At 52.8% G+C, this 69,652-nt stretch overlaps 2 protein-coding genes across 7 annotated transcripts; both read left to right on the top strand.

Moving 5' to 3' along the window:
• Positions 1–14,397: 14,397 nt before the first annotated feature.
• On the top strand, positions 14,398–51,173 carry SYNPO (synaptopodin). Of its 5 annotated transcripts, none has more exons than XM_082455018.1 (3): positions 14,398–14,993; positions 41,023–43,379; positions 48,417–51,173. In XM_082455018.1, the coding sequence occupies exons 1-3, from the start codon at positions 14,597–14,599 to the stop codon at positions 49,104–49,106; spliced, it is 3,444 nt and encodes a 1,147-aa protein (XP_082311144.1). In that variant the 5' UTR covers positions 14,398–14,596; the 3' UTR covers positions 49,107–51,173. The 5 variants fall into 5 exon arrangements, 4 of the variants coding, with proteins under 4 accessions (XP_082311144.1, XP_082311147.1, XP_082311146.1 ...); XM_082455021.1 differs by lacking the exon at positions 14,398–14,993 and adding an exon at positions 20,431–20,532; XM_082455020.1 differs by lacking the exon at positions 14,398–14,993 and adding an exon at positions 34,208–34,232.
• Positions 51,174–52,832: 1,659 nt separating this feature from the next.
• On the top strand, positions 52,833–66,426 carry MYOZ3 (myozenin 3). Of its 2 annotated transcripts, none has more exons than XM_082455053.1 (7): positions 52,833–53,387; positions 54,806–54,881; positions 60,730–60,884; positions 61,851–61,904; positions 62,009–62,147; positions 62,593–62,755; positions 65,817–66,426. In XM_082455053.1, the coding sequence occupies exons 2-7, from the start codon at positions 54,821–54,823 to the stop codon at positions 65,983–65,985; spliced, it is 741 nt and encodes a 246-aa protein (XP_082311179.1). In that variant the 5' UTR covers positions 52,833–53,387; positions 54,806–54,820; the 3' UTR covers positions 65,986–66,426. The 2 variants fall into 2 exon arrangements, with proteins under 2 accessions (XP_082311179.1, XP_082311178.1); XM_082455052.1 differs by having other exon boundaries at positions 52,834–53,387; positions 54,820–54,881.
• The last annotated feature ends 3,226 nt before the right edge of the window (positions 66,427–69,652 follow it).

Genomic DNA, 69,652 nt, shown 5'->3' with positions numbered 1-69,652 from the left:
TTTCTTGTTCCTCTAGAAGAGTGCCTTTCTGGGGAAGGAGGGGGGGACAAACCTTGTGAGTCTGGGGAGGGACACCTGAGCAGGGATGGGCCACACGGAGTCATCTATACTCCTTGAGCCCAGGTTCCCTTGTGGGCTGGACTAGCTGCCTCAAATTCTGGGGAAGCAGCGGGCTGGGGTCAGGGACAAAGTTCCTGCTTGCAGAACTTAACACATTCTAACTGGCTTTCAGTGGCCCTGGGAACTACCAGCAGCTACACCCAAGGCCAAGGGCAAATGGAGACGTGGGCAGCCTTATGGGCATCATTACAGAGAGATCAACCTGGCCAGGGAGTGGGAGGTGGCACTGATTAGTGGGGAGGACATGGACTTAAAGAGCAACCTCTTCCTAAGGAAACATTCTCATTTGGAAAATGAAACTCTTCATATGACCACTGTCTGCTTAAACATGTCCCCCGTGGTGGGCTCAGCCATGGGTTCCAACGGAGGCAGAGGATTCTAGTTAGACTTGGCTTATCTACCCAAAGTGATGCCCGGGGGCTCTACTTCCTTAGATTTCACCTTGATTTCTTTTTCCCCGGGTTTGCTACGCGTGCAGAGTGTGGAGTGGTGACAAAGCAGTTCACCTATAGGGTCACACCCAGATCTACTGACAATATTTTCAGGCAAAGGAAAGCGGAAGTTTGCTCTTGGGTTAGGAAAAAAGAAAAAGGAAAGAGATCAGATGGACCTGCGCTCTGCTCCTGCTGCAGCTGCGGGACCTTGCCAGGTCCCTGCATCTCTCTTAGCTTGACTTTCCTGATCTGTAAAATGGGTTGTGATGAAGAGTCAGGAGATGATGGTACAGAAGACCTGGCAGACACTGTATCTGGCACTCGATAAATAGCAACTCAAAGGTATCAGGCCTGAGGATAACTCTGCTGACTTAGGGAGGTGTGTCATCGCCACTTCACAAAGGGGAGGGGCCCCGGAGCCACGTGCAGTGAGATGAGGGTAGAGCACCAACTCTTTCGCAGGCCTGGGTTCCGCTGGCTCTGTGCCTTCTGGCAGGTTCCTTCACCCTCTGAGTCTCAGTTTCCTCAGCTATAAAACTGGGCCAGGGATAGCACCTAGGCACCTCATTGGGCAGCTGTGGGGATTAAACGAGCCAACCTAAAACTTCTGGCATGTAGTAGGTTCTCAGGGAACACTACTCTAGCTGAGCGGGAACCTGGAGGCCCGAGGCCAGGTCCTGGGCTGACCTCAGGGGCCAGGCCCCTCAACATGCTTGCTTCAAATCATCCCACTCGTCCTCAGTTGGGGCCACAGCGTTTGGAGCAGGAAGGTCAGGCAGCCAGAGGCTCTGCAGCCCTGGGAGGGCATCTCCCCTCTGGACTGGTTTCAGGTCCTGCCACAAACACTACCGAAAGCATCTCCTAGAGGAGCGCTCTGTCCCCGCCCCTGTCCGCAGGCAGAGGGTGGGCAGTAACAGTGCACCTCACTATCACGGCCAGCAGGGGTGTGGGTTGGCTTCCTACCTGAAGGATCTTGAGAGAAAGGAGGAAACCGGGAAAACTGAGGCTCTAAGAGGGAAGGGGCCTGTGTGGGGTCCATGCGGAGGTGAGGCAGGGACTGGAGGGGTGGAGGCGAGAGGGTGGGAAACCTTGTGGGGAGAGGGAGGCGGGGAGGGCCCTGTACCGACCCAGCCGGGGCTTCCTTCCAGCGCTGTTCCCTGGAAGCAGGAACCGGTTGAAGGGCAACCGGAAAAGAGAGAAAGAAAGCAAACAGAATCAGAGAAAAGCCTAGAGCTCCAAGCGCTGGGGTTGTTTGGTCTGGCTGACCACCTCCTGGGCCACTCCCAGCTGCTCTGCAGACAGATTCCAGCAACCCTCGCCACACGCGCCTACACACACACACACACACACACACACACACACACACAGTCCCGCACAGACACACACACGTATGCACAGACGCACGGCGCAGGAGCCCCGAGCGGGAGGACAGGTGCTGGGACGGAGGACTTCCGCAGCCCCTTCCAGCTGGGGCGCCTCGCTCCCCACACAGCCACGGCGCACAGCAGCCCAGCCCCTTGCTGCAATCACAGTAACACCTACGAGGCGCTTACTGTTGTTGAGCTCTAAGCCCTTTACTTGGATGAACTTGTTTAAGCCTCACAGCAACCCCTCGAGGTGGGCACTGTCATCAGCCCCAGTCTGCAGATGGGAAAGCGGGCTCGGAGCGGCAGGGCCCGGAGCACGGTGCCCCTCCCTGTCTCTGAGGGCACTAGGCCCTGGCTCTGTGCCAGGCCCTGGGATCAGCACTTTCACCACCACCCCACTCTCCACACCATGTGACCAGCAACATGATGCCGCCCTTTTCTCAGGCCCCGGGAAGGGAAGTCACAGAGAGTGGAGGGCGCAGGGCTGGATGCCTTTGCGTGTGCGGAGAGGAGAGACAGGGGGTCGGGGTCGGACAAACTCTCGCGTCACACGTAAGCTCAGTGTCCTGCAGCCTCCTCTTCCAGCATCTCTGCCATAGCTCCCTTCCGTCACCTGCCCCGACCCCTGAGACTCACCTCTATCCCCTAGACCTCACCATCCAGCATCTCTCACCCTCACACTAGTTTATCCAGCCAGCCATTACCTCAACAAGTGTGTTCTGAGCTTGCTTAATAATAGCACTGGATGCCTGTTGACAAAACGTATTTCCCTTCCATTATTTTATTTCATTTTGTATGTGTGTGGTGGTGGTTATTATTTTCTTTTACCTTGGCTCCACCATTCACTGAGAATCCTTTCCAGTCGAGGGCCAAACCAACTAAAATACATATCAGAGTCCTCCACTGGGCTCAAAATGCCAGCTGTACAGGTACAGGGTGTGGGAGATGTGGCATAAAAGTAGCAGTGGTATAGTGATGTCTTGGTGAAGCATAAAGACAATATAATTCAGCAGAGATATAGCAGTTGAAAGGGGGAAAAAGCTAATCTGATGTTAGGCTGCATTAACAAAGAGAGAGTGCCCAGAATGAGGGAGGTCATGGTCTTGCCCTGGTCTGTGCTGGTTTGATTTTCCTGGATTATTGTGGTCAGTTTAGTTCTGAGAATCTGACAGACTGGGTTGAGAGTAGAGGAGTGTGAACAGGAGAGAAGGGGTCGGAAAATTCTTCCCTATATGGAATAGTTGAAGGGACTGAGGTTTAGCTTGAGGAAGGGAATAGAAAATACTCAGAGGATGGGATTAAAATCAGTGGGGTAGAGTGGGGGGAGATTTCACCTCTCTAGAAAAGGGATGCGAAAGATGGAATGAATGAGCTGCCTCTGGGGAAAGTGAGGCCACTGACACCAGAGATGCACAAGGCTGGAGGCCTTAGTGAAAGGGGATTTGAGATTGAGATGGGGGCTTTAGTTCCCTTCCAGTCCCAACACCGAGCCGCTCTAATTCGGTGTCTCCTGACTCCAGCTCTTCCCACAGGTTGTGCTGAAGGTGAGGGGTCCCCAGGGAGGCCTGAGCACATCCCACGCCCGGTCTCTCCATGCTGCATGGCCTCAACTCCCACCCCCTCCCCATGGCCCACCAGGACCAGGACACAAATTCTTGGACAGGGTAATCCACATGGTTGGAGGAACCCTTGGGAAGCACCTTGTCCACCCCCTCCCTGTATGGTGGGGTGAATGGAGGCAAGTGAGGAGAAAGGGTTTGCCCGAAGTCAGTGGCTTGTACGAGGTGATCATAACTCCACCTTGAACCCAGACCTCCACCCCTGGGCTCCTGCTTCTGAGCCTGCCAGGTCATTGGTGGGCCAACAATGTGGTTCCCCCAGTCAGGGAAGGCTCGCAGGCAGAATCAGTCCCACTCTTTTCCACACCCCATAGTGTCTCTCATTTGAGATCTGCTTGGCGTGCATTTATTGAGAACCTACTAGGTGCCAGGCATTATGCTAGCACTTAGTGATGTGACAGTGGCTGCAGTAGAGTAGGGGGTGAGCTTCTTCCCTCTGTCACCTTCAGAGCACTTCTCATTTTTGAAATTACTTGGTTTATTTATTCATCTAATGGCTCACTCCCTGCCTTCCCTGTGCCACCCTGCCCTGGTCTCAACCCATCCAAGCCCCCACTGTACTCCCAGCTCCCAGAGCAGTCCGGGTTCATAGGATATGTATATAAACTGCTTGCTAAATGAGTGAATGGGGAGCAAAACTGATGCGATGCCAGCCCTTGTGGAGCCAGGATAACAACCAACACTTCCTGAGCCCGTCCATATGCCTGGCACTGTGCCAAGTGCTTCTCCCACATCATCTCATTTAATTTTCACAACAGTGCCTAGAAGGTAGTGCTATCACTGGCCCGATTTTACAGATGAGGAAACGGAGGCTCAAAGAGGTTGAATAGCGTCTCACGGCTCTTGCCACCTCCCACCTTGTATTATAACTATTCAAGCCCCTGTCTCATGCCCCTCTGACCACACTAGACTCCTGGAAGGCAGGAACCACTTCTGCTTTCCCTCTGTTCTCCCCTGTGTCCTGCACAGTGCTGACCTTCCTTGGCACCTATAAACGTTTAATACATTCAGTTGGGTTGAATAAAGATCTGGGAAAGGAAAAGAGGACATGGTGAGGAAGAGAGGATGCGTAGAGAACACCAAGCAAGGGGCAGACAGCAGCATGACGCAGTGTCAGTGCTGGGAGCCATCTTCAAAGACCGTTTCATCCAGTGCCTCCCCCACCCACATTCAACTTTGGGACTCCCTCCAGAGCAGCCTGCCAAGGAGTTTCCCAGGCTCTGCTTGTTCACCACCAGTGATGGGGAGCTCAGCACTTATTGAGGCATGAGATGATCCAAGGATATCACTTAGCCCAGGGCCAGGTGGTCCCCTGACAGCTCGTCTTTCCTGAGTACTTTCTCTGTGCCAGGCACATTAAAGCCACAAGAGGTAGGTACTATTATTATCCTAGTTGGACAGATGAGAAAACCAAGGCACGGAGAGTTGTATGACTTGCCCAAGGTCTCACAGCTGGTAAGTGGGAGAATACAGAATACAATTCGAAGCCCAGGAGTGGGGCCCTAGAGAGCCTGCCCTCCTAACCTCTATGCCAGCGCTGTCCATTGAAATAAATGCAAACACATATGTAATGTTACATTTTCTAAAAGCCACACTAAAAAAGCAAAAAGAAACAGGTGAAAGAAAAGGAACCTGAGAAATTTATCTTAATAACACGTTCACTTAAATCCAAAATAGTATCATTTTCACATGTAATAAATCTAAAAAAAGTCATTAATGTGACACCTTATGTTCTTCTTTGGGTTCTAAGCCTTGGAAATCTGGTATGCATTATAGCACATCTCAGTTTGAACTCAGCACCTTTCAAAAGCTTAGTAGCACGTGTGGCTAGTGGCCACCACACTGGACCACACAGTTGTATACTAGACTGCCTTTCAAGGTGCTTGCTATGCTATATCCTAGTGCATAGGAAGAATCCAATAAATGTCAGGCACCATTATGATTATTTTTATCACTGGCTGTTGTTGGTGGTGGTCCAGGGAGAAGCTGGGCGGAGGCCCCAAGCCCTTGGCATAAGCACTGGTATTTCTGTTCTTAATCTGAGTCCTCCAAGCCAGCAACTTGATGTCTCCCAGGCTAAGCCAAGCTTTGTGCACCCTTGGCCTGTGGGTTGAGAAGAGCCAGCCTAATTCTCTCTAGGAGGTGAGGGAGAGACCAGGCTGAGGTCTCTCCATCTCTCCAGCTGACCAGCTGAGTAGCACATGAAGTGAGGCCTCCTTGGGGTTTATAAGCCTGTGTCCCATCTGCTGTGGAGTGTGGGGTGGCCAGGTACACATCTGGAAGGAAAAGGGCAAAGGCCCCTCCTTCTATGGTCTCAGGAAGCAGCACCTCCTGCATGCCCTTAGGCAGATCAGGTCTTTACACAGAACAAACAAACACACAAATCCCCACACACTTTTTAATACTTTTTTTTTTTTCATGAAACCCCACGAGTTAAATGGAACAGAGATAAGGGGTTGGCATTGCCCCCTATCCCTCTGTGGTTCCTGGACAGTTGCTGAGTGCTTGCAAAGTGGTTCCCAAACCTGTCTGCACATTGGAATCACCTGGGAAATTTTGACATATACCAATGCCTCAGAGGTTGTGATTGAATTGGCTTAGGGTGTGGCCCGGGCTTTGGAATGTGTAAAAGATCTTGGGAGATCTATCAGGCAGACAATTTTGGGAACTGCTGTGCTAACCCTTTGGGGCACAAGCTCATCTAGTCCTCACAGCAGCTAGGATGCTGGTGTGGTTATAGTTCCCACTTTACAGTTGGAAACGTGGAGGCTCACAGAGGTAAAATAACTGGCCCAAGTTCAGACAGCCAGGAAACGGGCATCGTAGGGATTTACTAGCCATGGTCTTAGCCAGTGGTGTGCTGTTAAATGTTTAACAACTGGCTCTCTGGAGCGAAAAAAGCCCTGATTTGCAGCATCTGCCCATGTCCATGGTGGAATGACTCCCACCATGGCTGATTTCAAGCTACTGAAGTGATGTCACTGAGCGCAGAGTTGGGAAGTGATTCACACAATTGGCTGTTGGGTCAGTACACTGGGCTCCAGCACATGGCTGGGCCACGGGGCACGGTGAAGGGGGTGGGGGGTATCCTATTGAGTAGAAGGTAGATATTATAGTAATTTGCTGAATTTTTAGTCATAGAACACTTTCTCAAATGAAAAATTTGAAAGCCCCCAATATTTCCAACAGATAAAAAGCAGTATGTTATCAGTAGAGGTTTCTTTTATAAACTTAAATTATAAGATCCTGCTCTTGCTAAACTGGGTGAGCCCCAGGGCGGCGTGGAAACTTGTGATAATGGGCAGTAGGTGGCGTGAAGAGCAGCCTCCACTCAGAACCAGAAGCCTTGTGGTCCAGGCCCACCTCTGACCTCACTGCCCGGGTGGCCTTGGGCAAGTCCCTGCCCCTCTGGGCCTCCATTTTCTTGTGTGTCCAGGAGGAGACTGGACAGCACGTGGGACCCCCAGGGTGTGGTTTTCTAAGCTGGCGTTGGCCCTGCAGCACCCCTGCCTGACCCCAGCCAGCCTTGGCCCTGTATTTATAGCCATGACTTCAGTCTCTCCAGTGCCACTGAAGCTAGTTCCCTGGCCCACATATTTATAAACCCAGCAGGGCAGAAATAGATGTGACGCGCAGGGAACTTGGCTGATTTGGTGAGCAGACTGGATTTGGTGCGTCCATTTGGAATGGGCTCAAGCCCCCAGCATCCTGGGTACCAGGACTGCGGCAATCCAAGCCGGAAGGGCACTTGGAGACTCCAAGCCCAGCCCTGTATTTGTGTGGTTGGGGGTCACTAAGGCCCAGGAGTGAAGGGACATGTCCAGGGGTGCAGAGGGCATGGCAGAGACAGGCCCAGAATAAAGAGTTTTTTGCACTGTGCAAAATGGCCTCTCCCCGGACCCTGGGGAGACCACCCCCTCCACAAGCGATCATATCAGGTGCCAGGTACCTGTCAGGTCCTGGTTTGGTTGTTTTCCTGCTCTGGGACCGTGGGCAGAGATTATCCTCCCTCGGCCTCTGTTTCTCCGTCTGTTAAATGTGAATAGTAGTAGGTACCTGCCTTCTAAGGTTACTGTGGGGAATAAACAAGATCATACTTGAGATCATGTACCTGGACAGTGCCCAGCACATAGTCAGTGTTCGATAAGTGGTGCTTCTTGTTGCTTATATCCTCAGTCACCCCTTAACAAAAGTAACACATAGGATATCATTATTATTATCCTCAAACTCGTTGTATAGCATGTGTTTTACATCGAGGAGACACCCTGTCCATTTAATGAACTTGGAAAAGAACACTCTCAAAGAAATAAAGCTAATATGTGAAATCATATTTTTATATACTGGACCATAAACATGCTCAGTCCTAAACGGTAGACAGGTTCATAGTGGAACATGAAGGTTCTAAAGTGGTGAATGCTTAAATGATCAGAATATTAGCGTAAGACATCTCCCAGGGGCTTGCAGGGTTTGTGTTCCTGAGTTTGCCACCTAATGTTGATTTTATATATTTTTAATTGCATATGAGAATTTAACGTAATAGTGAACCTGAAATACATATGCCATACAAAACAGAAGATAGCATCATAGTAATACCACTGTTTTTTCTGTCCTAATGATACATGCACTCCCCAGTCCCCTTTCCTGCTTAATTATTTTTCCATTGCACTTATCACCCTCTGACATACTTTCTTATTTATTTATTGTCCGTACACCCCAACTAACGTGTGAGCTTCACGTGGGCAGGGTTTCTTTCTCTTTTGTTCACTGTGTACTGCCAGGACTTAAAATAGTGGATGGCACAGAGCAGGCGTTCAGTGAACATGTGTCAAAAGAATGAATGAATGAATAAGTGAATGTGTGAGTCTCCATCCTACCAAGAAGACAACTGGAATTCAGTGAGATGAGTGATTGGTCCAAAGTTACCAAGCTATCATGAGGCTGAACTGAGGCCTGGCTGACACTCATCTCTCCTGAGACCACCCAGTGTGTCCAGCTCAGGAGTTCTTCCCAGGCCCTCACAGCTACCTCTTGTCAAGGGATGGTTTCCCGACGCTTCCAGAGCTCTCCCAGCTTCACATGACGCTCATCCACCACTGGCCCCTTATGCCCCAGGAGTAGGACAGGAACAGCGGGGAGAAGGGAAGTGGGGAGGAAGGAAGAGCAGTCAGAGCAGGCTGGGCAGCCAGGGTGGTGATGGCTGGGGGCCAGGGCAAGAAGAAAGGAGGCCACGATCGGTCAGTCTGTCTTGCAGGTCTGGAGGGAGGGCTCAGTAATGTGGGGTCACATTTGCACATCCCTCTGGGAATGACTCTGCCCACTGGAAAATGCCAGGAGAGGGCAAGTCCAGGGAGGATTCAGGGACACCTTCAATTGTAGATACTGCCATCCCCACCAACCACTCTGCCCAAGGCCTTTTTTAGCTGGGGAAACTGAGGCCCATTGAAAGGAAGTGACTCTTCCAGAACACATAGCAAGATAATTCCAAATGGCAGGCTTCCTCATGCTCACCAGTTCTGGAGGTTGGAGGGGGTTGAGACTCCCCCTTTGGAGCCATGGGGAAGAGACCCCCACCCACCTTGGCTCCCATCCCATCCTTGAGAGAAAAGCACTAAGGCAGGAACATACTCTCAGCTCAGACTCTTGAGGGCAACAAAAGCTCTCTTCCTAGTGGCCAAGAGAACTCAGCTCTCGACAGTCCAGACACTACCCTCCACCCCACTCCTAACGCCAGGGTGCTGCCAGACAGGCGTGGGGTGGGTAGGTGCACCCTGAGACATCTGGACCAGTTCTGGGTTACCCCTTTCCCCAGGGTGACTCCAATTTTGTCCCTAGGCTATACATACAGTTAGTACCTCAGTTACTCCAAGTCCATTATTCCACTTGATAAATATTTATTTAGTGACTCCTATGTGCCAGGCAGTGTACCAAGCATTGCAGATAATCTTCCCCTCTCTCCCTTCCATCCTCCCATCCTCTCATCTTTCCATTCTTCGTCCTCATTCATTCATTCATTCATTTAGTAACTACTTAAACTATTAAGGCAGTACAGCCTATGGATAAGAGGGATATTTGGAGCTGGACTATCAGGATATGACCCCCGACTCAGCCACTCACTAGCTGTGTGAGCTTGGCAAGCCACATAAGTTCAATTTCCTTATCTGTAAAATGGGGATAATAATAGTATCTTCCTTCTAGGGTTGTGATGAGGATAACATGAGTCAATGTACCCTAAGTGTCTGGAATAACACCTGATGTAGTAAACACTTCATAAACTTCAGCCGTCATCTTTGTCATTGTGATTATGTGCCTGGCACTGTGCCAAGTGCTGAGGAAATGCTTCAAAATGCTCCTCTCACAGAGGTGTCTGCACGCCAGCCCTTGTTTCAGCCTCCACTTCCACCCCCGAAGCTGGGCCTTGCCATGGCTCCCGCAGCCCTATAGGGCTACCCTCTACATTACCTCTCAAGCCAGCAGGAGAGAGTCCAGGCAGCTGAAGCCTGTCACAATTTGGCCACCTTCTCTCCCAGCCTCACCTCCCTCTGCCCTGCCACACGTGCCCTAGCCTCAGCCTATGCAGGCCCTTGTGGTTCTCCAGATTCATCCTCAAATGGTCCTGCCTTCTTGCCTCCACTGGGCCTTGATGGATGGAGTACCCTCCATTCATCAGAACGCCAAACACTTCCTGCCAAAATCCTTCAAATTCAACTGAAGCATCATCCATCATCCCCAGGAAGCCCTCCTTCCTTCCCCTCAGCCAAGAATCATGAGATCTGCCTTTGAATCTGCATTTCCCTTTGTTTGCAACTTTTCTTTATTCCATGAGCGATGGGGAGCCACGGAGGGTTCCTGAGCAGCTGAGCAACACACTCAGAGGTACACTTTAGAAGAAGGGACCAGATCCTGTAGAGGATGGAGACAGGGAGAGATTGCAGGTAGGGAGGCCAGGTATGGAGTCCTTCAGAGGAATAAGGGTTTAAGCTTCCTGGGCTGCTTATCCCCTCTCTGCCTACTCTAGTCTCCCCCTTACAAAATCAGATCCTGTGATTTCCCCAGCATTGACTCAATAAGTCAGGGGCAAAGTCAAAACTAGGAGCCCATGCCTGACCCTGCAATGTGTCTAGTTAAGCCCTGATCCCCAGCATTCCTCACTCCCTTGATTTCCTCTGCAGCTGCAAAGCAGGCTGAGGGCGCTGAAGACGATGAAGAATCAGGGGAGGCCAGACTGTGCTTTATGTTCACCTGGCCTGTGAGCCAAGCATCCCCAGAGCCCCATAGGTGAGCAGCACCCAGCCCTGCTCCCTCATCCCCTGCCAAGTAAAGGAACGAGCCTGTATTTTTCAATTAATCCCTCAACAACCCTGTGAAGTAGGCTCTGTTTTTATCTGTTTTACAGAAGGGGAAACTGAAGCTCACAAAGACAGAGAGACTTGCCCAGAGTCGGGCAGCCACTGAACAGAGGAGTCAGAATTCAAACCCAGATCTGATTCCAAAGCCAGTTCCCTTCCTCCACCACATAGGGACGTGAGGCTCCCAAGGCCACATCCCCTGGGCCTACTCATGGCAGAAGCCAACCACTGAAGGAGCCTTTGGAGGTCTCGGCAGACCCTCAGAGCTGCACGGACAGGGGCTGTAGAGATCTGATGCTCAGCTAGGCCTCTGGTCCTGGGGGCCCTGCTTGGATTCATGGGAGGCGAGGGGAGGGAGGACAGGAGGCTGACCGCTCAGGAGGGAGCAGGGCTTGTGCGAGAGGCTGGAGGCAGGTGTCTTGACACCTGGTCTCTAATGCCAGGCCTGTGTCTGAACCTTCTGTACAACCTGGGTGATCCCTTCCCTGTTCTGGGCTCAGAGCTCCCCTCTCTGAGGTGAGCGCGGTGGGTTTGCTGGACTCTGTCAGCCCTATCAGCTGAGTCTGGATGGCCTAGAACCTTGGGCCTGTGGCCAGAGGAGGGCTGTGGATTTGGGGAAGCTGGTATTAGAGAACTCCCCCTCCCGTTTCTGTGGAGGCCGGAGCAGGCTCTCTCCTGCCTTGCCCACACAGACAGGTGTGCTGTGTCTGAGCGCGCAACCTCAGGGGCTGTGCGGGGTCCCTGGAGTCAAGTCTGCAGCCACTGAGAGTGCGGGTAAGAGCACGGGGCCCAGCAGCTCTACCACTCAGTCCCCTGTGACCCTGGATGCAGAATCTCTCTCTCCGTGCCTCAGTTTCCCCATCTGTAGACAGCACTCACGTGGCTGTCCCACAGGAGCGTTAGGTCAAAGCCTTGGCCAAGCACCAGCAGATGCTCAGTAAGTGGCAGTTGCCATTACTGTTCCGCGTCCTGACACCCCCGCCCCTGCCCCGGGCTCCTGAGCAGGGTGGGTGTTCCAGGGCTTGGGCCCACAATGGGGCCTGCCCAGACCCCCCAGCTGGGCTGGGAGCCTTCCCTCCTTGGGAGGGAGACTTGAATTGGAGCGCTCCTGCCAACTCCTCCCTCCCGGCTTGGCAGTGCGAAGACAACGCCGGCCAAAAATATTTGTGTGGGTGGCGGAAAGTTAACTTTTCCGCCTCTGTCTTCTTTCCTGGAAACCGTGGCCACCGTCAAATACAGCAAAACAGAAGCAGGCATAGAGTGAGGCGAGGCCCCGTGGGGCGTCCCAGGGAGCCCTGCCCCCCACACCCACTCCTGCCTCCTGCCATCTGGCTCCATGGTGGGGCGGGTGGCGGTGGCGATGGAGGGCTCCAAAGGCTTAGAATCATGGCATCCTGCAATGCCAGGGCTGGCTGGACCCTCCAGCATCATCTGGCTCGAGCCCACCATGGTGCCTTTGGGCAAACTGACTCGAGTGCAGAAGGCCCCTGCCCAAGGTCAAACAGCCAGTTAGGTCTCTTCAGAATTCTACTGGCCCTTCGTGAGATTCTAAGGTTCTTTGAAACTCCAATGGCAGAAATCTGGCAGCAGCTGGGGAGTGAGAAGGAATCTGGAGACGAATGAGGCCCTGGAACCTCTCTTCTCTGTGTCCACCATCACGGTCAAGGTGCCAGAGCTGGGTTCAGAGACCAGCCTTATCGCTTACTAGCTGTGTGACTTAGGCCAGAAGTCACTTTGCCTCTCTGATACTCAATTTCCCCACCTCCGAAATGGGATAACAGTACCTCCCTCATAGGAGCCTACTGTGGTGGGGGATGCCTGACCCTGCCTGTGGGGGGAGGCATGGCCTCCAGGTACCACAGCAGCAGAGGTCAGCCCAGGCCCTGAGGTGACCAACATCCACAGCCTTTAACAATTCTCAGGATTCTCACCGCCCATGGGGCAGCCAGTAGGAGGTGGGGGGATTCTTCTCTTTCTGTTTTATAACAGGATAAGTGACATTCAGAGAGTTCAGATCCTTCAGAGTTCACACAGCTAAGCAGTGGTGGAATCCAAGATCTGTTAACCAATGTCTATAAACTTCAAGGTTTCCTCCCGAGTGCAATTGGTCACTGACCCTGACTTAAGCTCTACCTGCCCATCCTGGGGCATCTTGCCCACCTCTGCCTGGGGCCTCCACAAATGATTTTTAAATCTTTGTCTCCAACCTGCAACTCTCCCCTGCTCTTCAGGCCTCCATGTGGAGCTGACCGTGCTCATCTCCCCCGGAAATCCCAAATCAAACTCATCTCCCTGCTCCCCTGAACACCTGCTCCTTACCATTTATTCCTGATCTCTATTAACGAAATCACGCTGTCACCAGAGTGACGAACTGGGCTGCATCCTAGCCTCCTCCCTCTTCCTTCACACCCACTCTCCATCTGCCTCCCCGCCCAGCCAATTCTTCCACCCAAGTTTCTCTCCCATCTATCCCCTCCGCACATCCCTATAGAAAGACTCCATCCCCTCTCTCCTGGACTGCCATCATTTTTAACATTTCTAAATAATCATACTGTTATTATTATTGTCCCTGTTGTCATTCACAGCTCTCCCCACCAGATTTGAAGGCTTCACAAGCCAGAGTACCATGTCTTCTTTAGTCCCACTGTAGCCCCAGTACATTTTATGGTGTCTAAAATGTAAACAGGAGCTCAAAAGTTTTTGGTGGAATGAAAGAATAGTCAACATGTATTAAGTTATGTCTCAGAAACTGTCCTAAGTCCTCTGCATGCATTTTCTCACCTAATCCTCATGGCAACACTATGATGGAAATATTACAGTTCCCATTTTACAGATGGGGAAGCTGAGGTCCACAAAGGTCATGGGACTTGTTCCCCACCACACAGGGGGCAGAGGTGGGATTCTAGCTCAAAGCCTGGGCATGTAAGCACATCACTGCACCACATCCCTTGGTGCACAGCCTCCTCAGGGGGTCCTGGCCCCAGTCTTGCACCCTCTGCACCACCATTGCTGTGATTCCTTGTGGCATATGTACCTTTGGTGACACATGAGAGAATTTTTTCTAGGAGGTGCCCAGATAAATATTTTTAAATAACTAGGTATTTATTTAATGTGTATTAAGGGGGAAAATGACTTAGCACAACATATTTGTGGTTTCTCTGCAATTATTGCTTAAGATAAGTCTAAAGTAATAGAAGTAAGTTATTTAAAGTTGATTTACGGAAAGATATTAAGCAAATAAAGTGTAAGTGGCATAAGGATATGGCAAAAATTGGGGCAAAAATTTGGGATGTCAAATGACTGAAGCTTGGGACTTTCCTGTGGACACGTTGAGACCCATACCCCAAACCCCAGTCAGTTCAGTTCTCAGGGTTCCCCTAAAGTGGTCTCAGAGACTCAGCCTGGAACATGCAGCGAACCGTCTCGTGCACTGTTTCTTTTCTCCCTCTGCAGATAGATCATCTTGAAGGGGAGGCCTCACAGACGAGAGACGGGTTAAGGAGGAGGGCTTGGGGGTCCACCACCCACCCCGTCCAGGAAGTCTAGCAGTTGGACCCCATTCCGGCTCTGTGAGTCGGCTGAGGAAGGCAGGGCTGCAGAGAGCCAGAGAAGGCCCCGAGAAGAGCAGACACCAGGGCTTACTCGGAGCCTCCAGTCCGGGCCTCAGCCCAGGCGCCAGCTTCTCTGTGCTCCTGAGGAGTGGCAGCACCATGCTGGGCCCTCACCTCCCACCCCCGCCCCTGGGGTCCAGCGAAGGCAAGTCCTCCCCCTGCACATCTGGGCTTCCTGACGGGAGCTACAGGTGTCTGGCCTTGGAAGCCGAGGAGAGCGGCGGCGAGGAGGGCCTACAGGGAGAGGTGGGGCTCACGGACTTGGAGGAAAACGAAGTGGCCAGAAGGAGTGAGGACAACGCCTGCAGAGCCACCCAGGGGGCACCACAGCTTCCCAGAGCCCGGGGCATCCAGTCACCCAGGTGCTCCAGGGAGGTACGAGGGGGTTCCCAGCATGACAACAGAGCCAGCCAGGACTGGGACACAGTGAAGGCCCAGCAGGTGATGACAGCCAGCCTCAGCCCCAGCCCTGGGCCCAGCGTTGCCCAGAAACCAGGTAAGCTCATGGCCCTTTCCCCCTGGACTGCCAGAGTCATGGGGGACCCCACAGGTCCTTAACACAGGCACTCCTGACCATATTTTCCCGTGGTACACAAGAGACCATCAGAGTCCCACGGGCCTGCCCAGATTAACAGCTGTGGAGAGACAGGGGAGGCTGTGCCATACGTGTCATTCCAGCTGTACCACATCTAAGTCCACTCTTTTCTCTGCCAAAGAGGGCACGTGAGAAGGCAGCAAGAGAAAGCCATGTCATCATGCTTGGTTAAAAAAAGCCCATCGCTCACTCTTGTCTGCCCTTTGATCATTCGTGGTAACAAATGACATTAGAGTCTGAGCAACTGATGGAGCAGGACCACCTTGCTGAACATACTAAGTGCCAACTACTTGCGGGTGCTGGGGATGCAGCACGGGGTGAAACAGATGTGGTCCCTGCCCTCATGGTGCTTTTGAGGTACAGACTGAGCCTTTGATCTAAACCGACCTCCTAATTTTACAGGTGGGAAAACTGAGGCCCAGAGTGAGGAAGAGACTGCTCCAGGTCACTCGGCCTGTCGGTGGCTGAGCCGAGCCCACATTCCTCATCCAGGCCTTGGTTTCCCATCTGTTAGAGGCGACAGAGGCACATCACCTGGGCTGCACTGATGACTCAATGACATTGTGTAGGGGAGAGCTCGGTGTGCATGGCACAGAAGGAAGGAAGGAAGGAAGATCAATTTCCCACAGGCGGCAAGAGTCGGCAGAGCAGGGCGGGACAGGGAAACCCACACTGAATCACCTCCACCGCTGGGTCCATGGCAACGCTGAAGTGGGTCCAGATGGGGAGGACATGAGCCGGGCCATGCTCGCTCAGGCGGGAGCCGCTGCCAGCAGATCCCGGGGGCGCAGGGCGTGCGGGGGACACAGGCCTGGGAGGGCTTGTGCGTCAGGAAACTGAAGGAGCACTTCATTTCTGTGCAGGCGTCGCTGACACCCAGCCTGGCATCTCACCAGCCTCCCACCCACTCTCTTTTCCGAAATAATTCTCTCCAGGCTCTGACCACCCCCCACGGGCACCATTCCCCATCCCCCTGGCCCCCAGGCTTGGGTCACACAGGGAGCCAGGCAGGAACAAGGAGGGGCCTTCAATGCATTTGGGGTAGGAAGGAGGAGGATCCCAGGAGGATCCAGCAGCCTTGAACTTGGAGACAGGCCTCCACACCAGAGTCGACCCAAATCCAGGTCCCCTAGCGCCGGAAGCCTCAGGACCTGCTCCCTTCCCTCTCACAGACCATGGCTGGGGGTCAGGAGACATGGGTGCTGGTTCTGGACCTGATGCAACTAGCCAAGCCCGCAAAAATCCCTTCCCAGTTTCCTCATCTGTGAAAATAAAATAAAAATATGAGCCCTATCTACCTCATAGAGCTATCGGGAGGTTGCAGGGTAATCTAGATAAGCACGTAAGAGATGTTGATAACAACTAAAATGATCATCGTCAGCGCAACAATACAAGAGCTATTCTTTGTTGAGCCCTCATGTGCCAAGTCCACTGTGCTAAGAGCTCTACACATATCACTTCATTTAATCACATAAGAATCCCCATAAGGGACATACTGTTACTATCTCCATTATACAGAAGAGAAGACTGAGGCTCAGAGAATATAAGTGACTTGTCCAAGACTCATGGCCAGCAACCTGCAAAGCCATGATTCAATCACAGTGTTTTGAATGTGAGGCTTTGCTCTTGGCTACCACTGTGCTCTGGATCTACACGGGCAAGTGCTGACTGCTGACACCCTTGAGGGGAAGAGACCATATATGGAGACACTACCAGTACTGACTCCTGTTGGCTTCTCACACAGAGCTGGCCCATTTCATGGTATCTCATTCTTGTTGATCTTATTCTAGCCTTTCAAGGCAGCTATTATTCTCCCCATTGTACAGGTGAGGCAACTGAGGCTCAGAGACTTACGTCCCTTGCCCAAGGTCACAGTCAGCGCTGGAGCTGAGACTATGGTCTTGTTCTTCTTGCTCACAGTCTGGTTCATTCCTCTCTTTAACATCTTGCCAGATGGTTATCTAGTTCTGTCCTGAACATTTCTAGGGACAGAAGAGGTAGGAGTAACCTCAGGAGGATGGAGTGGGCAGGGGAGACTTCTCAGAAGTGGAGGCAGAAAGGAAGCTGGGTCTTGCGAGAGAGTAGAAACCTGGGTGGTCTTGGGTCAGAGCCTACACTGGCCTTTCTGCTCCCTTGAGAAAGGGAGTGGCCAGAGTCCCTTCTCTCTACGCAGAGATCTGGAGGGAAGAGGCCTGTGGAGCTGCCAGGTTACTAGCAGATTAAGGCGTCCTTTTAAAACTTCCTCCCATTACTGCCAAAGGATTATAAGCATCTTCAGACAGTTACACCCATCCTTCCGCAATTATACCTGCCTCTCTTGAGTGCTCCCTGACAGTTTTAACTATGGGTCACGGCATCTTCTGCCTTGGGTATTCACCACTTGTGGGGGGGTGGGTTCCAGTGACATTTTGCTAAGGCCTGAGTACCAGCTGAGCAGGGCAGAATGGGGTCCTTGGCAGCTGAAGGGTCAGGGGATGCAAAGAGATGAGGTGGGCAGCAGCCTGCAGCTCAAGTTTCCTGCTATCAGCTGCTGCCAACTTGAGAGAAGATACGTGGGAAGGAAAGTGTCCCATAGGGCTCCTCATCAGCGCTGATTAGTCCATAGCTCACCAAGAGAGACCCACGCTGTACTTCCCACAAAGTCTCAGGTGGTCATAACTGGCAGGGCTTATTGAGATTATTCTATAGATAATCTTGTGGAGATTCCTAAGTCCAGAGATGGCAAGTGAATTGTCCAAGGTCACACAGTAAGCTGGTGGCAAAGCTATAGCTGGAACCCTGGGTTTCTGCCCCTCAATTCAGCTGCCAGGCCCTGTGTTAAATGCTTTGCATGGGTTATGTCTTTTCATCCTCTAAACAACCCTCTGAAGTTCATAATTTTCTTATCTGTTTGACAGATGAGGAAACTAAGGCATAACAAGTTTAGGTGACTTGTCAAAGTATCAGGCCAGAGGGTGGAGGAGCTGAGATTTGAACCCTGGGAGGTCTGGCCCATGCTTTCAACCACCCTCTGTGCTGCCTTGTCTCCATGGAGACAAGGCAGCAGGCTGTGTTCTTCTACCCACCTGGGGCTGGGGAAAGGTTGTTCAGACTCTGAGGGATGGTGGACAAGCCATACCCCCTCCTCCTTGGAGACACGCAGGGAGACCTGGGATCCACTGCCAATCCAGCCCCTCCTCTGCCCGTGGCTTTGGAATTCCCACCTTACCTCCTCTCCAGGCCATTGTTCTGGGGGTCCAGGTTATCTGGAGAATTTGGAGACCTTTCCAACTCTAGTGGACACTGCTCCAAGCCTTTCGGGTGGAGATGGGGGTGTGGATCTGGGTTGTCAGAGGAACCCTGCCCCTGGCCATGTCTATCTTGTTGAGGCAGAGGAGTCAGCGCCCATGATGAGAGCTGATCCCTGGGCCAAGGACAAGGCCCTTGCTCCTCAGGCCCGTGGAAAAGAGGGCAGACAGAGCGGCAAGGTGCTGCCCACTCTCCCTCCCCTCCCCGACCACGGTGACTCTAATAGGGGTGATGGTGTAGGAGCAGGGCTCACAGGTTCTCATAGACCTCACACGTGTACCCACACATACTCGCTCACACTCCCTACAAACACATGTGTATGTACAATGATGTCTACACACCATGTTCTTATGCAAACGCTCACGTGTATATATTCACAACTGCACACATATGCATGCTCTCAGACACCAACACACCCGTGCATGGGGTAGACATTGGCACACACCCTCCCACAGACATCCCCCTCACCCATGCATGCTTAACTTTCACATGTGGGCACATGTGTCAGATTTGCATACATAGCAGTCCCACCTGAAAACATACAAGCACACATATTCCCTCCCTTAGATACAGGTTAAAAGCATGTTCCTTTCTCCATTTTCTTTTGCTCACACACCTACACTGTGCAATCTCTCTTGCATGCACACACTCTCTCCTACAGGCATATCCACTCTGCACACCCACTGTCACATACCCACATACAGACCGAACCACTTTCTGTCCTTCCTTTCTCCCATCTCTTTCACTTTCATACCCACCCACACAGTAATCCTAGCCTCCCTCCCTCTCTCTCTCTCTTTCTCTCTCCCACACAGTTTGTTTCCTGGTTTCTCACAGGCTGGGCTATAGCACGTGCACTCACAGAGCAGGCAATACCCTACCTGATGCCAATCCCCAGGACCCCTTCAGTGCCCACCTCCACCCCCACCCCCCACTGTCACCTGGGACAGCCCCAGCACAAAAGCAGCCACCGGGTCAGAGGGATTCTCTGAAGCCATGAAGCCAAGCAGAGGGTCAGCAGCCAGGGAGGGGGTTTGTCCCTTCTGTCACCTGACCCCATGCACTCTAAGCCCACCCACTGGGGACAGGGGACGTCTCAAAACCAGGCCACTTGCACCTCGGCATTTCACAGAACCTTGGGTGAGTGGGCTTATATCAGCACATTTCCAACTTCCTCTGGCAGAAATCTAAACACAGAACCTTGACATAAAGGACACAGAAGTGGAACCACCCTGGTTAAAGGGGTGGGGTACTTGGAACCCAGGGAAACTTCGGTGAAAACCCAGGACAGCGTTTTTCCAAGTGCTTTGTTTCAGAATTGTTGGGGGCGTGAAGGGTGCTTCTTATCAGCCCAGTTTCCAAGCCCATTGCTAGCCCCTCCACCACTGGGAGGGGGCACCTGATTGTGGAAATCTTGACTTTTCACAGCATCCCCACTAGATTCTGATGCACAAAGACCCTTGCCATGGGGCTCTGAACGTCACTGCCCTTGTTGTTGCTGGCCCACTAGTTAAGACAGTGGATGGCCCCAGATTGCCTGGGAGGTGACAACCTTCCTCAACCTCCATTTGCCAAGGCCTACTTAGGCAGTCCTACCTGCCTAAGTCCTAGACAGTTATTCTAGTTACTGGGGCTGAGGAGGGAGAGGATGGGCCTAAGAGGGTACTGCATCTGGGTCTGAAAGGAAACGGGCTGGGGAGATGGGAGGTGGTGTCAGTTATGGGGACTCACAAAGACAGACTTAAAATGGGGTTAGTGGGAAGGATAGAGGAAAGAGGGGGGGATGAAATAGATGGGAGAGACATGAAGAAACTGAGTGAAAGAGAAAGCAGAAGGATTCAGGGACCCATCGAGAGACACAAAAATTGAGGAGGAAACAGACAGACAATCAGGCAGCAGAGAGTGAGGCCAGGGAGAGGAAAGAGGGAGAGAGACGGGACCCGAGGGGAGACGGGAGGCCTAGCCCGTGGCGGAGGGAGTCGCACCTCCGAGGGCTGGGCTGGGCTGGGCTGGGCTGGGCGGGGCGGGCGGGAAGGGCGGCGCTAGGGCCCCGGGGAGCGGGCGGCAGGAGCGTGGCTCGCCAGCCCGCCCAGCCCTCCCGGCTCCCGGTCCCGGAGCAGCCTGCTAGGCGGTGGAGTGGGCTGTGGCGGAGGTTCGGAGGGGGCGACCGGCGCGGGGGGCGGGGGGCGGCGGGGGTCTCGATCGGGGCGGGGCGCGCTGACGGACGTGGCCAGGTGCGCGGAGGTGGCGGCGCCGGTGAGCTCGGGGACCGCGCGCGGAGGCTGGAGGTGAGTGAGGGGCGCCGGCCGGGCAGGGGTGACGGTGCCGAGCGAGCCTCGCCCCTTCCCACCTGTGCCGGTCTAGGTGCCGCCCGTGGAGATGGCACGTCTGGGCTCCAGTCCCCACACGCAGGGTGACCTTGGCCGAGTCGCTGCTACACTCTGGGCCTCAGTTTCCCCACCTGTACGGTGGGGTGGAGGCGGGGACCTGGGGAAATCTCGAAGCTCCGCGGCAGCTCAGCAGCGGGAGGACGCCCCGAAGCCGGGCTGCGCGGGAGCTCCAGCCCTCGAGCCCCAGCCCGTAAGCAGATCGCGGCCGGGGCAGCCGCGGGCCCGCGGGTGGGCGACAGCCGGAGGTCTGCGCCCCCCGGCCCGCTCTGGGGAAGGGGGGAAAGGCTTGACTCCGGGAAGTGGCGGGTTGGGCTCTCCCGGGGGGTTGACCAACATGGGCGCCTGTGGGGCAGCGGGAACGGCGTGTGCTGGGCCCGCGCCCTCACCCCTTCCCGCGGGCGGGGCGCCCGGGTCCGGCTGTGAGGGCGAGGCACGCAGGACGCGGAACCCGCAGACCGCGGGGAACACCGGCGCGAGCCCCACCTGGGGAAATCGAGGCCTTTCCTGCGTGCCTGTGGGGGAGAGGGGGAACTGTCCTAAGGGCTCTACACCGCATTCTCACAGTTTGCTCCAAGGTGAGCGCGGAGGCCCTAGAGGTGAAGGGCGGGGCTCCTATCTAACCACTACACCGTGGAATCAGGGGGCTCCATCCAGAGCCCGGACAGGACCTTTCTGAGAACTCGGGAGAAAAGGTCTCCCTCCTCCCCACCTCCACCCCAAGTTATAGGCTAACTCTGGATGGGGACAGGACCTCCCGTGTTCCATGTCTGGGTTGTTCACAGGGACAAGAGCCAGTGGGGAAGCGGCATGCGCCCCAGTCCCTGTCCTACCCTGAGTGGCAGGTGGCACTGGAGTAAACCACCTTGCTCTGTGATCTTGGGGCAAGCCTCCTGCCCTCTCTGGCTCCCAGTGAGAGGGTGGGCGGGTGGCCCCTGAGGGGCTAACTGCGTTGGAGACAGCAGCACTGGTAGTGGCTGTAGGGGCAGTCGGAGGTTGCCCCACCCCTGTCATGTTGCGCGATTAGGATGAGGCAGGATGCTGATTAGAGGGACTAGGGTACGCTGGGGTAGGGCACCGGAAGCCTTGCTGGTGCCAGCCTGACTGTCACCAAGGCCAGGCCGGGCCCCCACCCTGTGTTGGGGGACAGCACCACAAGCAAACTGATGGCCTCTTGCTCCTGCAGTGCGTGCTGTATTATCTCAGGCAGTGGAATGGGACCTCAAGGGAGGCGAAAATGCTTCGTTTGCTTGGGAGGTGGGGGAGCACCTGCCTCTGTCTCCCTGTGGGATCTTGGGTTGGTTCCTCTTCCTCTCTTTCCTTATCTGTACAACGAGGGGAATGGACTAGGATAATTCTAGTTTGATATTCAGAGAACTTCCCAAAAGCAAATTGTTTGCTGCTATGCCACCTTGGCTCCCCATCGCCACTTTGCAGGCCTTGGAACAGCTCCCCCCACCCCCCACCCCTGTTCCCCGCCCCCAGACTAGTACCTAAATTAAACTGTGGTTGGAATCAGCATTTACATTACCAAAATAAGGCCTGTGAACTCCTTCCCTCCCTTGTTGTCTGCTGCCTTTCCCCTAAGGTAAAAAATAAAATAAAATAAAGAAAAAAGAAAAAAATCCTGTGGCATTTGGTGCCTGGTTCCCAACTGATCCCTAGCCTCTTCAGTCAGCATTTTATCTAATCTCCCCATTTTAGAGTTGGGGAGACTGAGGCCGGGGAGGGGAAGAGATTTGCTCAGGGTGGTTCTGTGAGGAGAAGGCAGCAGAGCCCCCTTTCCTTGGGACAGAGCAGCTCCTTGACAAGCAGGAGGGGCCAGTGTGGCAGAGGAGCACCTGGAGAGATGGGAGAAGCACAGGAGGAGCCTTTTCTCCATCTCCTCTCTACCCCTAGTCATGCTCTATCTCCCTGGATGACACGTGTCTCCCTGAGCCCACTGCACAGCCCTGGGCGCTGGGCTGGGCAGGGGTCATCACACTTTCTCCACCGGCCAGGGCTGCCATCCCACAAGGCTGAACACACCTCCAGACCTAGGGGCCCGGCCTGGGAGGCACCTTTTCCTTCAGGGCAGCTCCCAGGCTTCCAGACATGAGCTCATCGGAGATGCTGATGCCAGGAAGGGAGGGACAGAGGGGGAAGCAGGCTGGGCTGCCCAGATTGGGGCACCGAAGGCCCCTGGGGCAGTGGAGGGACACTGTTGTCAAGGACTGGCAGGCCCTGGCCCCACTGTAGTGTGAAGGCAGGGACAAGATAGGCCAACAGAGGGTCAACTGGGGTGGGGATGGGGACAGGCCAAGTGCCCTGGGCCATAGTGCAGAGTTGCAGGTGCTAGACCAACCTCTGCCACTTGCTTGCTGTATGACCTTGGGTGAATCCCTTGCCCTCTATGGACCTCAGTGTCCCTGTCTAGCAATGGGGTACATGGATCCTTAGGCACTGGGGTTACAATAGTGAACAAGATAGACCGGTCCCTGCCCTCAAGATTGCTTTTTAATTGGGGAAATAGGCAAGAAAAAGGGAAGCAAAGAATTCAGCAAGATAGTTTCAGATAGATAAAAGTAGCATGAAAAACAAACAATAAGCCATTGCTAAGATGAAGAGCACTTAGAGGGGGTCTTTGTCTTGGTGGTTAGGGAAGGCCTCTCTCTGGAGGTGACACTGGATCAGCACCCTGAATGTTATTTGAAGGTGTGGTCATGGCTGCCTTTTGTGGAGTTGGCATGTCCAGAACTTGGGTCTAGAAGAATGGGAGGGATTTGGTTGGGAGGAAGGGTGTTTCAGAGGCTGGTGAAGAGTCTAAACTAAGAGCTGGGGGCAGGAAGTGGGGTGGGCATTGGCTGTAGGTTATGAAAATGCCTTCATCCCTCAGGGCTTCAGGCTGTCCACCCAAAGGAACCCAGGCCTGTGATCTGGTCACAGGGGCAGCTGGGCTCTACCAGGCCTGTGTGTGTGTGTGAGCTCAGAGTCCTTTGTGAACTGTCCCTGGACACTGTGGCTCAATCGCTACCCAGTGTGGCCAGAGAAGTCAATGCGGGGACAGCCTCCAGGCCCTGTAATTCCAGAGGCTCACAAAAGCCCTCTCTCTCCGAAATGAAATCTTTACCAACTGGCCACTGCCTGAAATTCCACCGTCCTAGCTTCATCTTTTCCACTCAGTGAGGCAGTATAGTATGGTGCTGTGTTGACCCTACCCTACCCTACCCTACCCTGTCCAGCCTCCCAGGGCCTCTTCAAGTGAAGCAAAATTCGGTCTACTCCTGTACTAGCTGTTTCCTGTGTGCCTAATACACAGATCCTGTGGTTGGACCCCTGGATTCTCTCCCCAGCTTGCTGGGAGATCTTGAGCGTGTTATATAACCTTTCTAGGCTTTTGTTTCCTCATCTATAAAATAGAAACAATAACAGACCCTACCTTGTACTGTTGTTTTGAAAATTAAATGAGATGATAAAAATAACTATTACCTATTAAATAGTATTATAATGTTTTGATCTCTGTTAAAATAGCAAGCCCTGGAGAAGAGGGACACTAGCTGAAGACTCATATCTCAGTATATGTTACTTTTTGACGTTTAGCCAGGAACAGGTTTGATAGTGGGAGGATGGGCACAGTATGGTGGAAAAGGGCCTGGATCGAGCTTCAGGAATGGATACTTGAACCTCCAGCCTTAGCCAACGAGCTGGTGGTGAAATCATTTGCTTCCTCTGGGGCTCAGGCTTTGGTTCTGAGCTACTATGAAATGGACTAAGAAGGACATAAGGGGATCGTGAGTGTGAAAGAGCTCGACAGACACAAAAGCCACTGGGCTGGCAGGAAGGGTGGTCACCAGGGTGGGTCAGGAAGGGGCAGGCTGGATGAGCCTCAGAGACAGGAGAGTGGGCTGACGTGAGACTCTTGCATGTAATCCTCTGGAATAAAATCTCTTGGAGACGAAGAGTGTTCGATAGGTAAAAGCCAAAGTTCTTGAAAAATAGTTAACATTTATGGTAACTTACTATGTGCCAGGGTGTTTTAAGTTCTTTACATGTCACCAACTCTATGAAGTAGGTCCTGTTATTATCAACATTTTACAGATGGGAAACTGAGGCACAGAGAGGTTAAGTGAGCTTCCCAAGGTCACACAGCTGGTAACTGGCCAGGTTCAAACCTAGGCAGTCTGGCCTCAAAGCCCGTGTGCTTAACTCCTGCACGACATGCTCTCTCCTGCCTTAGGTGGAGTGCCAGAGGCTCAGAGGGGCCAAGCCACGTGCTTAATAACACACCTCTTTCCCCTTTGATCCTCATCATCTCTGCCCCTCAGGTGCTGGAAGGGGGAGCCTCACTGGGTCTGGGGTCTGGGGCTCTGAGGTTGACCCTTGAGCCAGCTCAGCCTCTTATCTTCTCCCCTCATCCCCTGGGAGTAGGTCAGGGAGGATCACGTGTACCCTGGGAATGCTGTGGGCAAAGGAGGCTCTGCCAGGGCCTGACAAGTGAGCGTCATTAGCGTAGTGAAGCTTGAGTGGATCCCAAGAGCCTGAGCTGTAATAAACTGCCATGGAGTCTGGCATGACTCTCATCACTGTACAGACAGGGTAAACTGAGGTCAGAGAGTCCAGGGACAGGCCCAAGCCCACACAGGCTCCCTGAGTCTCCTGTACTGCCTTCTGGGCTGCTTAGGACTTGTGGGCTTCGTGAAGATATGGGACTTGGGGACCCTCCCACCAATCTCCAAGGTGGCCCCTGGTCTCAGCCAGGGCATGATTCCTACTATGTACCCTTTAGGAGGGCACATGAAGTTGGGGGATGGGGAGGGTGCTGATTAAAAAATAGACTGTCACGCGCATGTGGAACAGGCCTGTCACCACCCAGCTTGAGCCAGTTGGCTCCCCTATGCCCAGCTGCCAGGCCCCACTCAGGTCTCCTGCTGGGGGCCCCGCCCACCCCAACCCTGGCTCTGGGCCTGAGGCTGGATGCTCCCAGCCACCTCCTCTCCTCTCCTCCTCCACCCCTGCCCCGCCTCCAGCCAGATGGTGCCCTCACTGAGCCAGGGTGGGCCTGTTGGCTTTAAGCTGTGCCACGGGGGGTCTGGCGTCACCACACACTGGCTGTGTGGCCTTAAATGAGGCCCTTTCCCTCTCTGGGCCTCAAACATGGATGAGTAGAGCTACCAGTTAAAGCTCTTTCTAGCTTTCAGAGCCTTTCCCAGATTCTACCTCTCACTTAGACACGACAAACAGCACTCCCCATTCAGAGAGGTGATACGACCTGTGAAGGCCACTCAGCTGGAGCACAGCAGTGCAGAGGGTTAGACCCACATAAGCTTGCAAGTCCTGGTCCTTTCCAACGTCTCCAGGGTGAGCGAGGTCACTGGGAACCATGGAGGTAGATGTCAGCACTGTTTTTATTCATTTATTCCCTCATTCAGTCAGGAAATGTTTTTTGAGCCCAGCTATGGCCTAGGCACGGGGGCAGGAACATAGCAGAGAAATGATAGCCAAGGTCCCTGCCCTGCGGGGCCTCCTTACCATGGGGCAGGGCAGACTGACACTAAAACAAATAACGATGGAATTACAAATCTCATGAGAGTTTGGGGGAGAGGTAGAGGGTGCTGTGGCAGAGGAATGTGACCTCCCAGGGCAGGCGTACCCTCCCTGAGACCTGTAAACATACCTGAAGGATGAGAAGTATGGCCAGAAAGGGACAACTGAGGGGTATGGGAGGAAAGGGTTCTAGGCAAAAGCAGCAGCCAGTGCAAAGGCCCTGAGGTGCAAAGTGCTTAGTTCCCGTCTGAGCGCTCGAAGGAAGGCCAGCATGGCTGGCGTGTAGGGAGGGCAAACACCATGAGGGGAGCTGCAGCATGGCATGGAGGGGCACTGGGGCTAGTCATGCAGGGCCTGGAGCCTGCAAAGGGGTTTGAGGCCAAGCCTAGGAAAAAGGAGCTGTTCCTAGTGCTGGTCTTAGAGGCTGATCTTGCCTCCTTTCTTTTCTGCTTTCCTTCCGATGCCCATCCTGTTAGTGCAGTGGGCCACCCCCCCACCACCGGCCCCGCGCACTCCCCCAGCCACTTCTCAGTATGACTGAATGCACAGTGCTCAGACCTCACCTTCCTCTGCCTGGATCTTGTTTGCATTTTAATAGCCCCCTGTTTCACCCTGCCTTCCAGGAGGGTGCCAGTCCCTCAGGCCTCAGATGCAAGCTGATGAGGGCATGATCTTGAGCAGGAGGCTGCAGTCGCTTCAGCTGAGTGCCTCTGTTCAGGTGGATTCTTATTTCCTTTTACGCCTTGTGGGAGCCTGTGGACCCCAGGAGGTTCAGCTCTCGGCTGAATGAAGGCCTGCCCCCGGACCAACTCCTGCTGCCTGGAACTGCCGCCTGTCCCCTGTCCCACTCCAGACACCTCCATTCAACCCCAAAGCCCCTCTAGGACCAAGCCCAAGAGGATTCAGGAGCCTGTGTTCGAAGCCCAGCTCTGCTGTATGCTTTTGGGCACATCCCTTTTCCTTTCCGGGCCTCGGTTTCTCCATTGATTTTATAGGGAAATGCTCTAGCTTTTCTGTACTCACTGTATGGCAATCATGTATGCAATATCAGCATCACCCAGAAGGTTCTTAGAAATGCAGACTCTGAGGCCGCACCCCAGACCTCCTGAATCAGAATCTGAAATTTAACAACAACCCTGAGTAATTACTATGTACATTAAAGTACGAGAAGCACTAAGTCAGTCATTTTTAAAGTTAAAAAAATTTTTTTAAATTAAAAGCTATAGAATCTTCTTCTCTCTCCAAAGTCTTACAGATGAAAACACATTAAGAGGGGAACCACCCACTCTGTTCATCACATGAGTGGGGGTGGGGATCGTGGGGTATGGGCTAGGGGCATGGGCTTTATTGGGATGGGCATCAGAAGGGAGGAGGAAAAGAAACAGTCCCAGTGGGCGAGGGTGGGTGGTGCCCCGTCTCCTCAGGCCTCTCCTGACCAGGTGCCCCCAGGAGCCCTTTCAGCTCAGACCTCCAGGGTCCTCAGTTTGATGGGTTTGGAAAGGTGGGCTTGAAGAAAGGGCGCTTGATGGTCCACAGTCTAGTGATGCCTTTTCCTGCTTGTCCCCATCTTGGTGTCCTCCTCTGTTCCCTGAGAAATCCCTGAAAGGGTAGCCGGTGCTATTCTTAGCATGACAGGATGGCGAGCAGAGAATGTGCTAGTGCATTATTTATGCCTCTGAGTCAACAGGATTGCACTCAGGTCTCCCAGAACACGGCCCTCCCCAGCGGCCTTCATCAGTGCCTTCCCAGGACCCGTGACCCACCCCTCTGGCCCCGAGCATCTCTGCTCTGTGCATCCAGCCCCCACGCTGGGAAATGGGTCATGAAAGACAATGATGAGCTGGGATCAGGAAGACGTTCGAGATGATATCTCATTTCTCACCCATTCGGGTGCATATTAATCAAGCATACGACACGTGGTAGGTGTGGGCTCCCTGATGACCACTGTGTGGGTTCCTGCCTTCCAGGAGCTCACACTTTAGCCTGCAAGTTAGTGGCGCTCCAGCATTGCAGGCCAGATGCTGGGTACTTCGCACAAAAGACCTTATCCTCACAATCACCCTGAAGGATAGGAATTAGGAGACCCCTTCGCAGAGGAGGAAACTGAGGCTTAGCATATACAAGGTAGTGATCTGCTCAGGTGGGATCTGGACTCAGGTTGGCTGGAACAGAAAGACCATTCCAGATCAAATGGTAGCGTGGAGCATTAGGGCTCTGGGAACCCCCCGCCCTACCCAGTGAGAAGGGCGTTTCAGCTGGAAGGAAATTAACTGGCTGAGGTTGTCCCATTGTCAGTGAACCCCAAGTGACTGGAGAAGTCAGTGCACCTGGAGTGGAAGGACTGTGTTTGCTGTGTACACAATACGCCCGCTGTGGGCTGGGAGGCAAAACGTTATGGGATGAGGTGACAAGGCCCCGAGGTGGCACATCTCACGAAGCTGAGCCGAGGACTCTGGCTGGGAGCCAAAGACCTGTGTTCTGTGAGATCCTGGCCAGGCCCCTTGACCTTTCTCTGCCTCAGTTTTCTAGTCTTTAAAATAGCATCACAATCCCTGCTCTACTTCTTTCTCTGATGGATGTGAAGCTGCTAGGAAAACTATAGAAGTGTGTGCACGCTCAAGGATGGTGTATGATTACTACATATAATTACTTATGTAAATATATTTTCTCAAACTTAGTTTTTGTTGACGTGGGTCTATTTGCCAGACTATGTTCCAGGCATTTCCCTATATGTTCATTTACTTATAAACACATTTATAGAATCATGAGCTCTAAAGCCCACTGGGTCCCCAACCTAGCTGTGCTTCAGAACCCCTCAGGGAGACTGTTAATGTGCATATCCTGTGGTCCTGGGCCTGGGGCGGAGCCCAGGAATCGGCATGTTGGACACACTCCCTGAGAAATTCTGCAGCACCCACAGGTTTCCGATCTGGGCCAGAGAGGGGACAGGACTTGCCTGAGGCCTCGCAATGTGTTGGAGACCAGGTTGTGACTAAAACCCAGGCCTGAAGCTCCCAGTCTGGCCTTTTCCTTCTACTCATCAGCTGCCCCCTGAGCAGCCTAAAGGCATGAAGCCAGGGATGCGGATGACTGTGATGAGCGATGATGCCAGTAGCGGCTGATCCTGTTGACAGTGCTGTGCTAGGCGTTTTACATGGCTTTTCTATTTAACTGCAGTAGGGGTAGAAAAGGGGACATTCTCCACAGCAACATGATCTCTTGGGACATTTGAGCATCAGGTGGCCGATTTTAATGTAGCCCTGGAAATGGGAAACCATGACTGAGGTGCAGAGATATGGAGAAGTGAATTTGAAACCACGCCATCAGGGCACTTGCCCTCCAGGCAAGGGTGGTCTGGTAACTCAGAGACAAGGCAGGCTGGCAGGAGGGAGACACATATGTCCGCCCATAAGGTGTGTACCTGCTGCACGTGCACCTGTGCCAGTCTGCCACCTGAGTACCTGTGTGTCTCCACATGCATACCGACGGGTGCTCTGTGCGCACACACTGGTGTGTAGGTTCTGCCCCCTCTGTGGGTGCACACGCAAACAGCACCTTTGTGTGTGGGTGTGTGTGCAGAGGAAGGTATACTATTGCTGGCTAGGCTCTCACCAGCATTAGGGAGCTGTCCAGAATGTGTGTGTTACAGGGTGTGTGTGTGCGTGTACGCACAAGCACAAATGGTTGCAATGCAGGGGGGTCCCTGAGACCCTGCAGGCCACTAGAGAACCTGGTTTCCTTATTCATGTCCCACCTCCACATTACGTGCACCATCCTCAACCTGCCAGGTGTGAGCCTGCCTAGGGACCTTAGCACTAGCTGTTCCCTCTGCCTGGTCTTTCTTCCCCTAGAAATGCACAAGCCTCACTCCCTCACCTTCTTCACTTCTTCACTCAGATGTGATTTCTCAGTGATGCCTCCTTTGATTACCTTATTCACCTTTGCACACCACTCCCCACCCTGTGCAGTCTGTATATCTCCCACCCCGGCTTTATTTTTCTCTATAGAATTTACCATCTGACTTAATTGTAAGTCAGATGGTAAATTCTATAGAATTTATTATAGAAGTAATAGAATAAGATTATAGATATATAATATAATAAGATTATAGAAATAGTCTTATTTATTATTTGGCTCCCATGCTAGAATGCAAGCAGGGCTTTATCTGTTTCTCTTCATGGCTATGAACAGTGCCTGGCCCTTAGTTGGTGTGCAATAAATATCAGTTGAATGAATGAGTTCATACACCACCTATACTTGTTTTCTTTAAATTGTCTAACTTTTGTTGCTGAAATATCCACTTTTACCTCTCTGTAAGCAGTAATATACCTTTGATGGATTTATTATCCTCCTTTTCTAATACACACGTGAAATTTACGTAACTAGTAAGATGTTATTAAGTATCAGGGTACCACTTAAATCCTTTTGCTCCCACTAGAGGTGTGGGGATACCACGCTCTAGGAATCACTGGTCCAGGCCAATCCCTTCTCTGAAACACATGGACAAACTGAAACCCAAAGAGGGTCAGGAACTAGTCCAGCATCTCACCCATATTGTGACAGAGCAGACTGGAACCAAATTTCCTGACCTCCAGCCTGCTTTCCTTTTGCAGTTTGAGGGACAAGGGGAGGGTGAGGCTGGATGGTTCAGCCTCTCCTCTGGCTGGAGACTCCTCCAGCTGGAGGGGAGCCACACATGCCTGGTAACCGGCGAATGGCATGAGGGGATGGCAGGATCGGTAGCCTCCTGCCCACTCAGGACCACAGCGCCCTCCTGGCTGCAGGTCTACGTACTGAGTGGTGGGAGCCTCGGCCATACCTTCCCTCCCAGGAGTCTTGGGTCTGGGGCCATCCAAGGGGGCCTGGGCACTCACATCCAGTAAGAGGCAGACCTGGGATTCAAACCTGGTTCTCTCCTGCTACAGCACAGTTAGCTAGAGGTTGACACTGGGGTTCCCTTGTTGAGAGGATGCTGGAGGGGGGAGGGGAAGGTTGGGCTGTGCCTGACTGTGAGCAGAAGAGGGAGACCAGCCCCAGAGAGGGCTGGAGAAGGGAGGGAGACAGCGCCCTAGCCTGGCACAGTTATACAAAGGTAGGTTTGTGCAAAAGGCTGAAGTTAAATCCCCCTCAGGTATGCACAATGTTTTATGCTATAGAAATAATTTGTCATCTCATTTGCTCAGCAGTGACTCTGCAAAGCAGCTATAATCATCCCTGGTTTACTGATGAGGAAGTTGAGACTCAGAGGTGAGGTGACTTACTAAAGGTAGCCCTCACAGGATGCTTTGTTGAGCAGGACGTGGGAAGGGAACAGGCTGCACCTCTGGTTGGATTTGGTAAAGGAGGGCTGTCTGGGGGAGGGCAAGCAGGCTGAATAGATATGGGAGTAAGAGGCAGGAGTGGAGAGGGTAGACCACTGACTGGCCAAACTACCTTTGCAAATCATAAAACCTTTCTGAGCCTCAGTTTCCTCATCTGTAAAATGGGTATGACAGTACTTCCAGTTCACAGCTTGCAAAGATAAAACAAAACATAATGAAATAATGATAATAATGCCTGGAACATAAGAAGTGCTCAGTAAACAGCAACCTGAGTAGTAAAAGTGAAGGGCGCCCAGCCTCTGGCAAGTTTGCCCTCTGTGGTCACCTGCCACAACTGAAAGATTCCCAGCACCTTTCCCAGCACCTTCTTCAGCAGATATGAGTGACCCTGAGAACAAAAGAGGGTTGGCAGGCCTGGGGGAGTGGTGAGGGGCTGCGGGAGGCTCGTCTATTCCAGGGCCTGGCAGTGAGGATGCCTCGGGGAGAAGTAGCAGCGTCCCCATCCCCGCCCCAGCCCAGGACTGTCTCTGCTCTACAGGGTGGGGAGGCGAGCTGGGACTGCAGCGTGCTGGGGCCGTCATTATCATTCCTCCAGCATTTTTTCTCCCCGTTATTTATTTTTCTGTGAGGAAGGAATGTGGGGAATTTACCACAGGGCGCTGGCCTTGCTTTGGGCAGTGCAGCGGCCTCTTCTATGAGAGGGAAGCAACAGAGACAGATGGCTGGGGAGGTGGAGGCGGAGGAGGGTCCTGGCTGAATCTGTGGCCCCGGCGGTGGGGCGGTTATGTAACCCACCCGGAGGCCCAGGGCCGATACCACGGTGCTTCTGAGCTCTAGGCATGCGCCTTCCCATGTACATAGCTCCCTTGGAAAACTACCTGGACCACCCCAGTCACCCTTAGCCTCTGGGCAAGCCCAATGGTGGACGTGTTCCTCTGTCAGAGGCGCCTTCCGAGCTCTAGGCATGCGCCTTCCCATGTACATAGCTCGCTTGGAAAACTACCTGGACCACCCCAGTCACCCTTAGCCTCTGGGCAAGCCCAATGGTGGACGTGTTCCTCTGTCAGAGGCGCCTTCCTCTCCAGCTGTCTTGACTGGAGGTGTGAGTGGAGGAGGGTAGAGGATGGGGTGGGGATCACCTTGAGCCTTCCAGCCTCCACTGCACTGTCCCATTGCTTGAAATGCTTCCACATCTCCATCTTTCAAGACCTAGGGCATATGCTGCCTCCTCCAGGAAGACTTCCCAGATTTCTTCATCCTCATTCATCTCTCTCTTAAGCTCTATATTCTCCTGGAACTCAATGGAATATTCTGCCTCTTGGATCTAACACTGCCATTTGAGGTTTCATCTCCCTCTTCACCCAAAGGCTTGTTGCTACCTCCTTCCTTCCTCTCTCCCTGTCCTCGAGGAACCACCCTCTAGATCTCTGACCTAGAATCTCCATGACTCTGGGATCTAGACAAATCGAGAATTCGTCTCCTGGGGTGAATGGTGGAGTAAAATGTTAAGGTAGATTTGGACTGTGGGAGTGCTCATCCTTCAGTCATTTGTTTAGTCAACACTTAGTGAACCCCTCCTGGGTGACGGCCTCTGCTGAGTCTGGGGAATTTAGAGAGAATGGGACCAGCTCCGGCCCCAGGCTGCCACAGGGCAAAGAGCAAGGGCTGTATTTTTGTCGAGGGACTTGGGCTGGGTGCTGGGGACCCTGAGATAGACTAGGCTCAGCCCTGCTCCTGGCAGAGGCATAGTTTAGGGGAAATTCTCTCTCTCCCGCCCTGGCTCACCACCTTTTCGTCTCCTGGATTAAGTGTTTTCTCTGGAAGGGTAGGGTGTGGTAGTCCTTTCTGTACTCTCAAGGCTCCCAGGGCTGGGATGATGGAGGCTGATGCAGCAGGAGAGGGCTTGGGGGTCGGGGGGAGGCCTGGCTTACCAGGGCTGGACTGGGGGAGGTGGGAGCCTGGGTCTGAGCTTGGCTCCCTGTGAACCAGCCCTTTCCAGTTTGTTGTGCACCTGGAACTGAGCCTGCCTCTCTCTGGGTCACCGTTTCCAAGTCCCTGAAAATCTAACTGTAGATTAGTGTTTAGGCTAGTAGAGCAGGCAGGAGGAAGGTGGTGGCTCCTGGCCTTTGGGAGTGGAGGACCGCATAGCAGGGCCCTCGTCAGCCAGCAGTGAGCAGTGCCTGTGGCCTACAGGGGTATCTGCTAGCCAACACCCATGCCGACCTGACCTGGGAGCCCTCGACTTAGCCCACCCATCCTGCCCTGCATGATCCCGAACCCCTGTCAGGGAGATACCAGGAGTTGGGCCAGTCCCAGCCTCCTTTCCCTTGGGCCTTGGTTCCTGAGCTTTCTCAACCTGTTGTTTCCTCCAAGCCCTGCTCCTGCTCCGAGGCCCCTGGGCCAGGTCGAGTAGGGGAGGAGCACTGATCGAGGAGTCTGGATGGATCGATGAAAGCTTCCTGGAGGAAGTGGCATTTGGGCTGGGCCTGGGACAGTAGGTGGGGAAAGTGAGTGTGCTTTGTGGGCAGAGCTGTTCAGAAGGAGGGGCCCAGGCTTGGGATCAGTCAGACTCCCCGCTCCAGATCTGCTCTGCCTGTCCCTTGCTGGCTGTAAGACCTGGGGTGAGTTGGCTAATTCTCTGGGTCTCGTTTTCCTCATCAATAAAACAGAGGTAAGGGGGCCTCCTGTATGAGTTGCTGTGAGGATTCAATGAGAAAATGTATGCTAAACCCTTAGCTTGGCAGCTTCTGGAGCGCCTCACGTGTTGGCTGTTGTCATCCTCATTGACTTCATCCTTTCTGCAAGCCCCCCGGGGAAGGTGTAGGGGACAAGGCGGAAGCAGTTGAGGCCCCTGTCCCCCGGCTCTTGCACTCTCTGGGGGAAAATAAGACCCAGACCCTGACTGCTGCAAAGCAAGATGTTGGGAGGAGGCAGCATGGCCCATGTGATGGGTCCTGGGCTGGGTGCTGGGCCACCCTGGGTTCGAATCCCAACTCTGCCTCTGGCTAGCTGTACCACCTAAGTCACTTCACCTCTCTGAGCCCGTTTCTCCCCTAACATGGAGATAAGGGGACTGCTGACCTCCCGGCTGCTGTTAATGGAGCCAGGGCCTGGCACGGGGCATGTGGTAAGCACGCCCTGGACGAAAACTCTGACTAAAACAAATAATACGCCAAGTGATGAGGTTATTAAGCGGTGCAGATAAAACACTGATGATCTGGGGATTGAGCATGTAGAAAGGATAGGAGACAGAGACGGGTTCCGGGTGGAAGGGTCTGCGCAAACCCACAGCGGAGGCTGGAACTCGCAGGGCAGGTGTGGCACCACGAGCCACTGGACTCCCTCTGACCGTTGCTGAGTGCGCAGGGAGCAGGTGAGCGAGCTCTCGGGCAGACCCTGACGTCAGGGACCCTGAATGCCAGGATGAGGACTTGCTGCTTGATCCCCCATGTCCTGGAGAGGAGGAGAGCGGCCCGACACGAGTGGAGCCAGGCGGGAGGAAGATGGATCTGGCAGCGTGGGGTGGGTAGATTGGCGGGGGAGAGACTGGGGGCGGAGAGACCATTTAAAAGGCTGTTGCGAAATCGGTTTTCCTGATAAAGAGCTAGGCTGAGTCATCTGTGGAGGAGAGAAGTCATATCCAGCTCCTCCGCGTTGCCGTCAACGTGGGATTTTCCTCTTTGTCAGCTAGTCGATTGGCTGCCTTTCGCGGAGGCTTTGAGAAGCAAGGCCGGCTCGGCATCCAGAGGGAAGCTGGGCTGCAGGGAGGACCCAGCCGGAGTGAGTAGAGCGAGCACCCAGAGGTGCCTTTGTGGTTTGGGGTGCGTGACTTAGGGCATACAGCAACCTTCTCTGGTCTCAGTTCCCCCTGGGCATTAAGGGAGAGGCATGCCATGACTTCTGCCGGCCGGTTGGTGGCCAGGCTGGAGCTAGGTCTGGGGCTCTTCCCTTCCATTCCTATGCATCTCCCGTGTCTGGCAGTCCTTCCCACCTTAGTATGAATTATTCTCTGCAAGGAGGCCTGGCAAGTCTGCTGGGACTCAGTCAGTTTGCACTCACCAGGACTTTGGCATGGATGGAGAACTCCCCAGGGAAAGGAGGCTGTGTCATTTCCTCCTTTCAGCAGGGAGGATGCGGGGCAGGGGCTGGCAAGGTAGTCAGGCCATTACTCAGGTCCAGTTCATCTTCCTGCCCCCGGCTGAGGCCGAGGTTGTGCAGCAGCCAGCCATTGGTTCCTTCCTGACCCCACCAGGGGGGCAGTTAACCCAGCCTGTTTACCTGTCCCGTTGCCAAGACTCCCAGGCAGCCACAATGGGCCGTCTCCAGCCAGTCTCTCTTCCTACCTCTGGCTCCCTGTCCCACCCCACCCTACCCGGGCCCTGGGCACTCCCATTGACGGCAGCCGTGTGAAGAAGAATTTCCTTGAATTCTCTCCCTGTCCTGACCTTCTGCTCTGGCCTCCGTTCCCCTGCCCTGCCTCCCTCCTCTGGATCCTCTGTCCAAAAGGCCTGATGGCTGGCAGAAGAGGCAGCTGCCTACAGAAGTAATGGGGTGGGAGAAAGGGCTTATCCCTGCCTGAGCACAACTTGAACTCAAGTCTCCTGACTCCCCACACCGTGCTCTTTCTACTCCACTAGGTTTTTTTTTGGCTGTGTTGGGTCTTCTTTTCTGTGCGAGGGCTTTCTCTAGTTGTGGCGAGCGGGGGCCACTCTTCATCGCGGTGCGCGGGCCTCTCACTATCGCGGCCTGTCTTGTTGCAGAGCACAGGCTCCAGACGCGCAGGCTTAGTAGTTGTGGCTCACGGGCCTAGTTGCTCCGCGGCATGTGGGATCTTCCCAGACCAGGGCTCGAACCCGTGTCCCCTGCATCAGCAGGCAGATTCTCAACCACTGCGCCACCAGGGAGGCCCTACTCCACTAGTTTTTTATGTCCTAGAAGTCATTTCTACCTTAGTCACAATGAGTTTATCAGCTCTTCTCCTGAGAGGAAGAAGGGCGACAAAGCATGAGTTGCTCTGGGCAGCTGAATATGAAGAGGAGAGGGCACTGCTGTGGGCACTGGTCACGAGATGTGGAAACAGAGGGGTCTGCAGACCAGCATCCAGGAGCACCAGAGTCTCTGCTGGTGCCCCTCCCACCAGAGTCAGTGTCCAGAAGGCAGGGTGGTTAAGAAATGAGATTCAGCAACCAGATTTTGAGTTTTGAATCCCAGCTCTGCTACTTAAAAGTCATATGACCCTGGGCAGGTCTTTCTGAGCTCTGGTTTCATCTGCAAACTGGGAAGAATGCTAGTACTTATCTCTTGGGGTCATTGGGAGGATCGAACAAGATGATGGGTCTAAAGTGAATGGCACAGCACTTTACACTGGGCAGTAGTGAGGGCTCACTAATTATAGCACCCACTGCGATCTTCATTCTAATGGCTGTACTCAGGGCTTCTTGTCCCCCTTCCCCACTTAGGGATTCAACCCTGTTGGACCCAGGTCTCCTGACCCTGGGCAGCTCTTCCTTGAGTCTGCCCTCACCCCTCCATCTCCAGAAGGCCAGTCTTCAGAGCTCCTCATCCACTGTCCAGGGTGGGGCTTTCAAGGGCCAACCCTGAAGAGGCTGAGGGAAGAGGGGTTGTTAGGACTTGTACAGGTGCAGGCTGCAGCCAAGCAGATTGGGGGCTCAGCAAGGGGTCTGTCCCCTGTGGGCCTTGGCCACCTCTTGCCTCTCTGACACCAGGGACCACGATCTTGGACCCACCTGGCTGGGGCATCACTAGAGGTGGCAGTTCCCTAGTCTGGGGAATTTTGAATGGAGCCGCCACCCCCGGTGCCCTGCAGTGGGGGACTCTGGGATGCCCGTAGTTGGCCCAACCCCCCTTCTCCCAGCTTTGTTTGTGCAGGGTGGCAAAAGTCGTCTGGATTGCTGGCTGGGTCTGGTCCAAGCCTCCTGCCAAATTCCTTTTCCGTGGAGTCATTGCAGGCTGGGATGGGGGGCACGGGGGCTCCCTCGGAGGCAGGGCTCTCTCACCCGCTGGCCTTTTCTGCTGGGTTCCTCTTGCCCCAGAACAACAGCGTGGGGAAGGTTCACAGCCTGGCTGGGGGTCAGCAGACCAGGTCTTGGCCCATGGCCTCCTCTGCAACCCCTTCCCTCCCAGGCCAGCTTATCCCTGAGGGCCCTTCACTCTCTGACACTGGAGCATTTTCTAGCCCCATGGCCCTTAGAACCAGCCTTGGGATAGGACTGAAGCAGAGGTGAAGAGAAAAAAGAGAAAAGTGCAGGGATTTGGGAGGTCTGAATTACACAAACACTGAAGCCCTTTCTAGGAGCCTGGCACTGTGGGAACCCGCTAGCCGGGTACACAGTAAGAGCCCAATCAATGTGAGCTACGATGGCTGCAGTTGTGTCATAAGAGCCACTGGTGGGACTAGGGATGTTTATCCTGACCATGCCCCGTGGGGATGTGATTTGTGACTGAGTCTCTGCAGGGCTCTCAGGTTGGAAAGAGAAAGCTCTTTATCTGTGTGGCAGTGAGGGGCAGAGTCATGTCAAGAGGTGGGAGTTAATATAAGGAGTGACTTTATAGCTAAAGAAAGAATGTTAATTAGCAGAAGGCACATCTTCAGGGTAGTGAGCTCCCTGTCAGTTGAGGGTATAAACAGAGGCTTATACACTCAGGGACATGGTTTTAGGGATGCAGGAATTGTGTGGGGAATTGGACCCGGTGACAGCCATCTCTGAGGTTCTGAGGTTCTGTGATTTGGGGCAATGATCCCTGCCTCCCAATAACTCTAGAATCCCCTGCTGTGTGACCTTAAGATAGTCACCCCTCTCAGGACCATGATCTGTAGGGTGAACCTCCTTTGCTAGAAGAAGCTCTGACCCCTTCCAGGGGGTCACCGTCTACTCCATCCCAGGGTAGCATGAGCCCTCAGTCCTCTCTACTTGGGCTGAATGACAGTAACCCCCCTGGCATCCACGATCTCACTGTAGCCTCCAAACCCTAATGTCAGTGCTTTTATTACCTTCTTCTCAGCTAAGGAAACTGGCTCCGAGAGGTGCAGTAACTTGCCAAGGTCACACAGCTAGCAAATAGCAGAGCCTGGATTTGGGCCGGGAGGCTTGGTTTCTAAGCAGACCTGAGGAGATGGACATCGCGTGAGCTGAGCAACCCCTCCTGTGTTGCTGGCTTGTCCCCTACCTAAGTTCCCCACAGGGGAGCAGCCTGGCCCAACCCCCAAAGCCGTCATCACGGGGTGATCCAGGCAGGAGAGGAGCCCTACCAGGAGGAAGCAGGAGTCAGGGGCGCATGGGGCAGGCTGTGTGCTGTCACTGTTCTGGACCTGTGGGCACAGGTGTGTGTGGTGGGGAGCCAGGTCGTGATGGGAGGAGGGAAGAAGGAGGTTGGAGCCAGAGAGCCTGTGGCTGCTGGGCCTGGTCCCAGTGAAGCAGCTGTCGGCAGCCACTCTGTCCTGTGTCACAGGGCCTCCCCGCTGACCCTAGTGTGAGCTCTACCCTGCACCACTCTCCGAACCTTGGTTTCTTCATCTATAAAATGGGGGTGGTAGTGAAATAGCTCCTCTATAAGGGCCCTCCCAGCTCTGAGAGTCCATGAATTCTGAGCCTCGCTGGCAAGATGCCTAGAAAAACTGTCCCTGGAGACCCACTCAGCATGTCATGGCCAGTGCTAATGAGGGCAAGATAGGAGGAAGGGCAGGGTCAGATTCCTCAAGAACTAATTAGCTTCCCTCGGTGGGGGTGGGGTGACAAAGGGAGGAATTTTCCCAGCCACCGACTGAGCTGCTAGCCCGGCCACAGGCTGTCCCATCCATCTGTCCATAGGTTCATTTGTTCATGCATCCATTTCTTCATTCCTTATTCAATAAGCACAAATTAAACACTGACTCTGTGCCAGCCGGGCACTGGTGATATAAAAAGAAATGGTTGCCTGTAGTGAACTTACATATTAATAGAGCCTGACCCCCAGCCTGATCCCTGACCTCAGGCCCCAGACTCCGGTCCTAGCCTGCAGCCCCAGACTGAACCCCGACTCCCACCGACTCTGTCCCCTATATGTCCCAAAGGGACCTTTGGGACAAGCAGGCAGCTTGAGCATGCACTGTGGACCCAGCGAGAACTGGTTCTGACTCCAGCCTTGCCACCCTTTGCTGTGTGATCTTGGGTGAGTTACTTACAAGTCTCTAGACCTCATTTTCCACTTCTGTAAAATAGGGGCAAGTAATGCTTGTATCCTAGTGTTCTTGTGAGGATAAAATGAGGTAATGCAATGTTCTAGTAGAGTCACTGAAATTAGCCCAATTTATTACTTTTATAATATTAAAGTATGAGAATTTTTCAATGATTGTTTAAATGAAAATGGTAAGAAATTCTGCAAGGACTTGGAAGAAACTATTAACAGTTGTTACCTGATTTGTGGTGTGGAGCACTCAGAGGTAGAGAGACATTTTTTACTGTATACTTTTTTATGTTTTTAAATTTTTAAAAAAATTTTAGTCCACGTAAATGTATTACCTATTCTAAAAAGAGGAAGTGTTAGTGTTAAGAAATGACTACACTATGAGTTTGAAAGTGTAAAGGGCCCTAAGATATGCACTTAGGCATGTGAATATCCTGCAGGTTCATTCATGCACTCAGTAATGCTTACCGAGTGCCCACTTTTTGCCAGGCACTGTTCTAGGGGCTAGGGTTAGAGGGATGAACAAGTCAAGCAAGTTCATTTCCCCCTTAGAGCTTGCGTTCTAGGTGAGGGAGATAGATAATAGACAAGGAAACGTGTAAGGAAGATAATACTGAATTGTGTTGAATGCTATGAAGAGAAGAAAACAAAACAAAGAGATGGGTGGGGGGGGGTATGCTGATTATAGAGGAAGGCCCCTCCAGAGAGGTGACATTCACATGAGTCCTGAGCGATAAGGAACCAACATGGAATGCCACCTGGGAAAAGATCATTCCAAGCAGAGAGAACAGCAAGTGCAAAGGCCCTGGGGCAGGAACAAACTTGGCATTTTCAAGGAACAGAAAGCCAGCCAGGAAGACGCCAGTGAGAGAGAAAGGTGGCACAAGATGAGTCCGAGATGTAGTGGGGCCTTGACTGCTAGGGCGAGGTGTTCTTGCTGAGTTTGGTAAAGTGCCACGTCAACAACCTTCAGGCGGAATCCAAACAAGGGGGCAGTTAACACTAAAAGGGTAATCAGGGAAGGTTTTACATGGGTATTTGAGTTGGGCCATGATGGTTGGGTCAGGGATCTTTACGAGGAGATTCTAGGACACGGTGAGTAAAGATCAAATTCCGGAGGAAAAGGCCATCTGTAGTGGGGGCATGGGTGACCATCTGTCTGTCTGTCTGTGTACCCCTGTGGCTCTGCAATCCCATTTGCTGACTCGGCCTCTGTCCCTCCTGCAGCGCTGGGCCGGAGCACTAGCCTCACCGAGAAGGATCTAAAAGAGGCCAAGGCGAGGAGCCAGCAGATCGCAGCCCAGCTGACCACCCCTCCCAGCTCCAACTCCCGCGGCGTCCAGCTCTTCAACAGGCGCCGGCAGAGGGTGAACGAGTTCACCTTGGAGAGCCGCGGCCAGAGGGGACAGAAGCCCAGCCAGGAGTCCCTCAGGGTGCCCCCCGCCAGCCCCACAGGCCATGCCCCAGGGCTCAGCCTGAGTCCCACCTCACTCCCTGAACCAGGCCCTCCGAGAAACCCCGCCTGCCAGAGCGCTGACACAGGGGTCCCTGGTCACAGCATGGAGGGCTCCTCAGAGGAAGCCAGCTTGCTGCGGCACCTGGAGAAAGTGGCCAGTGAGGAAGAGGAGGTACCACTGGTGGTTTATTTAAAGGAGAACGCGGCCCTGCTTACGGCCAATGGGCTCCACCTGTCCCAGAACCGAGAAGCCCAGCAGAGCCCCCCAACTCCACCTCCGGCGGAGGTCCACAGCCCAGCCACAGATGCCAGCCAAAACCTTCCCTCGCCCAGCGCCACGGTCATCACTCCACCTTCCAACAGCAGCCACAACCCGCCAGCCACAGATGTCGATCAGAACCCACCCGCAACTGTCACCCCCCAGAGCCTGCCACTGTCCAGCGTCCAACAGAATTCTTCAGAGGCACAGCTCCCGCCGAAGGGTGCAGTGCCAGATTTCAAACCCAGCACCCCGTGTGCTGGTGGGCAACCCCAGGAGCCAGCTGCGGAGGTGAGATCCAGCACCCTACTAATTGATAAGGTATCAGCTCCACCTACCACCACCAGCACCTTCTCCAGAGAAGTTACTCCCATCTCCAGCTCCAGGCCCCCAGCCCCAGATTTCATGTCCAGCTCCCTGCTCATTGATGTCCAGCTTGGTGCCCCAGTGGTGTCCACGGAACAAGAGATGTCCGGGCGGGCAGCTGCCACCACGCCCATCAAACTGTACAGCGAGGTCCACCTCACGCTGGCCAAGCCCCCATCTGTGGTCAACAGGACGGCCAGGCCCTTTGGGATTCAGGCGCCAGGCGGCACCAGCCAGATGGAACGAAGCCCCATGGTAGAGAGACGACATCTTGGAGAGAAGGGTCCCGCTTCCCGGCCCCCCAGCGTGGCAGACAGGAGCCCTCGGCCACAGAGACACGTCATGTCCCATAGCCCCATGCTGGAGAGGAGGCCCGTGGCACAGCGAAGCCCCGCCTTGGAGAGACGCCCCTTGGGGAACTTCACCCCACCCCCAACCTATGCCGAGACCTTGTCCACGGCCCCCCTGGCTTCCCGGGTTAGGTCTCCCCCCTCTTACTCTGCCCTGTACCCCAGCTCCGACCCCAAGCCTTCTCATCTAAAGGGCCAGGCAGTTCCTGCCAGCAAGACGGGCATTTTGGAGGAGTCGATAGCCCGCAGGGGCAGCCGGAAATCCATGTTCACCTTCGTGGAGAAGCCCAAGGTGACCCCGAATCCAGACCTGCTGGATCTGGTACAGACAGCAGACGAGAAGCGGAGGCAGAGGGACCAGGGGGAGATGGGCGTGGAGGAGGAGCCCTTCGCGCTGGGGGCCGAGGCCTCCAACTTCCAGCAGGAGCCCGCCCCCCGGGACAGGGCCAGCCCCGCAGGTGCCGAGGAGATTGTCCCCGAGTGGGCCTCATGCCTCAAGTCACCGCGCATCCAGGCCAAGCCCAAGCCCAAACCCAACCAGAACCTCTCCGAGGCCTCTGGGAAGGGGGCTGAGCTCTACGCCCGCCGCCAGTCCCGCATGGAGAAGTACGTCATCGAGTCTTCGGGCCACGCGGAACGGGCCCGCTGCCCTTCACCCACTATGTCCCTGCCTTCGTGCTGGAAGTACCCCACCAACGCGCCTGGCGGCTTCCAAGTGGCGTCCCGAAGCCCGGCTCGGACCCCACCTGCCTCCCTCTATCATGGCTACCTGCCTGAGAACGGGGTCCTGCGCCCAGAGCCCTCCAGGCAGCCACCGTGCCAGCTGCGGCCCTCGCTCTTTGTCCTCTCACCCATCAAGGAACCTACCAAGTCCTCGCCCACGGCCGCCCCGCCTGCCAAGCCGAGCTCCCTGGACCTGGCGCCCAGCCTGCCCAAGGCGGCCCTCCCACCGTCGCCTGCCCTGCCTCGGCCCTCCCGCTCCTCCCCAGGCCTCTACACCTCCCCTGGCCAGGATGGCCTCCGGCCCACTGCCGTGAGCCCTACCTACAGCAGTGATGTCTCGCCCGTGTCTCCCTCCAGGGCGTGGTCTCCCCGAGCCAAGCAAGCCCCCAGGCCCTCCTTCTCCACCCGGAATGCCGGGATCGAGGCTCAGGTGTGGAAGCCTTCCTTCTGCTTCAAGTAATGGACCCCACAGGGATCCCGCTGCCTGTCAGAGCCCGCTCTCCGAGGGCTGGATGGAGAGCAGGAAGTGGCACAGGGCTGAGTCAGGAGTATGGGGACTCAGGTCTCAAGGGCTGACGCTGCCACCAGCTAGCTTTGTGACGTCGGGCAAGTCACCTCCCCTCTCTGAGCTGCAGCCGCCCCTTCCCTACCACAGAGTGGTTCGACTCCATGTCTGAGGGATCTGAAGTCTGCCACTGTGGGGGGAGGAGGGTCACGGAGAGAGAACTCCCTTGGCAGGCCCTAATGAAGCTGGGGGGCTTCACCTGGCCTTGGTGAGCTGTAGTGATGCCAGCGTCTTGCTGAGGGGCTTCTGCAGCAAACAGAGCCTGCCCTTGCCTGTGGGACCAGCCAGCCAAGGGTCTGCCTCCTCAGCCACCCCGGTGGGGCCGTCCTCACTGGGGCCCCAGCTCTGGCATCTTTCTGCCTCTTGCTGGATTCTCACCTCCACAGGTCTGTCTCTTCCACCCACCTCTGCCTTCTGGACACTGTTTCCTCTCCGCTGCTTCAGAGACCTTTGCCTCGGCCTCCACATTTTCTCTTCTCCTGGGTTCTGCTGGATGAGGACTCAGCCCACCACTGCTGTCTGACACTCTTCTTCCTGGCCCTCTGCTCAGTTGCCTTCATGCCCTCTCCAAACATCCAGCTCTGCTTTCGAGACAGCTAACGCAGTTCATCCCAGACCTCAGTCCTGGTTCTACCTAGCTTGCCCTCACTGTTCTGGGATGTGGGAGGTCCCAGGGGACCCCTGAGAGACAGAGAGCCCTGTAGGAGGCTGTGCAGAGGTTGGTGTGCAGCTAGGAGAGAGGCCCCTAGCAGTGTATCCATCAGCTGTTTTGCCTTCAACCTCAGCCAAGATCTGCACGACTGAAAGCAGCCATCTACGTGCAGTGGAAGGGGCCGCAAGGAGAGAGGCATCTCAGCTTCCCGTTTGCTGTGCGACTTTGGCCAAGTCACTTTCCCTTTTTGTGCCTCAGTTTTCTCATTTATACAATGAGGGCCCTCCTAGCTGGACAATCTGTGAGGAATGAGAGGAAAGGCTGGTGCTTTGGAAGAAAGGCCCTGTAAGTGATAAGACAGTCCCCTGGGAAGAGAGGGGAAGGAAATGGGACAGTTGCCATAGGACAGATGGGGAGTAGATGTAAGGGTGTCCTCGGGAGGGTGTGGCTGGAATGAGCTGCAGCAGGAGGCCAGGAGATCAGAAGTTTAGGCTGGGACTGCTCAGGTTCAGGATCGCCTGGAGACAGTGGGAACACGGCAAGGGCTGGGGCAGGAGCACAGCAGCTCAAGGAAGGGACAAAGGAGACCTTAAGGTTTTGAAAAAAAGGCTGGGACTTAGGAGATCTGGATTCTCAAAGATGGACTCCATGTGTAGCTTTGGGTCTCAGTTTCCCCATCATACTGTGAGGGTTTTGAGTCAGGTAGTCTGAGATCCTCACCACCTCTGACATCTTTGATGTGCTGCAGCCCCCCAAAACCACACTTTGTGGGGGTTAGAGAATATAGACGCAAGAGACAGAATTCAGATGGAAGCTTCCCAAGACCGGGGGTGAGCACCACCCACTTTCTCTTTCCCAGCCCTATTTCTGGGCTCCCCAGAGGGGCGAGGGGTGGTGGAGGCGGTGCCCATGCTGGGCTGAGCCTGCAGTTTTCGTGAGCTCTCGGCTCATCTCCATGGCAACAGGGGGTGCCTTCCCAGTGAGTTCATTCTGCCCAGAACGTGGGGGCATGCATGGGAGAGTCGCGAGGGAGCTCGGCTCCTTCACGCCACACCCCTCCCAGGACAGAGTGAAGCCCATGTTCCGGACCCCTGCTCCCTTCCACCCCTGAGGGCCAGCAATGGAAGAGCCCACCCTCCATCCTGCAGCTCCTGTGATCAGGCTGGCTGAGCTCTTCCCTCAACTTTGTTTTCTCTCCTGCTCTCAATACACTCTGCCTCAAATCTGTCTTGCTTCTTTCTTTCTTCCACGCTCACTGGCTGGTGGTCAGGGCCCTCTCCCTCCTCCCCAGTTCTGGCCTGGGAAGTGGGGTGGGACTGCTTAGTTACGGCGTGTGAGCCTGTGGTGTGTGTCCACGTGCTGCCTGCATCTGCTGAGTGTCTGGATCTGCCATGGGTACAGATGTGTGCTGGCTTGAAAGTGAGGGCTGCCCTCTCTCTTCCCTGGGTCAGCACTGAGGGAACCAGAATCCTGTGGAAATCATGTTCTGTTTTCTCCTTCCTTAAGAGTTTGGCCAAAAAGTCTGTAGAGCATGGGGGAAAACCCATGCCCCTTATGGTCCAGGTTTGTTCGAATTCTTTAAAAGTAGTATTTAAGTGCCTTTAGCCAGAGCATATATACTTTCTGGTTCCCTCAGCAGCTGCCCCCCGTCGCCCCCATTATCTAAATCTGGCCACTTTCCACAGTCATCACTGCCGGGCTCATGCGTGAAATGAGTTTCTGCCCTCGTGGAGAGGAGCAAACTGCCATCAAGAGCCAGAAACATGGGTGCTAGGCCCAGATCTGCATCTAACTCCTTGTGTGACCTTAGACAACCCGTGGGCCTCAGTCTCCCCTTCCATGAAACCAGAGGATTACAGAAGCTGTCTGGGAGCTAGCTCTCTTTGATATCTGATAGTTCCTGTCTGACTCTGCTCTACTCATGCCTTCACCCCACACATGTGTCCTGCTTTGGGTCTGCTGCTGGGTTAAGTGGGTGCCCCTTTCTGAATTTTCACCCATGTGCATTTCCAAGGAGTTCTGGTGTATATGGTACATTGAGAACTTTTTCAGAAAGTGAATAATTCTGATTCCCTGCAGCCTTTTTATATTATTCACTGCTCCCCCGCCCCCCAACACACACACACACACACACACACACACACAGTCAGTACCCAGACATGGCAGTCTCGATGAGGTCAGGCCCTGGCCCACCTCCAAAGGATGAGGACCTGCTCACCACTGCGCCCAGTATTCCAACCCAGGCATTCTGAGAATTAAATCCTGTTACTCCTTCCACTTGCTGGCCCTAGCCTTCCCCTTGTGGCCACTAAAGGCAGACCATCCTTGGAGATTTCAGACAGTTATCATAGCTCCTCTTGCCCCAGCCTGCTTTGCTCCTGGCTGAAAGCCCTGGTTCCTCTGCCTCAGTGCTTGTTGATGGACTTGGATCATGAACTCTTGGCCCTGCTCCCCCCAGCCAGGCTCACTGAAAGATTCCTGAGATGGCTCACAGACAGCAGCTCCCAGTGTCTCTGGCTCACATAGACACAACTCTGACCCTGGGAGTAAAAGAGGCGGAGCCCATGCTGAGCTATAACTTTCCTACTTGATGATTGGGGCCTTGGATGTCCCCGGGAGGTTCCTAACATTCCCAATCCCATGAAAAATCTGTTCAGACTGCTGTATGTTCCTCTGTAGGTTAAAGGGCTCCATTTCTGAGTCTGGGCTCATCTGGTAGCTGCTGCATTGTTTGGCGAATACATGTACTTTATTGCTTCCTTTTGATTGGGAGAAATTAGATTCTGATTGGATGAGAAGCTGACTGGCTTGGCTGTGGCTAGTTACTGATTGGATGAGAGAATGGATCTTACGAGAGGTTCTAGATTTTGATTGGGTAGGAGGCACTGAATGGACTGGCTAGTTCTGGACTCTGAGGGATGACTGCTGGTGAATTTGGATTGGATTGAAGACTGAGTGGACTGGCTTGTTGCTGGAATCTGATTGGCTGAACAGCTGGATGGTTTAGCAGATACATGCTGGGCATGGATCCCCAAGCCCTGTACTTTCAAATCAGCTCAAACTGCTTAAGCCTGCCTCCCACCTTTAAGCAACAGATAGTCACACACACTTCCTGGTGGGGCAGAACACACCAGATAGTTATTTACACGTCTGAACTTCATTTTCATCACTGTAAAATGGGTGTGATAATACCAGCTACTTCACCAGGCTGTTGTGAGGATATGATGAGAGAGTAAGGATGAGACCCAACTTTGTAGACTGGAAAGTTCCTAAGGAGGTAGGAAGCAGGTATGATAGCATATAGCAGAGCAGTGCTTTATAACTTCAAAGAGGTTCACCAACTTGGCCTCACGGAACCCACACTCCCCACCCCATGCTGGCAAGAAGTCCAGTGAGGGGAGTGTGCTGCCTAGTGAGGAACGACCCAACTTCCTTTTATGTTTCCATCTGTCGGTGGGAACCTCCTCCCTGTTCAAGGTGTCCAAGGAACAATTAGGAGGTGACCATGGCAACATGGCAGGGGGATTGAGACAGAGAGGGCCTTTCCCTAAGTCCAACTTTAGTAATAATGATCAATATTTTTGCTTGTAATTTTTTGAATAGATATTATATCCATATAGTTCAAAACCTTAAATTTATATAAAAAGTATATAATACATTAAAAGCCTTATTCCCACTCCTGTGGCTGTGTCCCCTGCCCTGTTCACCCCATATCCTCACAGAGAAGCACTCTGGTTAGTTTCATGTGTATCCTTCTAGTATGTCTTTAAGGTAACTAACATCTATTGCACACCTACTCTCTTCTAGGGAACCTTCTCATACTGTGATAAGTCTTTTACATAAGTTATCTCATTTACTCCTCACAACAATCCTATAGGGTACATGCTGATATTATACTACCATTTCACAGAGGAGGAAACTGCAGCCCAGGGGCTTCGAGTTGCTTCTGTTGCTGAAGCAACTTGCCCAAGTTCATTCAGTAAACAAAGAGGTCTGTCTCCAAAGCGAGTGTTCTTAAGGGCCAGTCATCTGCCTCCCTGTTAAGCGCAGGGGCAGGCAGCGTGGGCTCGTTCAAGCACCTGAAAGATGAAAGTTGGGGCACCTGCGTTTTTCTGCAGGCACTACCTGACTTTGGTCGCTGGCTTCCCGACTCTGTACAATGGACACAGCCGACTCGGTCCCTTCTGAAACCCCGGTATAGAGGAGCCCAGCACTAACGCCTGCCCCCACCCTCTCTGTTCTCTCCCCAGGACCGCCGAGAGAACCTGCCCACCTCCCCGCCCTGGACGCCGGGCGCGTCCCGGCCCCCCAGCAGCCTGGACGGCTGGGTGAGCCCGGGGCCGTGGGAGCCGGGCCGCGGGAGCAGCTTGAGCAGCCCCCCGCCGCTGCCGCCGCCGCCGCCGCCGCCGCCCATGTCCCCCTCTTGGAGCGAGCGCTCCGTATCCCCTCTGCGACCTGAGACCGAGGCGCGGCCCCCCAGCCGCCAGCTGCAGGCGCTCCTGGCGCGAAACATCATCAACGCGGCCCGGCGCAAGAGCGCCTCCCCGCGGCCGGCGGGAGCTGAGAGCCTTCGGCCCTTCTCCCCGCCAAGAGCGCTGCCACCGCCACCACCGCCGCCGCCGCCGCCGCGCATGCGCTCGCCCATGCCGGCCCGACCCGGCCAGGCCGCGGACCCCGGGGCAACGTTCGCTCCCATCCCCCGGAGCCCACTGCCCGCCGGGCCCTCGCCCTGCGCCAGTCCCCGGAGCCCGCTGCCCGCGCCTCCCAGGCCCTTCCCCTACCGCCGCTCGCCCACGGACTCCGATGTGTCCCTCGACTCCGAGGACTCTGGGGCTAAGTCGCCCGGCATCCTCGGCTACAACATCTGTCCCCGCGGGTGGAACGGCAGCCTGAGGCTCAAGCGTGGCAGCCTACCCACGGAGGCCTCCTGCACCACCTAAAGGCTTCCCCGCCCACACCCCATCCCTGCCCCGGGAGAGCCGAGCCAGAAGAAGTGTCGTTGGGCTTGGGAGATCCCAGCACCATGTCCCCAAGGGTCTGACCTCTTCGATAGCCCCAGAGATAAGGGGTCAGGGGAGGAGAGCTCTGGGCTTGGGGGTGGGGTGGTGATCCAAGCCTGGGTTCTAGCCCTTGCTCTGTCATTCAGTCATTGTGGGAAAGACCCTTCCTCTGCTCCTCAGCTTTCCCATCTGTTTAATAGAGCTTTGGCCAAGGCAATCTCCAAACTTCGAAATTACCCCTTCTATCAGTACACACACACTAGTGCCTTGGAAGAGGCAGGGTGTTGTATGTATGGACCCCTAGACTTGCTGCATTGCAGGGTTCCATACTCTTTCCCCCCCTTCCTGGCTCTGATCTCTGGAGTCTGGTAAATGAGGGGTGTGTTCAGAGGATCCTACGCCTGAGTTCCTTGTCCAGGCCCTGGCTTGACCCTCCGCCTCCCTGGCACTAAGTCCCAGGCAGGAGCAGCTGTTTTCCATCCCTTCCCAGACAAGCTCTGTTTTTACCATGGTGACCTTTAGAGAGGGTCTCCCAGGCCAGCTAAAGGTGCCCTGCTGGCTTCTCTGGAGAGTCTCTCTCTCTGGAGAGAAGAGGAGGGAAGATTCCTCCTCTCAGATCCCTCTCAGGCTTTTCTCCATCCCAATTCAGGCTTCCCAGGGTCTCCAGGAATTATGCTATAGGTGTCTCCAACCCATCTATCCCTTCCGGGCCCTTTCATGGCAGGCTCTGCGCTCAAAGCTGAGCCGGGCAGAGAAGAGTTGATACGGAGCTATCTGCTATCCTCTGGCTTTACCTGGTAGCCCTGAGTTTGAGGTTGCCCATTTGGAAAGAGGGAGGCAAAGAGTTCTTTGTTATGGGTGGTATGCAAGCAGTGGCCAGGATGCATAGAGGAGATTCTAGTAGGGAATGGATTGGCTCAGATGACCTCTGGGGGCTCTTCCAGTCCTGAAATGCATTCCACAGTATTAGGGAGGGAGGGAGGGAGAGTAGTGCTGGAGGATTGGCTGGGGAGATGAGCTTGGGTGGGTGAGTGAGGGGTTAGACCAGAGTCTGCCTGTGTTTCTGGTTCCTTAGGAAGTACTCCACTCTTCAGTTTCAGGCCCCAGCATCCATACTGTGCCCAGACGAGGGGGCCCTGTTCTGCCTCATCTCTTTCCCATCACACTCCGGCCTAGCCAGTGTCTGGTGCCCAGTGACCTTGGGGAGCCTGGCTGCAGGCTCTAGCCTGTCCCTTAGGCTGTAGTGACTCTGATTCCAATCCCCAGGAGGGACATAGGGAGGAATGTATCTCAGTCCTATAGTTTCCAGTGTTGGCTGGTGGTGCCCTCTAGAGGTTCAGAATATCAGTTTCAGGAAACTAAGTTGGGGGGTGGGGGGGTGGGGGGGGCTGGAATTGGCTGAGGATCAAAGGTATGTATGTAAGTGAAAGGATACCAGGATGTTGCTAAAGGTGAGGGACAGAGGGTGATTTTGGGGTTAAGAGGAGACTTACCCATCCCTCAGGGTGATTTAGACCTGGAACCCCTAAGTGAGGCTAGGGCAAGCTGGGGTTAGGATGGGAGTCAGGGTGAGGGTGGGGTGCTTTGGAATAAAGGACTGATCCCAAAGGATTCCCAGGGCCTAAAGATTGGGAACATAGTCCCTGTTGGTAGGAAGATGAGAGGGTGCTCCAACTTGTCAGTGATGGGTGATCACATTACTGAAGTCCCCACCTGCTTCAGGGACCCTTGTAGTGTGGGAGGCTGGGGCTAAGGGCCTCTTTCAGAGAAAAGACACTATCAGGCCACTGGTTGATGCAGTGGCAGAGAAAATCCACTTCTACCTGCATTTCCCCCAAAGAGCCAGCAGGAGGCAGCCTTGGGAAGCTGCAGTTCGGTCTGGCTGTTCTCTCCCTGTAACTGCCTTCTCCCCCAGTCCTCTCCTCTAACCCACTAGAAATTTCCTGTGTCCTGCCTTTTGCCTCCTGTAGAATTCAGCTCTGGCCCTCAATAAATGCTTCCTGCATCTTTCTGTCTCCTGTGTCATTTTCAGCTATGTCTAAAGCCCTTCCCTTTTCCCCAACCATGGAACAGTCCATGGGATGCTGGGTGGATGAGAATGTTTGATACACATGGGATGGGAGCTTGGGAAGTAGCAATCATGAGCAGAGATGGGGAACAACGAAAACACTCTGGGCCATAGAAGAAGTCCCTGGGTTGAAGTTCTGGTCCTATCATCTACTAGCTGGGTGACCCTGGGTAAACCCACTCCTTCTCCAGGCCTCAGCTTCCCTATCTGTGTAATGAGTGAGTTGGTGAGATGATGTCTCAAGGTGGTATTGCCCAGGCCCTGACCACAGAACACTGTCACTGGAGTGGCCAGGGCCAAGCTGCATCAGGGCCCAGTGCTCTGGGGCTGCTTCCTGACGGCAGGTCGGGGCTTCAGACAGGAGGAGGAGCCCCTATGAGAGGTAACGTCAGAGTCCAGGCAACCCTAGAGAACTCAGGATCCAGACCGTCAGGAGTGCTCCTCTCCTGATGGGGGCGACCTTTGCCCAGAGAAGGGGATTGGGGCCCCACTCCCAGGTGAGACCAAGATCCCTCACCTTCCTCTCTAAAAGCTCAGGCCCAGCAGAGGCGGGGCAAAGGACTCTGACGGGCAGGAAGCTGAGTTCAGGTGGTCCACAGCGGAGTCCAGGCTTCTTCTTAAGAGATATGCCCTTGGACAGTCTGTCCAGCACACAGGTACAGGAGCTCCCTGCCCTGGACCCGGCGCATCCCTGCTGGTCCCACCCTTCCCTGGTAGTGGTTAGTGCACCTCTGACTCAATCTTTATCTTCAGCAGGAACCTCTCCTGAGCACAGTATCCCCCTGCCTACTGGTGATCCTGGTGCCCAGACACGCCAAACCAGTTTCACTCCAAACTGAACTCAGTCTCTGCCCCCAACCCCAAGCTGCCCCCCTTACTCCTCACCATTATTTTCCTTGAATGACTCAATCCAGAAACGGGAGCGGCCCTTCCCTCACCTCCCACATCCAGTCTCTAACTGGGACCTGGTGATTCTTCAAATACCCCTCAAGCCCCTCTCCTCCTCTCCATGCCCTCTGTCACCTCGCTGGTCCAGCCACCCCCGGGTCTCACCTGACCACAGTGAAATCGTCCTGCCTCCAGACTAACTCCTGCCAACCCACTTTCCACAGGGCAGCCAGAGATATCTTTGGAAAATGACCATGTGACTGCTCCATTCCACTGCCTTAAACTCCAACAGCCCTTTATAAGACACACTATACTTTTGAAAAGCCTGCTGTGATCTGGCCCTTGCCCACCTGTCTGGCCTCATCTCTCAGCACCACCCCAGCCCCCAGTTCTAGCTCTCCTCGCTGACCCCTCACATCCTATGTTTGACATGGCCTCAGCCTGCAGTGCCCGTGCCCCTCTCTGCCTGTGAGCTCCCAGCTCAAGGCCCAGCTCAAATGTCTCCTCCTCTGGGAGGCCTTCCCCACCCCCAGGCTGAGCTGGTGGCCCCCTTCCCTGGCCCTCCCAGAGCATTTCCCATGATGCGTCACAAAGGCTGTTTACAGGTCTGACACAGGCCTGGCTGAGCTCCTTGAGGACAGAGCCCTGCCTTATTTATTTTCAGTCCATAGAGAGAGGCTCAGAGAATGTGAGAAGGTGGAAGGAGGGAGGGAGGGAGAGAGGGAAGAAGGGAGGAAGGAAGGAAGCAGAGGAAGAAAGGAAAGGAGGAATGAACAAGTCAAGCAAAGTTACTGGGGGACAATTCATTCATTCATCAATCTACCCATTCAATCATTCATTCAACAAATATCTACCGAGTTCCTACCAGGCCCTGATCTAGGCCCTAAGGATACAATTTGCAAGCTCAGGGGACCAGTGATTCACTCAGCATTTCCAGGTGACTTTGGTGTGTGCATATGTATGTGTATTGTACATGTGCAAGGCCTTCTGTTTGCAAGGGCCTGCTGCCCGTGCACCTGTCTTCCCTGGGGCCTGGTGCTTTTAGCATCTGTCCCTGGATCCTGTTGCAGCCCAAAATAAGGCTGTGAGCCACGACAAGGCAAGGACAACTCTCATCAGCTGAGGCCAGAGCCGGCGGCAAGGCATACCCAGCTCACTGACGACCGCCTGCACAGACACCGACCACTCAACTCTCAGCTTCCCGACAGAGGTGTTAATCTGAGGGTCTGACACTCCCTCCTGCCCACTGTGGTTCCATCTCTCAGGTACCAGGATTCAAGGGGAGCTCGAGGCGCTGTGGGGAGTGGGCAGTGGGGAGGAGCCAATTCCCAGAGCCCCTTCCCCCAAGCAGAGGAAGGGCCCAAGGGGGTCCGGGGAAGGTGGGGCCTTGTGGAAGCCTGGACCCTGAGTTGGGAAGGGAGGGATTCTAAGCTCTGGGTTACTCTGGGTTAAATGGAGAGGGGGTGGCTAGGATTCAAGGTTGGGGTAGGTAATGGCTCTGCTCAGGACTCCAAGATCTTTCAGCAATAGAGTGAAGCAGGGTCCCTGTCTATAAAATGAGGGGTCCTTCCCAATGTCTGTGAATTTCTGTAAGGAGAGTGTTTGTCAAGAAACAGCTCCGGGGACTGTGGAATCCTAAGTGGTCCCAGTTGGAGCGCTGTCCACCAGCTCGTGGGCATCACCCCAAATGCATGCATGTGTGCTCACGTTCGCATGCAGTTTTAGGGGGTTCGTGTATGCCCTGAAGCACATCCATGGATACCCATGATCTAGCCCAGTCTCCTTAGGTTACAGGAGAGCTACTTGCTCACAGTTACCGAGGGAGCCAGGGACACCGATTAGAATCCAGGCCGCCCAGCTCAGCGCCCACTGACCCGGGGCTGGGTATGGGCGTGGGGGGCACAGATGGAGGCAGACTGTTTTTCTAAAAGAAGAAATATAGAAAAACCTGGAAGCAAAGCAGAGGGGCACAAGGGTTGGTAAGGCCGTCAGGAGGCTCAAGGACTTTGCCTTCTCTCCTGGGGGGCGAGTTAGGGGATCTGGATTTGGGGCCCACAGGGCTTCTCTGAGGCTTTGGACCTCATTTTATTTGTAAATCACCTCCAAGATTCCTGGGACACGCCATAAGATGCAAATGGGGGGATGGAGGAAGAGGGAGAGAAGGAGCGAGGGAGAAAAGTACACCATGCAAGTGAGCTGAAGGAGGGGGGGATAGGAAGGGGGCTGATGGTTGTTTTTAGTGTCCTTGGATCAGCCTGCGCCCTCAAGCCTCAGAGCCGAGTCCTGAGGACAGGAGGGGCACACCTTGCAGACCCCAGTGCAGCTTCAGCCTAACCACCCACGCTCCTCTCCCCCTGACTTCAACCTCCAACCTCTTTCAGCCTCTGATTGGCGCTCACTTGAGTCAGTGGACAACAACAGTCAGAGACCCTCGCCTCCCCATCTCCTAATGTCCCAGAGACTACCCCCAATGAGTGTGTGCTTCTCTAGCATCAAGGAAGCAGATTTGTGTGACCTTGAGCATCTCCTTTTTCTTCCATGGACCTCAGCCTCCTCTTTCCAGCTCAGACAGCCCTTGCTTGAGGCTTTGGGGTGGGCCAAGGCTGCGCAGGCCTGGGGTTGGGTAGACCAAGGATTGGGAGGTCTGGGGAGGAACGGAGGTAGCCTGGACCATTTGTGGCAGTCTCTTCTCCACAGGATGATCCCCAAGGAGCAGAAGGGGCCAGTAATGACTACCATGGGGGACCTCACTGAACCAGGTAAGGTTGACCCAGCCCTTGAGCATTCCTCAGATCCCATGCTTTCTTGCTCCCAGGCTGCAGCCACTCAGGCCTGCTGGTCCCAGGTCTAGGCAAACAGGTGTGAGTTCAAGGCCAGCCTGTGGAATCTGCTGCCTGGGCTTGGAAGCTTCCCAAAGCACTGGGAGGGGCCTTGCCCTGATGCCTGCACCCCCAAGAGGTGAGGTTGAGTGCCCTAGATTGGGCTCTGCCCCCACCTAAGTCCTTACCTCAGCCCCAAATGGAGCTCTGAGAGCTCTGGTCCCAGATTCAACCCTAACAATGGCCCAAGCGTCCCACAGATTGCCCCTGCTTGTTTTAACTGGGCGGTGTCCCCGAGCCCCCATGGCAAGAGACAAGGGGTCAGGGGAGAGCGGGTCAGGGGGGCAGGAATAGGCTGCCCGATCTGCCTCAAACCATTTCACTTAAAAGCACATTCATCCAATGCATAAATCATCTAAAATACATGATTATCAACTTTATAAGACCTCTTGGCATAATTTTGGAGTCTGTTGATTTGGCCTACTTTAGAGCATTTCAAATATTTTAAAAACAAATTTAGCTAAGTCAGGACTCTCAAACTTTACTGTGAATCGCAGTGACATGGCGTTGGTTAAAAATACAGATTCCCAGCATCAACCCCCAGGAATTCTGATTCAGCGGACCTGGGGAGGAGGCCATACATTAGCCTTTTAGGCAAGTACCCAGGTGATTCTGATGCAGATGGGAAGTGAACCAAGCTCTGATAAACCCATGTCTAAGGGCATTGCTGCAGTTTTACCTCCTTCAGTGTTCTAGGAAGTATTTAATCATGTGTATGACTTTATGTGTAAGTCGTACTTTTAACTTGTTTTGTGTGTTCTTGCCTCCTTTTGTTGGTGTCATTTTTTTTTTTTATTCCATGATTTTCTGTGCTGAAATACACAAGCTTTGTGAGGTACCGATGCTCTAACTAGAAGAATCAGGCAATGCATTTTCTTTTCTCTTGTCTAAGTAATTAATTAGTTACAGACCCCCAAATACTGACGCACAACATTTATGCCAGACTGGAAATACGTGAATTGTTGACGATTGCTAGGGTATTAATTAAGGACAATTTTGGAACTAAAGAAAAGCAGAAAGGAAAAAATCTCATGGTGTCACCACCGAAAGATAGCCATTGTAAAATAATAATAATAATAAAACACTTACCGTTATTGTGTGCTCACTATGTCTCAGATACTGTGCTAAGAGCATTTGTACCTTTCGTTATATATATAACCCTCACAACAACTCTGTAAATTAGATACGATCACACCCATCTTGCAGATGAGAAAACAGGGGTCAGAGAAGCTAGGAAGTCACATATATAGTAGGTGGTAGAACTGAGATTTGACCCCAGAGCTCTGTCTCCAAAACTGCTCCTTTACCACATGGTTATATAAATAAAACATTCATTTTATAGAATATTCAGACAAAGCAGACATGAATGACTTTGAATGTGAAAGTTCCTCATAACAAAACCATCTGGAGAGAACCATTGTTAACAGTTTTGTGTAAATCCTTCTTCTGTTCATATATAAACGTATTTATATAAACACACACACGGGCTAAATACTATACACTGTGTTCGTCATCTTAAAGTTTTTTCACTTAGCGGCACACCACAGGCTTCTTTCCATCCTAGTATGACTTATCTCACCCCTCCCCTCCCCTCGCTCCCCCAGCATATAAGATATTATATATATTTATACACACACATTCCCTAAGGGAGGCCATGAAGCCTCAGCCCAGGTTGGGACCCTTAGGAGTAGAGCCTGAGGATTCCCAAACAAGTGACTTGTTGAGCTCGCACTCCTAGGAGAAGGGAAGTGACAAAAGCACAATCCAGCAGAGGAAACTGCTAAGTAAGGACGTGGGCTCCAAAGCATAAATTAATTGCCCTACAGAATTCATCTCATCTTCAGCAAGGGGGCTGTTGCAGCCTCTACTCACCGGGGCAGTTCTCTGTGGAGGTGACAGTTGTGAGCTGTTAGTCACTGATAAAGGGCATCTGGGCAGCATGCACCGCAAGACTGATTCCCAGTTTTCACAATTCGAAAACTCACTGCAGTAAACATCCTTGTATGTATATCTTCAGGCATGTTCATTCAACTTTTCTGCCCGAGGACGAATGCCTAGAAGTGGAATTGCTTAGTCAAATAGGTTTTACCTATAGCTTTTTTTTTTTTTTTTTTTTTTTTTAAATATTAAGCTCAGTTCATCTGAACAGCATTTGAGAATATGATGCCAGGGGACTTTTATTATGTATTTAGGTATAAATGGTCTTTCATCTGTTTAAGTATGCAGTACATTTTCTTGTTCAAAAACAGAAACAAAGCAAACAATTTCCAGCCCTCCTCCTTCCGAGGTCCCCAAATTGTTACTGCCAATATTTGGCATATCTCCTTGCAGATTTTTCAATGCATACATAAACATGTGCTTATTTTTTAAAATATATGAATGGGATCTTAGAATACAGATTCTTCTGAAATTTCCTTTTTTCCCCCTTTTAATCTACAGTGGATTTCTTTCTGATCCTAACATGTAGAAGGTGCTGTCTCTATATTTGCTGAAAGAATGAAAGAAACATCAGCCTCCTTTTTTAAAAGGCCGTTTAGGATTCCATTGAATGGGAAGAATCACAGCACCTGAATGGCCCTCAGTGTTGCCTGGTGACCACATCACCCATCCCTGACCCATTCACTCTCCCCTGCTGTTCTCTGAGATAACTTTAGCAACCTCTCTTCTCAAACCTCCAATACCTCCTCCCCCACCTTCATTCTCAGCTAATGACCTTGCTTCTTATTTCACCGAGAAAAGTGAAGTGGCCAAAAGAGAACTTCTGCAAGCTCCCGCCTCCACATCTGTCCACTTGTTTGCATCTGTGTCCCTTTTCTTGGTTTTCCCTCCTGATATGATAGATGAACTCTCCTTGCCCTGTGTGAAGCCAACCTTTCTTGCTGGGCACTGAACACCCTCCCTGCCCTCTCTCCTGCTCAAGCCATTCCTTCAGTAATTCTCCCCTCTCTTTATTGCATCGTCAGATTTTCTCATCAGCTAACAAACATGCTATTGTTCCTCCCTCTTTAAAAACAAGCAAGCAAGTAAGCAAACCAACAAGCAAGCAAACCACTCTTGCTTCCACAGCTGCCCCCAGCCATGGTCCTTCAGAGCACACCTCCTCAAAGCCTCTGTCTATACTTCCTCTCTTTCTCTCTTTTTCACATTTTATTAAACCAACTTACACACACACACAAAAGTTGAGAGTGCAAATCCCTGTGGCCCTCCTTTTATTCTTGGGGTCCAGAGCAAATCCCAAAGAGCATGTCATTTCATCCCCCAAATACTTCACAGAAAGTAATAAAAAGGACATTTCCTTACATGCCACAAAGATATTAACACACTGAACAAAATTAAATGTTGATTTAATACTATCTAATAACCAGTCCTATAGTCAACTTCCTCCAATTTTCTAGTTTGTTAATGGGGATCCAAATAAGAGCCAATTTTTAACTGAGGTAGCATTGGTTCATATTTAACGTTATATATTGATAGTTTCATGTGTACAAAATTATGTTTCTACTTCTGTACACACTACAGCATGCTCACCACCAAAAATTTAGTTTCTATCCCTCATCATACAGTTGATCCCCTTTACCCATTTCACCCTCCCCCGTGGCCCCCATTCCCTTCTGGGAATCACTACTCTGTTCTCTGTATCTACATGTTTGTTGATGTTTGGTTTGGTTTGATCATTTATTTTGGTTTATGTTTGTTTGTTTTTATATTCTGCATATAAGTGAAATCATATGGCATTTGTCTTTCTCTATCTGACTTATTTCACTTAGCATAATAACTGTACCCTCAAGGGCCCTTGTTTTTATTTGGTAACTATGTCTCTTAAATCTCCTTTAATCTAAAACACTGCCCGCTCCCCTCCTTTTTTTCCATGTCATTCACTCCTTTGAAGACACCAGGCCACCCCCCCTCTAGAACGTCCCACATCCTAGATTTGGCTCATTGCTTCCTCGTGATGTGGTTTAACTCTGTCCTCTTCTCTTGAACCCTGTCCAATAAGGCTTTCACACCCAAATACTCCACAGGAACTGCTTTTGAGGAGATTGCCAATAATAACACCATGTTACTAAATACAATGGTCAGTTTTCAGCCCTCCTCTTACTTGACACATCAGCAACATTTGACTCTGTTGATCAGTCCATCCTCCTTGATACACTTTCATCATTTGGTTCTAGGACACCACAGTCTTTAGATTTCCTCCTAACTTGCCGGGTGTTTTCTCCCAGGCTCCAGGGCTGGGGCTCATCTCCTCAGTCTAAATGTTGGAGGCGCCGGGGCTCGGTCTTTGGATCTCTTTATCCATTCTCATATCCTTGGTGATCTCACCTAGCCTCCAGGCTCCAAATACCATTTAGAGAGCTGGAATATGAACCTACGTGTGTCTGATTGTAGAGATGACAACTCTGCCTGTGCTGCCCATACGTATCCCTCTCCTACCAACGTCTTCACCACGCTGACACTCCTCTCTTCCAAAAGTCTTCTCTTGCGGCGCCAACATAAAAGTACGTGTTTTGCTGGTGGGGAAAGCGCCAAGGATGTGGATGGGCCACCAAACTACTAAGGACGGTCATCAGCCCTGGAATCTGTCTACATGGCTATAATGACTGGTCCTAACTATGAGAAAAGAAATAAATGGGACAGCCTTCATTAAAAAACAACAACAGCAAATACCATTTCTACTTCCTGATGCCCCAGTTTTTATGTCCAGGTCAGTTTTCTCCCATGAACACTAGACTCATATATCCAGCGCCCTCCTCGGCATCTCCGCTGGGATGCCTACAAGGCTCTTCAAACGTTATGCTCAGTTTTGGAGACAATTAGGGGAGTTTGAATATGGACAAGGCATTATATTAAAAAAAAAAAATTCATTCACTTGGAAAGGTGGAGATCTTTAACTGATAAAAGCGAGTTACAAAGCAGCTGTGCTGTGATTTCATTTTGGTTAAAAAGTCATATATGAATACACAGTCAATGAAAAAGACAGGAAAGGATATACACTAAGGTGTTAGTAGTGGCAACCTCTGGATGGTAGAAAATGGTGTTTTTCTTTTCTTTTATGTCTATATTTTTTAACTTTCTTCAATGCACATATATGCTGTTTTTATAATAATAAAAGGCTATTTTAACATTAAAAGAAGACATGTCTAGAACAGAATGCCTGGTCTTTCCTCACACCTCCTCCTCCAGCCTTCCCATCTCAGAGAGCGGCTACTCCATCCTCCCAGCGGCTCAGGCCAGAAACCTTGCCTTTACCTCCCACACCTCTCTCTCTCTCTCTCTCTCTCTCTCTCTGTCTCTCTGTCTCTCTGTCTCTCTGTCTCTCTCTGTCTCTCTGTCTCTCTCTCTCTCTCTCTGTCTCTCACATCCCACACCCGTGGCCTACCTTTAAAAGATACCTAGAATCTGATCATTACTCACTACCTCCACCACTATGGGCAAAGAACTGCACGGGAAACGCATGGAATAAATATACCCGGCCAAAGAACATCTGAAATGATGCTCAATTTCACTGAGTGTCAAACACATGCTAATTAAACTCGGAGGAGTCATTTCCGCCCATTGGGTGGGCAAAGATTCCTAAGAATAATGACACCCAGGATCAGCAAGTGTGGGGAGAAATCGGCACTCTCATACACAGCAGACGGTGCTGTGCAGAGGTCCCCTCAGAGGCAGCAACCTGGAGTGCCCTGAGGGTTTGGTAGTAAGAGCTCCCTCTGGCCTCTCTGGGCAGTGCCTTTGCTGGACCTGGGCAAGAAGCTGAAGGTGCCCCAGGACTTGATGCTGGAAGAGCTATCACTGCGTAACAACCGAGGATCCCTCCTCTTCCATAAGAGACAGCGCCGCGTGCAGAAATTCACCTTTGAGTTTGCATCCAGCCCGCGTGCGGTAAGCCTCCATTGTGTTCACAGGGAAACTGAGGCCCAGAGAGGGCCAATCGTTAGCCTAGAGCCAAACAATGAGCCAGATAGGACCTTTGCCCTCTATGGGGGGGTCCCTCAAGTTCCAGCTGGGGACGGCTGTGATATCGCCATCAGATTGACCTCTGCCTTGCTAGGTGATCCTAGAAAAGGGTTAGCTCTTTAGGCACCTTTCCCCAGATACAACACATAAAGTGGATTGGACAGGATGACCCATGGAGAGAAGGCACTCTGGCTCCTACAAAAGTGCAGAAGAATAGTCAGGTGCTCTGGGCTGAATTTGCAGCAAGCAGGATTTAGATTAGACTTGAGCTTGATCTAAGATGGAAAATGCAGAATGCCGTCCTCTTCTTCCCACTGCAAGAAGGCAAAGGCCACGAGACAGTCAGCTGGTAGAGAAAGGAGGCAAGAATGGCTTGCCCTCCAGCTTCAAAAAGGTGGCAGGCAGTTTCAGTTACTTCTAATGAACTCAGGGGCCTTTCATCCTACTCCACTCAATTTCTGGATGAAACAGGAGATGATGAGAGGGATCGATGTGGCAGAATAATAAAAATGACAAAACACCTACCTTTGCTACGTGCTTATGACGGTACTAGCTAAGCAGTTTGCATGCATCCTCTCATTTAATGATCAGAGAATGATATTATTATCATCATCTCCACTTTACAGAGAAGGAAACGGTGGCTCAGAGAGGTTAAGTATTATACGCCCAGGGTCAATACTATAATAGCAACTAACGTATATAAGAGCACTTCTCTGTTCCAGGGTTTAGCGCTCTATTAACTCATCCTCCCCTCCCCGAAACATCCCTGGGAGGCGGGCTCTAGGATTATGACCTCCCACCACCCCCTGCCTTTTTGTAGTGGAGGGAGAACCCTGGCCTCTTGCCCCGTTGGGCCTTCCTGCGGTTTATTTGCCCCTCGCCTCCCCCCAGCTCGTGGCAGGAAGCGCCAAGGAGAAGGTGACTGGAACAGCGGAACCTGGGACGGTGAGCGTGCACAGAGACCCCGAAGTGGCGGAAGCCTGCGGGAAGGGGCCAGGCAGCTCAGATTCCCCAGTCCACCACCTCTGAGCTCCCGCCCCTGTGCCTAGGTTGCCAACAGCTCCGAGGGTCAGAACTACCACTCTGAGCTCCACATCTTCCCGACCTCAGGGCCTGGGGGCCCTGAGGGTGCCCAGCCCACAGCCGCCCGGCCAGTGAGTGCCCACAGCCCCAGTGCCCTGGCACCAGGTAAGTGGCCTGCCCGCGTCCCAGGACCAGGGGACCGTAGCGTGGGCGAGCTCCACGGTGGGGCAGGAAGAGCATCCAGAGAGTGTCCTATATCTCCACCTCCTTCCACACACACACACACACACACACTCACCCCACTCCAAAGACCCAACACAAGCCCAGAGTAGCGCAGCAATGCGCCAAGGTCACAGAGCGAGTCAGTGTCCGAGGCAAGACTAGAGTCTGCGCCCCAACTCACAATTCCAGTGCTCCATCCTCCTTGTTTCCAGGGATGGGGAAGGGTCCTCTTTGCTGGAGCAACTTTAGCACCACATTCCACCCCCTCCCCCAGCTCCCCTTTCCTAGGCCCCCAAAACAGTGTCTGCAGCGGGGTGTGGGGGGCAAGGTTAAAAGGAACCCAGGCGTCCCGCTCTCCCACCTCCCACGTGCCATGCTCCACCCCTAGGCTATGCTGAGCCACTGAAGGGCGTCCCTCCCGAGAAGTTCAACCACACGGCCATCCCCAAGGGCTACAGCTGCCCGTGGAAGGAGTTCGTCAGCTATCGGGAGGACCTGGGCGAAGGCGGAAGTCACACCCACAGCCTGTTGGAGTATCGAAATTTCAACACGTAAGACCAGGCGGGCTGCTTGGGGAGAGACCTGGAGGGAGGATGCACTGGAGCCAGTCGCAACCGCAGCAGCAGCTGCACCTCCTGAGCACTTGCTACATGCCAGGCTCTACCCCCAACGCCGTATATACATTTATTGAGCCCCTGCTAAAACTCAGTAGAGCTCTTGCCTTAACACAACTAACTAGTGCTCAATAAATGTACAGGGAGTAAATGGGTGAATGTGGCACACATCTTGCTGGATTCTCCTCCACAACAGGGTGGGGCAGGTGCTACAGTTTTTCCTATTCTGCTGGAGAAGAGGATTATCAACAATCTGCCCAAAATCACAAAGCAAGGAAGCAGTGGCAGGGCTGGGATCCAAGTCTGGTTTTGTCTGACTCCGGAGTCCAGTTGCTTATTCTCCATCACTGCTGTATGCCATCTGCTTGATGGACAGCAAGGTGCGAGGCCTTCCCTGGGTGGGGGCCCCAGATCTCACCAGTCCTAGGCCAGCTCAGCGTTTTCCTCACTTTCATCAGTGGTCTGGAAGAGGCCTAGAAAGTGATCTTGAGGCTGTACCACTGTGGGGAGTGGCAGTGAAATGTTGGACACCAGAGGTGAGAGCCACAAAGGAGTGGCGCATAGTGTTTAGCACGTGGGCCCTCGACAAGGGCTTAATGCAGTCTCCACCCCTGGCTGTGTGACCTTGGGCAAGTGGCTTAACCTCGCTGGGCCTCCCTTTCCCCACCTGTAAAATGAGACTGTTATAGTACCTGCTTCATAAGATGGTCGTGAGGATGGCATGAGAGGCCTTAGGCAAAATTTCTGGCAAGTGATAAGCTCTCAATAAATGGTAGCTGCCATTATTATTATTATTATTATTATTATTATTATTATTATTATTATTATTATTATTACTTACAGGTTGAAATGATGGCTGGAAAAGCCAACAGGGGAGAACTTAAAAGGGATAGATTTAACATCCTGCCCTGGGGGCCTGAAAACAAATCACAGCAGTCAGGACAGGAGCTTGGCAGGAAGGAAGGCTTTGGGCTGGGGGATGCATTTCAACTGCATTTCAGTTGGCTTCCTTACTCTGCTGCTATTTGTGAAAAATGCTCCTCTGGCTTGGGCTGGATTAAGTGAGAAAGTGGAGGGTCCACAGAGAGGAGGCCACAGTCCAGCTCTTCTGGCACCTGCTCAGACCACACGTGGAGACTGTGTCTGTCTTGCTAGGCCTGGAGACCAAGCCCTCTGAGGAAGGGCTGAAGGAACTGGGGGTGATGGGCCTTGAGAAGAGACTGCTCAGGAGGGATGTGACTGCCCTCAAACAGCTGAGAGCCAGGCAGGACCATGATGGGAAGAATGGGCCCAACAGGCCTCATGTGAATCACAAGCCACTGGCAGACATTTTGGGGTTTCCTGCCAGGCAGGACTGTGCTGTTTCTCCTCCTGGGGCCCTCAGACCCTGCCTGTCCAGCTATTTAAAACCCTCAGCTGACATTCAGTGCTAGCAGCCAGCTTCCAGGCTGGCCATTGCAGGTCGCAGCCCCATCCATTTCATGCCTCAGCTCTGACAGGCTGAGGCATGTTCCCACCAAAATGAGGAGGGTCTTAGGGACCCCTGAGCCCAGACCCCTCCTGGGACAGAAGAGGCAACTGAGGCAGAGAGAGAAGGAACTGTAGCGTTGGTGGCCAAGCTGTGCTCAGGATCCAGGACTCTGGGCTCCTGATCAAGGGCCCAACGGTGAGGCCTGCTTGACTTGGAAACAGCCCAGCCTGTTCCTGCGGGGCCTGGCTGTTGCCATCGCAGCTGTGGTGGTCCAGGCAGAAATACTGTCCTGGCTGGAACCCAGGCCCTGGCCCAGGGTTTGCCTTTTTACCCCAGAGCAGGCGTTCCCCTCTCTCCATTGGTCCCAGGCTGCAGGGAAAACACTACATGAGCAATGCTTTTTATTCTCTTAAAATTAAAAAATAGTTTGAAAATCATGTATTTATATTATCTTTAAAGAAAACCCTAGGCGACTTCAAATAAAGGTAGGGCCCCTTTGTTCCCCATCCTCCAATCCCAGCTCCCTTCCCAAAGGTAACACTGTTGTCAGGTTGGTATGTATGTTTTCAGAACATTCTCTACAAGAGAATATTCTCTACAAGCAGCTACATACCTATGGGGATGTAGCATTGTTTGGTGTGCATGTGTGTGTGTGTGTTTTGCTACTTTGTATTTCATCCTGTAACTTGCTTGCTTTTTTCACTCAACGTTATTATGCTTTTGCAGTCTCCTCTTTCTAATACCTATATCTCTTTTCATTCCTTTTAAGTTGCTATATAGTACTCTGCCATGTGAATATACTATATTTATCTTATCCATTCCTCTGCCAGTGGGCATATGGCTTGTTTCTGGTCTGTCACTAATTGCTGCTCATATCTGCTTCCTTGTGCATGCGCTTCCCTAAGCCGTATGCTTACAGGTAGAGTTGCTGGTTGACAGAATTTGCACATTTTCAGGTTTAAAAGATCCTGCCAAATTGCCCTCTAAGGGAGCGACACCAACTTACTCTCCAACCAGCAGTATATGAGTGAGACTTTGCCCCACCGCCTCACTAACTTTGCCGCATTACCAAATCATTTATCCTTGCCAGTCTTATGAGTGAGAAATGGCATGTCTCTGTGCTAATCTGTAGTCTCTGATTCTCAGTGTTCTTTCTAACCCTCCTTCCTCTCTCCAGTCTTGATATATTGTTTTAAGGGGAGATGACAAGAGGAGGGAAAAACTCTATTCCAATTCTACTCCCTTCTAGACCTTCCTTAACAGGAACGTAGAGTTTTGCCAGGACAAGCCAGTTCTCACTGAAAACCTCACTCCTATTTCAAAGCAAGAAGCCATCCCCACTAGGGGCAGATTTGAGAATGGGCAGAGCTGGAGAAACCTGTGAAAGACAGTACAGAACCTTGCTGAGTAGCAGGGAAACTGAGGCCCAGAGAGAGGAGGGGAGGGGGCTGCACGTGGTGACCCACAGGTCTGTTCTGCCACCCTTTCCCACACTGCCTTCCTCTCCTGCTGCTCTTCTCTCCCCAGGACACCAGTGCCCTTTGGAGGACGCCTGGTGGGGGAAACCATTTCGAGGGCAGGCACCCTCTTCATCCCGGAGCTCACCAGTGGCTTGGAACTCCTCCGCCTCAGACCCAGCTTCAACAGAGTGGCCCAGGGCTGGGTCTGCAACCTCCCAGAGTCTGAGGAGCTGTAGCCCCAGCCCCTTCAATTCCCCCATCGCAGAGGGCGGGTAACACCTGGAGCCAAGACTTGTAGACAGCACTTCAAAGTTTATGAAGGGCCATCACACACAAATGGCCTCCAAGGTCACAAAGTTCAGCAGTTCCCAAATGTGGTGTGCTTCAAAATTACCTGGAGGTGTTTTAATACAGATTTCTGGCCAGTCCCAAACCTGCAGCATCAGAATCTCCTGAGTGGAGTGTCTCTATTAGTAACTAGTACTCCCAGCTGATTCCAGGAAAACGCGTCCCCGGTTTGTATCTTTAGGAATCCAAACCACCAATGAGTTCACGTCCAAGCCTCCACTCTTTCCTGCTCCTGTAGTCTAGCTTACACTGCCCCAATGACAGGGAGCTCACTAGCCGCCTATTTACCTGTGAATCACTCTGATAATTAGATTTTCCTTTTACTGAGACACAGAGGGTCTTTATTTATGCTGTTAACATTTACTAAGCAGCAACTGTGTGTTAGCCGCTGTGCCAGCTCCAGGGAGAGGGTGTGCTAAGTAAGCCCAGGCCCTAGCCTAGGGAGGAAAACACAGTAGAGAAGACAGATTTGTAAAGCAGGAAGTCATCTTAATTTTCCCTAAAGCACGCTAATTGACAACTGAGGAACAAAGTGCCAGTGAAGCAGAGGAGGGGTTCTCTAACCCTGGGTGTGGGGTGGGATTCTGGGAAGCTTCCCAGAGGATTCGAGTGGTGCCTCAGAGGAGTGACAGTCCAACAAGGGAAGGGGGTGTGATGGGGAGAGTGGGATGGGGAGGGCATTCCTGGCAAGCGCACAGCGAGTGCAAAGGTGCAGAACTGTCATGGGGGCAGGTGTTGTGGAGAAGGGAGATGGCAATGTCAGAGGAGTCGGTGACTCCTCAGGGGGCCAGAGTGGGGTGGGCTGCACTAAGGAGATGGGGAGGTTCTTAGGCTGGAGAGCGAGGGGTGTCGCTGGTTGCTGTGTGGAGCACAGACTGGAGAGGAGTACAGCTGGACGCCAGGATCCTTGAAGGAACAAGGCCTGGACTAGGGAGGCGGCCATGGGGTCAGAAAGAAGGGGCAGTGCTCGGCACCTCACAGGACAGGCGCAGAGTAGGGTGCTTACAAGGACGACTCCTTTCCAGCCCCTTCCACTCACCGTTTAGAGCAGGCGCCGGGGTAGATCTTGTCCTCGTCCCCACCGGGCGTTTTCCGGCCTGTATGCTGGCTCGTTAGGAAGAGAAGGGAGAGGAACGCCTCACCGCAGGTGCTGGTGATGATGATTATGGCTGCTTTTTATTGAGTGCCTCAGTGCTTGGGCTGGTGGTAGGTTCTCTCCACATCCCATTTCTAATTTTCAGTCCAACCTTGAGACAAAGGTATTGTCCCGTTTTACAGATGTGGATATCCAGGCTCAAAAGGGGGAAGTGACTTGTCCAGGGACAAGTGGGCATCTGTCCGATTCCAGTGGATGTTTCCTATCACCCCACTGGGCAGCCAAGCCCATTCACTCTGGAATCACCTAGTCATGGTGCCCTGCTTTAGAGTTTAGAGGTCAAGAGTACAGGCTGGGGGTCAGACTGGATGGGGTGGGTTCTAATGCCACTGCTGGCTGTGTGAACTCAAGTCATTTCTCACCTGTGGGCCTCTAATTCTCTACCTGTAAGATGAGGACGAGAGTAGAAGCCCCTGCATAGAGTTTTGTGGGCATAGTGACGGACACATACCTAATAAGCACTCAACCATTATCAGATTCCATGCAGCTACTACTCTTGGCTGGTAAGATGTTCCTGCAGTGAGTGCACCTTGAGAAGCAGGCTCATGGAAATGTCACTGTGGGTCAGTAAAGCTGAAACCTGAAGGAAAGCCTCTGATCACTGCAGGGCTCTGTTGGACATGACTCACCTCCTTCCCCGCTGCTTCCCTCTGTCTCCGCCCTGGCGCCCTCTCCTGGGGAGATGAGAAGGCCGGGAATCTAGCTGGTTCCCAGGTGCACGGGATAGTGGTTGCATTTTCCTTTTGCTCTGGAGTTTCACTCTGCCCCACACAGTTTCAAGGGGCCAACAGCTGACTCAGATTTGCTTGCAGTTGATGTGTTGGCTTGAATTTGGGGGCTGCCATTTAAAGTCATGTTTCCAAGAGCTGAAAGCCAACCATTAAAGTGTCTGAAACACAGAAGAGAGGGTTTGGTCTGCCTTGGGTTGGCTCTGCTGTGCTCTGCGGGTAATGGCAGCCACCAGGGACAGAAGAGGAGAGACTGGTAGGGAGCCTGCTGCACCCCAAAGTAAATTCTCATTCCTTCCTTATTCTGATGTGACTTTTGCTGATGTTGTTTAAAAAAAAAAAAAAAAAGCCTACTGTAAAAATAAATAAATGAAGAAGTAAAATGGGAAGGTATCTGCCCACATAGCTCCTCCCATGCACATACATAGACCTTCCCACTCTCCTGCATTCTGCCCCATTCCCATATACCAGAGGTAACCAGTGGTAATAGTTTGGTCGCTCTAGAATTCTAGACTTATTTGAATAAACATTTACATGTATATAGATGCATAAATACAAAGATACGTCTTTCTTTTAATGGAATCATACAGTATTTGTTGTTCTGTATTTTGCTTCTTTATTCAACAAGTAAAATTTTGATCCTGAAAAAGCAGGTCATTAGCCATTCATGTAATTTGGGGGCCTAGTAGGCCCTTCATATAAACTCTATGCTTTGGCCTGTTTTTGTTCTTCACATGAATGAAATCAGACCGTGACATGGAAATGAAAAGGGCTGAGAATAGCCCAAACATTGGGAAACCTGACACTAGACATGGCAGCAGTGAACATGAATGAACTACAGTTACGTACACCAATATGGATGCATCTCAGAAACAAAATGGTGAGCAAAGGAAGGCACATATACAAACATATGTTTACTGATGCAAGGAAGTGTTGAATATAAAAGTCAGGATGGTGGTACTTTGGAGGAAGAAAGGTTTGTGATTGTGAAGGGACTTAATAAAATGCTTCTGGGGAAAGCTGGACAATTTCTATTTCTAGATCTGCGTGATTGTTACACAGATATTCACTTTAAAATATTTAATTTAGTTGTGCTTCTGTGTTTATGCACTTTTTCTGTACATGAGTTACATTTTACCAAGACAATCCCTCCTTTTAAAAAAGTTAATGGGGGACTTCCCTGGTGGTACAGTGGTTAAGAATCCGCCTGCCAATGCAGGGGACACAGGTTCGATCCCTGGTCTGGGAAGACCGAACATGCCATGGAGCAACTAAGCCCGTGCGCCACCACTACTGAGACTGCACTCTAGAGCTTGAGAGTCACAACTGCTGAGCCCATGTGCCACAACTGCTGAGGCCCACGTGCTTGGAGCCTGTGCTCCGCAACAAGAGTAGCCACCACAATGAGAAGCCCACTCACCATAACAAAGAGTAGCCCCCCTCTCCGCAACTGGAGAAGGCCCGCGTGCAGCAACGAAGACCCAACACAGCCAAAAATAAACAAATGAATACATTTTTTTTTAAGTATACAAATAACAGGGACTTCCCTAGTGGCACAGTGGTTGGGAATCTGCCTGCCAATGCAGGGGACACGAGTTCGATCCTTGGTGCAGGAAGATCCCACATACCGCAGAGCAGCTAAGCCCGTGCGCCACAATTACTGAGCCTGCA

Source organism: Balaenoptera physalus (genome assembly GCF_965194825.1).
Source record: "Balaenoptera physalus genome assembly, chromosome: 3".
NCBI lineage: Eukaryota > Metazoa > Chordata > Mammalia > Artiodactyla > Balaenopteridae > Balaenoptera > Balaenoptera physalus.
This window is presented reverse-complemented; position numbering and strand designations above follow the sequence as displayed.

What these genes read in the sequence shown, in the direction of transcription:
- SYNPO (XM_082455018.1), top strand. Translation starts at nt 14,597, where the DNA reads ATGCTGGGCCCTCACCTCCCACCCCCGCCCCTGGGGTCCAGCGAAGGC. An exon ending in CAGCGTTGCCCAGAAACCAG is followed by an intron (nt 14,994 to 41,022) that starts GTAAGCTCATGG and finishes TCCCTCCTGCAG; the next exon opens with CGCTGGGCCGGAGCACTAGC. An exon ending in ATGCCGGGATCGAGGCTCAG is followed by an intron (nt 43,380 to 48,416) that starts GTGTGGAAGCCT and finishes TTCTCTCCCCAG; the next exon opens with GACCGCCGAGAGAACCTGCC.
- MYOZ3 (XM_082455053.1), top strand. Translation starts at nt 54,821, where the DNA reads ATGATCCCCAAGGAGCAGAAGGGGCCAGTAATGACTACCATGGGGGAC. An exon ending in CCCCAGTGCCCTGGCACCAG is followed by an intron (nt 62,148 to 62,592) that starts GTAAGTGGCCTG and finishes CTCCACCCCTAG; the next exon opens with GCTATGCTGAGCCACTGAAG. An exon ending in GAGTATCGAAATTTCAACAC is followed by an intron (nt 62,756 to 65,816) that starts GTAAGACCAGGC and finishes TTCTCTCCCCAG; the next exon opens with GACACCAGTGCCCTTTGGAG.